This window comes from Protopterus annectens, chromosome 5.part0 (assembly GCF_019279795.1).
Source record: "Protopterus annectens isolate FY-2018-M chromosome 5.part0, PAN1.0, whole genome shotgun sequence".
Taxonomy (NCBI): domain Eukaryota; kingdom Metazoa; phylum Chordata; order Ceratodontiformes; family Protopteridae; genus Protopterus; species Protopterus annectens.
In genome coordinates, this window is record NC_056735.1 from 439,158,619 (window position 1) to 439,230,707 (window position 72,089).

The following is a 72,089-nucleotide window of genomic DNA, read 5'->3' on the forward strand; positions in this document are numbered from 1 at the left end:
GTCAAATGCCCTGGCCATAGCATACGGCCTAGCTGTTGGAGGGTATGCCCCTGCAGTTAATGTAGGCCCTACCCCACTCACTGGGTGGTGCTCTGATGTGTACATGCATGCAGGCTATAGCACCTAGTACCCCAGGATAATCTGCCATTTGGTGGAAGAGGCGCATATTGCTGGTCAACAAATCACATGTGTTGAGGACATGTACATGCTCACTGGCATGTGGTGACATGGCATCTGTGAACTGGTGCAATACTCTGGATGCAGATGCCTGTGAGATCCCCATGATATCCCCAGTTGTGCTTTGGGAGGTACCTGTGGCTAGTATACCTAGGCCAACACATACCTTGGTATTCACTGGGATGGGTTTCCCTCGGCCTGTCCGATGTGTCAGGTGTGGCCGGCACAGCTCAGCAAGCTGCTGTAGGAGGTCTCTGTCCACCCCATAGTGCTCCACTATCACCAGCTCATGTAGCCCCTGGTAGGTTAACCTGGGTCTGTAAAGTCTTATGTCACCTCACTAAGGGTTGTTCAGCAGCATTCACATCCTCACCACCCTCAGCCTCCTGCACATGTTGGTCTATGTTGCCTGCTGCAGCCCTTCTCATTTGTTTGGCTTGTGTTGAGAAATGTCCCCGCATGTATACACCGGTGATGTAGAGTGTGGAAGAAACCTGTGTGTATGGTGCTTGCTCACTTTACCGTAATGTTCTGTGGCAGGCTTGCCATGTAATCTGCTGATTGTGCTGATTATCACCTGTTTTTGCAGCCTGTTCACCTTGACTACTCCACTACTGCTGTTGTCCCTCCCAATTTCACCTGGCAGGTATAGACACACCCCTAGCTTAGGTGTGCTAAGGCAGGAGCAATCCTGAGGTGCAGGTCTCCAATGTACGTACAGTATGCCTGACTCTCCTCCCATGCTTTCACCTATATTCGAGTCCTGCACCCGGCTATCTATACACATACACTCTTGGGATCTGCATCACACCCTGGGGATAAACGGGATTCACTATTGTCAACCTCATTTGCATAGTATTGTCTTCTAATGCATAGTTATATGACCCATACTGATCCTCCAAATTAATAACCACTGCTTACTGTCACTCAGATCCATACAAAACTGGTTAAAGGTGACTTACTATCACCATATTCAATGTCCCTTGTTCCCTTGTTCTTCCCAGCAACAAAAGAACCGGTCTCTACATGACTAGAACCTGGGACCCTGCACACCACAGATGATACACTTTACCAATAAGCCATGGCAGATATACGTGCATCCAAGGTGATCACATACAGATCATCCAGCACAAACATTCAATAGTGCTAATGTCCACATACATATGTATATATAGATATATATCTACATATATATACACATATATATATATATATATATATATATATATATATATATATATATATATATATATATATATATATATATATATATATATATATATATATATATATATATATATATATACACACACACACACACACACACACACACACACACACACATATGTAGATATTGCATTTATATCACAACAGCAGACTACATGACACCAAAGCATTAGACAAGCATGAAAAGGAGACCACATGTGCCACCTGCATTATGTAGTGGTGTTACTATCAAGGCAAGTCTGTTTCGTTGCGTCACACTGTAGTAAGGGTAAGAGTAGGTCTGCTGACATTTACTCACCAGACCTATTGGCAAATGTATGTGTATGTGTTGACAACCCAGTGTCTTGGGTGATTATGACATTTGTGGACACTATATAGGAAAGCAACAAAACACATTCAACACATCCTGAAGCTAGCCACCCACAGATACCAATACATAGGATATGACTGCCAAACACACACACCTGTCATGCCTTGGAACTGAGCACCTACCTATCTATTCTATCACATTACAGCATTACACAGTTATGGAATGCACTACCAAGATGACTGGATCACAGCACTCCCAGAGGCATACTTCTAGGTGGGTGACATCATCAACAATGGAACAAATGCCGATAGGGATTGCATGGAGTGTGAGCAGTCTAAAAGCATATTACTGTCCCAAGGCAGACAGAGACAAACACACGGCAGTGGTGTGAGCAGGACAACTGCCTATCTACAGAGCACTATTACAACACTATATAGATACGAGACGCACCACAGACATTACACCTTTCAAGACAGTCAATATGATCTTCTAGGAATGCAGACATCGACATGGATGCTGGCAGTTACGGTGTACATACCAGTGAACCAGTGTGTTCAATGTAGGAATCCATCCTGAAGTAGGGTATGGCCATCTGTTGCCTGGATGACCACTAACGCTATACAGGAGTACAATGGTCACAGAGGCACATAACCGACACAAGGTGTCACTGAGCATGCTCACACACTTAGTAGCACACATCTATTTCGAATGCACTATGTCCATCTACACAACAGCGTACTAGGCATGCTCACACACTTAGTAACGAAGGGCTGTCTTGTATGCACACAGATTCTAAACACGGAAGGGCACAGTGTGTCAATAGTCATCATTGTTAGCATGAACGCTGCACTACATATGTCTGGCACTGGTCTTCTACACAACGTCTGCTGCTGTCCATCACCTTAGCTGTACCAATCTAAACCTGGCACACTAATACCACCCGTGGTGATGTCTGGGCAGGAGTGGCTACTTCACATATATAGTACCATACACAGATGAAGAACCTGAGACCAGGTAAACACCCTGACACCTACAGGACAACTGCATTGTATGTGTATGCTAAACAGTGCTAGATGTGTAGCATTCATAATCATAGCTGCCAATCTAGATTCAACAATGGGGAATACTGACATCTGTGCAGTGAGGAACACCTGGCATAAGGCTCAGTTGTGCACAATAGCACTACCACCGTATACCGTAGATACAGACATGTGGGCCATAAGACCGTTACGGACCACTCCAGGTGTTAGTGTCCCCACATACATGAAGGCCACTCACATGTACTGACCGGTACACTCTCAAAAGCCATCACAGATGTGTCAGGTGCAGATCACAGTGGTAAATGCTGCATTCTACTATTCAGCCCTCAGAATTCATCATGTCCGGGGGCGTGGCCAAGGATGAACACAGGATAGCAGCAGATTTCTTCAGCTCCACCAATTTCACAGCACTGACAGGAAATAATTACTTTTAAAATTAATTTATGAAGTAATTTTCTTTCTAAATGCGTTTGGAATATCTATTTCTTGAATAATATCTAAAAAAGAAAGAAAATTTTAATAATATTCCTGTCAGAAAACACCTTGGAAATTTTTCTGTCAGCTCCTCTGTTTGAAATGAGTTCCAGTAAGACAAATTCTCAAGATTCCAGTATCAAGAAAGAACTTCAGTTTCTGATATCTACAATCCAGCAACTTACTGCCAAAATGGATAAACTGGATACTAAAATTGATATTTTCATAGAAAAAACTACAAAACAAATAGACTTGTTACATATAGACTTACAACAACAGAAGACCCAGATTACAGGCATAGAAGAGACTGTAAATGGCATGGAGAATAGAATCCAAGAAGAAGAAATCAACATTGAGTTTTTGCTGAAACAGAACACACATCTACAAACTAAACTTGATGACCTGGAAAATAGATCTAGGCGCAATAACATTAGGATTTTTGGACTGCCAGAAAATATTGAAGGTAACAATATTACTTCTTTTTTAAATACATGGCTCCCTAAAACTTTAGACTTGCCAGAAGCTTTTTATTTTGGTATCAAAATAGCCCATAGATCCATATCTAATTCTAACTCTAACAAAAAGTATCCTAGATCAGTTATAGTTAGATTTCTATCATCTTTTGATAAAGAGATGGTACTTAAAACTGCTTGGGCTAAAGCACCTGTTAAAATTAATGAGGCAACTGTGCGTTTTGACAATGACTATTCTTCCTTGGTAATAACTAAAAGAAAAGTTTTCCTGCCATTAATAAGAGAGCTTAAGAAAGCACAGTTTAAAACCTACCTTCTGTTTCCTGCCAAACTAAAAATCTTTCTTCCTGATGGCCCTAGAATTTTTGAAGACTTAGACTCTGCATTGCTGTTTATCAAAAAAAATAAGATTTTGGATAAAATAGAGGAAATGGAATGGGCTAGTCATTCATTAAAGAGGTTGGCAACAGAAGCCTCATGGAAGACTTCAGAGAAGAAAAAAAGACTGAAAAACAAATGACTTGTTCTATGTTTTTTCTTTTTTTTCTCTCTCTCTTTTTTCTTCACTATTAATCTTTTTAAATACAGTTACTGCATTTTCAGAAAGCCACAAATATTCTGAAAAAGATTTAATCAAAGTTATTTTCTGTGTACAAAGAACTGTTTTTGTTTCATAAATAGTCAAAATATCTGAGGAACTAATAACAAGCTATCAATCAATCTGTTTCTCTTTGTGACAAAGAGACCTAAGGTTAGTAATTAGATACATTTCTTTTTTTCTTTTATTTTAAATAATGACATTCTTTTTAGATTATGCATTCAGTAAGGGGTGGGGGAGGGCAGGGAGAGAAGTGTAATGAAATTATGATAAGTGGAATAATAACTTATTAATTCCTTGTAAAAAAGTATATATGCTGTTTAAATACTGTTGCTAATTATTTTTCCATGATTCTATTGCTTATACTTGTTTACAAATAACCTGTCATGCTTTAATTATTAATAATTAGAACTAAATAGTAGTAAATAATATGTTTCATATCTATCTTTATTAATATATACAGCAAGTAATATTCCACTGTAGATACTTTTTATAGCTTCCTTTTTTATTTTTTTTTCTTCTCTTACTCTCTTTTTATTTTCTACTCTCTTTTTTTTCTTTTCTCTCTCTCTCTTTTTCTTTCATATAAGTACATTTACATGCTTTTGATAATACTGATGCAGTAAATAATAAGATTTATATAAAAATTGAATAGGGACTTAAAAAATTAGTTGTATTATATACTAATAACTGTGGGCTTAGTTTCACTGTCATAGAGGCTGTAATAACTTGTAAAATACTTCGCGAAGGTTTTGCTCTGTTTAGTTTCATTTATATTGCTAAATGAATGTCAGTCACTTGCATTTATCAAAATTCCCGCCAGAATGTTGAGGGAGACAATTTGGGATGTGGGTTACCTCGTGAATAGTGTCCTCGAGTTGTTTTAAAAGCTTCAACACTCAGAATTCACGCAGAGAAGCTGAATGCAGTCAATTTGAACTTTGACCCCTGAATTCACACTGACACATCGCAGATTCAAGAAGAACACTCTACCAGGAAGTAGAACTGCTGCAAATGCAACTCTGTGATGGAAAATAAACTCTATAACATTTAAATGTGAGTTATTTTTTATAACTATTTACTTATTTATGTTATAATTTATAAAATATGAAAGTTATAATGATTTTAAATGATTCAGTATCCCATAGTAAGCAAATGTGATATTTTAGAAGGCATAGAAAGTAAAACATATATACATATGTTTTTGAAAGTTTACTTGACTGCAACATATTATTGTATGTATGTACTTATGATTTAAACATATACAATGCTACAACTCATTTGACTTATCTAACTGACAAGCATAAATATCATTATGATTTTATCTTAGAAGAAGTTGTCACGTGACATATTTTAAAGCAGCAGTTCAGATATATAAAATACAGATGGCTTTCTTCACAACAATGCAAGTATATCTGGGAATTTACATAGCTATGCAGTATGATTTGTAACTGTTTTTATGAACATAAATATTTTATTTTACTGGCAATAATATGTATGAGAAAAAAGCTTTGATGCAAGTAGTTTAAAGTCTTTTAGAAGCTGTTAACTGCATTTCTATGACAGACAATAGGTACATTATTTTCTCTCTCTCTCTCTCTCTCTCTCTCACTTCTTTTATTTCTCTCTCTCTTCTTGGTTCCTAATATCAAGTTTATTTGAATGCTATTTGATTATAAATGTATTATGTTAAATAGATGTACATAGCAGTATGAATTGTTTTTAAAAGTTTCTATTTGTTTATACGATGCTGATTTATCAAATGTTAATTTTGTCTTACTAGATAATCTAATTGAAAGATGTTAATTTTAGTTAATAATAACTAGTATTAAAATGATAAGGTGGCAGCTGAGGTACTGCTACTTACGGTAGGGGGTTAACTTGAGTAGTATGTGCTACTCAAAGTTGGAGTTTTTAACACCAGGCTGGGTGCAAGGTTTAATCCTTATATTATTTTCTTCTGTTTACTGTTGTTTGTATATAGTTCTGACATCCACAATACATTTTGTAAGCTCATTGTCACTACAAACAAAATTGAAGCTTATACAAAATCCCATAAGAGTTTCAATAAATACAGCTATATTTAAAGGTACACCTAAAGGAGGAGGTATAACATTATTTATTTTGTTAATTGTTATTCTGATTATAAGTTTTATATGTTTTAAAAATGCCAAATGACTTCTCTAAAAGGAATTTCTTTAAACATTAATGGACTGATTAACCCATGTAAAAGGGCAAGCTTAATAAGATACATTAATTTACATAAGGCCAACTTAGTATTCCTTCAAGAAACACATCTCCTATTGATAAATTAGCCACAAATAAATATACAGTATTAGTTAGTTCAGAGCACACTCAGAAAAAGAGGAGTGGCTATTTTATGGAATAAAAGTATGCCCATTCCTAAAACTATTAAGTCTTATGAAGATGATAAAGGAATGTTTTGTATGGTTACAATACAAATTAATGGAAAGACATATACATTAATCAATGTATATTGGATACCAGGAATTGGTATTAATACAGTGAAATACCATCTTAATAAGATCATATCATTCTCTATAGGAGATATTATTTTAGCTGGTGACTTTAATTGTATCCTACATGAAAAAGATACTACTACTATAGGAAAAAGGAAAATTACATCTAATGCAAAACATTTAAAGGATTTTGTTAATTCTTATCATTTAAATGATATTAATAATCAGATAGACTCAAAATCATTACCATACACCTTTTTTCTAACAGATATAAAACTTATTCAAAAATAGATAGAGTCTTTATTTCTAACCAGATGGTAACAGAATTAATTAACTCTAAAATCATTTTGTGTCCTATATCAGAGCATAATTCAATTGTCTTTGAGTTCATGATAAAAAGTACTTACAATGTTCAGATCAAAAGGATACCAGCATACTTAACTCAACTAAAAGACTATAAAGATTATATACTTTCAGAAGTGCAACATTTTTTAGACATAAATAATACTCCTGAAGTCTCCATTGTTTATGTTTGGGATGCTTTAAAATCATATCTATATGGACAAAGTATCAGATGGTATCATAATAAAAGGAAATCTTGGGATAAGGAATTATTAGATATTCAAAGTAAATTAGACTCTTATAAGCATAATAATAAAGAAAATATTATGGACAAAAAATCATTGAAGAAATAAACAAACTAAATGAGAAATACAAAGAAATTTTAACTCATAAAGTTAAAATAACTTTAGAGAAATACAAGTTTTTGTCTTACTCAATAAGCCCCAAATACCTACATAGACTTAAAAATAAAACAAAAAGGTTGAATAAGAAAAATCATATCAAAGAAATTTTCTCTCTAAGGAAAAAGAAGAATGTTTCTAGTCTACCAGAAATATTAGATGAATTTAGAAATCACTTTCACAAAATTAATCATAATAACATTAACATGGAACCTATAGATAAAATAAAGGAATTTATAACTACAAACATGAATAAAAAACTTAATAAACAACAGACTAAACTATTGGATAAAAGTATTTCATATACAGAGGTTGTTACACAAATAAACTAGCTTAAATCAAACAAAGCACCAGGTAATTGTGGTATTATACCAGAGATATATAAAATTCTTTCTAAAAGTACATACTCATTAATACATAAGGTTTTTATTTTGGCCCAAAATGAGCTAATAACTCCCCCATCTTGGCAATACACGTTTATTTCACCAATTGTAAAACCCAATAAAGATCCAACTAGATGCACTTCATATTGACCCATTTCACTACTTAATGTTGATTATAAAATGTTTATGAGTATTTTTGCTGATAGATTGAAGACAATCATCCCAGGCATTATAGATATAGATCAGACAGGCTTCATTATAAATAGAAACACTTTTGATAATATAAGGAGGACTCTAACATTAATTGATTTTGCAAATAGGAGAAAGAAAGATTTAACACTTATTAGTCTCAATATAAGTTCAGCATTTGATTCAGTAAGTTGGGACTACTTGTTTACCTTACTGAAGTGCACAAACTTCTCAGATGCATTTGTAAATCTAATTGAACATCTATACAAAGGAGCATTGGCTTACATTAAGATAGGAGCATATGTCTCACAAAAAATACCCATTTTAAAAGGTACAAAACAAGGGTGTCCACTTTCTTCACTATTATTTACTTTAATAATGGAGCCTTGGGCTATTCTGATCAGAAACAGTACTGATATAGAGGGATTTGAAATAGATGAAAATACAACATCTAAAATTCACCTTTTTGCAGATGATGTTCTAATTACATCAGCAGGATCTAATTCTTCTATGCAGTCCCTATTTGATAAAATGATGAATTTTAAAAATATGTCTGGTTTAATATTCAATGAAGAAAAAACTAAAATACTACCTATATATACACGAAAAAATGTTCTCATAAGTGATTTTAGTAAATATATACCCAATTCAGGTCAGATAACTTATCTAGGTATAATATTAACTAAAGATATCAAATCTATTATACATAATAATTATAATACCTGTCATCTTAATATACAAAATCTTTTCAATACCTGGAATAATATGTTTTTTACTAAGGAAGAGAGACTTACAATTATTAAAATGATAATATTCCCCAAGATATTATACTTAATACAATCAATAATACTCCCACCTACAAAAATAATTATCAAGAAATTGAATACACTAATGTTAAACTTCCTATGGGCACCTAATAGACCTAGGATTGCATTAAAGAAACATACTAATAGCTGGTCTCAAGGGGGCATTTGTTTTCCAGACTTTAACTTATATACTATCTCTTCTATTATAAAAGTTATTACTTTGTTAATAGATCAGTCATATGTTGCAAAATGGAAAGATTACTGGGAACTAATTAGTGTTCACTTCATGAAAATCTCTTTAACACATAAAAATATGATTGTAAATAACTCCATGCTATGGTTACTAAAAGAATTTTGCACTTCACCTATTACACCAAAATATATAGTTAGTTATCCATTAAACATTATTATTAGTTATCATAATTTTATATTCATGCATCCTAAGTATAAGGAATGGAATTTTATTATATTCCCTATAATGTATACACGAGGTATGCTTTTGTCATCCACTTCTGAAAGAATTCATTCAGTCACAGACAATGATCTAAAGTACTGGTATCAGTTGCTATCTGATAATAAAGTTAAAAATTTAGACTTCTTAAAACAAGAATTTGATCTGAGAGAAACGTGTTGGTTAGAAGTTCAGACCTTTAGACAACATCTCATTAATAAAATTGATTTAATGTCTATAACAGTTAAAGAATCTATTCCAACACTGATTGATTACTTGATATTAAATTTACAACATAAAGTTTATGATAAAGGTAAGCTTTCATACATACATAAAATTATTAGAGAAGAAACTTATTACAATGTAGATACCTATTGGAATTATTTCACTTCCATTAATGGTGAATTACCAAATCAACAAGATAAACAATATATATTGGAATCTGCCTATAAAACTACTTCTTCCATTATCTGGAGACTTTTTACATGGACATTTTTGCATAGATCCTTTTATACACCTTTGATGATGAATAAAATAAATAATAAAGACAATCTATGTAAAAGATGTAATGTAGAAATTAATGCTGATTGGGCACATATGTTTTATGACTGTATAAAATTGAAAGAATATTGGAAGTCAATCAATGATTTTTTGCAGGCTCTTTTTACAGATAATTTTATTATTTCTAAATCTCTTATATTATTCAACATTCCTGTACCTCAAAGTGTTAAAAAAGTTAAGCTTCCCTTGTTATGGTCTATTCTAGCAGTGGCTAGAAAAATAATAACCAGAAATTGGATTTCAGATACACCTCCTTCTTTTAATGAATTTAAAAATGTTATGACTATAGTGTGCCAATTGGAATTGATGACAATAAAATCAAGAACTACTAGAAAAACATCTTATTATGTTATATGGGATACTTTACAAAATTTGTTAAAAAAATCTTAACTTCAATAGCATGGTATTTTAGTTTAATTAATTGATTTGATTGTAGTGGATGTCTTTGTAAATACTTTGGTTATTTTATTGAATGTTATAACCATTTCTATTTTAATTACTTGTGTAAAATTGTTGTGATATTTATTTTGTATGTTAAAAACAATAAACTTGTTTAAAAAAAAAAAATAATAATTCACCATGTCCTTGGACCAGCAACACACATTCATACATTAGTACAACACCATGTTACTCATGACCAGTGGACTGTACCTAGCTCTACAGCAACTGTGCAGACTACCCATGTACTGACAGGGTTCCATCATGTGTTATGCAATGCACTGATACCACTATTCATAATCAGGTCAGCTGTACACATAACAGGGGCACTGGGTTTTATACAGCTGTTACAGATAACTGTTTCTGTACACCAGACAACACACTCATGTTTGGATATGACATACATGTAACTGTCATGGATATGTACATGCCCCCCCCCCACACACACACAACACATATTGACATAGCATATCTTTTGCTGTCCTTCGTGCAGATATGTGGCTACAGCGATCACACACATGCACATGGAAGGTAGGTCCATGGCTGTTGAATGCTAACAGTACATAAGGTAGCAATGTTGACTGAGTTAACATTCCCTCTGTACTGGTTACCCATGCCAACTATCATATCATACAACAGTCCATGTGTCATGTATGTCATCACACATGTGCACCAGTTGCAATGCATACAAACATGGCTACATGACAGGAATGTAGGACCTATACACATGTATATGTAGTGGTGTGCATTCAGCTACCACGCATGTGCAGTAGCTGGTGTTTGCAGTTCGTCTGTGTCTTACTACAACATGCAGTTGCATTGCAGCCCCAACATTGACACCTGTATATGGTGAAATAGTAGAAAACAAATACCCAGTAAGACGCCAAAGTCCAACTTAAGCAGGTAGCACAAATGAAGAAAAACGAAGCAAAGTTGGACACTGCTGACAGCTTAAAAAATCTTCTTTATTCTTAAAATCACAAAATAAGCGCTTTCGGGATGACCCTTCTTCAGATAAATAAAATGAATGAGATGGTTCACTTATATACATATAAAAGCCAATCACATTCAGAAATAGCAAGCACATTCAGTGAAAGACACGCCTATTTTTCAAAATAGGCTTAATTGGTATGTAATCATTTAAACCTGGCTTCCTGTTTGCCATTAAGCTAGCAATCCATTTTGTTTCTACAGTTTCTGTTTGAAGCACAATATCACCCCCCCTAGTGCTGGGTTTAACATTTACAATAACCCTAAATTTAAATGTATGTGTAGGATACAAAATCACATGTCTACATAACGCATTTCTTTCATCTTTATTCCTAATACTGGAAAGATGCTGAAGAATCCTTACTTTGAACATGCTATTCGTCTTACCCACATAAAAACCTTGGCATTGACAGCATTCTGCTAAATATACTATGTTGGTTGTGCGGCAGGTTGCTCTTCCTTTAAAGTGAAACACTTTTGGGTAGTGGGATGTATAAAACAGTATCTTTATTTATGTAGGGACAAGCTTTACATAATCCACAATTACTCGTTCCTATTGAGTATGGTAAAGCATAGGACACATTTGGCATGGAAGGTTCCTTGCATAGTAGATCCTTTAAGTTTTTATTCCTTCTATACCTAAAAGTGGGCTGAGGTCCCACTATGCCCCCCAGTGTACTATCACTGGTCAAGATGTTCCAGTTCTTCCTCACTATATTGCAGATATCACTAGTATTACTGCTATAGTTTAACATGACCTCTGGACTTTGCATAAAGCTTCATTGCTCTTTTTGACCTCATCCCTTTCAAAAGCTCTTAAAATCCAGGGCTTATAATCCGTGAATCGCTTGGATCTACCTCTTTCCACAGTTTCATTTACCAAATTCTGCTTATAGCCCCTATCATTAAAGTTCTCCTTAAGTCTAGTCTCCTCTTCAAAATCTGATTCTAGAAGACATAACCTAGAGACCCTGCTCACCTGCCCCTGTACTATGTTGCGATATGTATATCTAGGGTGCATGCTGTCAAATGCCAAGAGTGAGTTCTTCCAGCAATCTTTCTTATGTAGCTTGGATCTAAAGCCTTTTGTATCCTGTTGTACACATACATCTAAGAAATCTATGGAACTGCGTGACATGTTGATAGAAAACCTAAAAAACTTCGTAGTGGAGTGTAAGTGGTTAATAAACTCATCTAGTTCTTCCTCTGTCCCATCCCACAAAAGAAAAATGTCATCTACAAAACGTAGATATAACTGTAGTTGACGTCTCCATTCCTCATTGTTGATGACATGTGTTCTTTCCCATTGAGAGAGAACCAAATTGGCATATGTATTTGCAAAGGGGGTCCCCATGGCGACCCCCTGCGCTTGTCTATATATGCCATTACCTCCCAGAAAAACATTATTCTCCAAAACAATGCTTAATAGTGATGTAATGAGTGATAACTTATCATCACTAACTCCTAGGTCACCCAGGAGCAATTGTACACTATCAATACCAAACTTGTTGTCAATCACAGTGAATAGACTTTGAATATCCATAGTGACCATCAGTAAATTCTTACTATAGGATTTATTCAATTGACCTAGTAGCCTTAAAAAATGTGCTGTGTCTTTCAACACATTATCCATTTGATCTAGATAGGGTTTTAAAGTGTGTTCCACCCATATCGACACATTCTCCGTAACCCATCCCCTCCCAGATACTATCGGTCTAAGGGGTGGGTTTTGGATAGATTTATGTATCTTCGGTAGTGCTTTAAAGATCGGAATAACTGGTTTCTCTATTTTGAGGAACTGATAAGTTTATCTATCTACAATACTTTTTACAGTTAGGGGATTTATGAGTAGATATGTGTTACTATCTTGTAATAACTCATTCAATTTGTTGTTATACCATGTCGTGTCCATAAGGACAATGGCACCCCCCTTATCCGCATTTTTTATCACAATGTCCCTGTTGGCAATGAGGCTATTCAGTGCTATCCTTTGTTCAGCAGATAAGTTGTGATATTTCTTAAAGTCTACTTCCTTATAGTAATCTATCATATCTTTCTCACATGCACTAACGAACAAATTCAAACTTGATGTTAATTATGGGGACAAAACCACTTGGTTTTCTAAGGGAATAATCCTTCTCATTACTGTTACCATACATTAACTTCAGTGACACATTCCTGCAGTATAACATAATATCTATCAACATGTCATCATAACAACCATTTTTGCTCGGAATAAAGGTTAATCCCTTATTCAACACCTCTAATTCTCTAGAGTTTAAAACATAAGATGATAAGTTAGTAACAATACCCATATCATTATCAGCAGTCAGTCCCAAATTTTTCTTCTCTTGTCGGTCCCCCTGTCCTCGCTTACTGACCGCTTCCAGGGACCTTTCTTTTTGACTGGTGCTGGTAGCAGTCCCAAAAAATTATTACTATTGTGGCTCGCTCCTTGTATCTTGGGGCGTGCCCCCAAGGAATTGCCATCTGAATTAGAGTTCACTACGACAATTTGTTGTGAAGAGCAGGTACCTACATCATGATTTGAACTGGTACCTAAGTTTGTCACATCAATCGTGACACTGGCAGGACCCTCCTGCACTCGAATAGATTCCGTGTCCGTTTGTTCATCAGCCAAGTCAGCCGTTGGTTCTTCCTCCCTTGATTCATGTGTTGTTATATTGGCTGTCACAAAACGCGTTCCGATACCACTCTCCTTCTCCTTCTGAAACGGCGTGGGAAACGTGTTACATTCAGACGCTATGTTCGTCATCATCGTCATATAGTGAGGAAGAACTGGAACATCTTGACCAGTGATAGTACACTGGGGGGCATAGTGGGACCTCATCCCACTTTTAGGTATAGAAGGAATAAAAACTTAAAGGATCTACTATGCAAGGAACCTTCCATGCCAAATGTGTCCTATGCTTTACCATACTCAATAGGAACGAGTAATTGTGGATTATGTAAAGCTTGTCCCTACATAAATAAAGATACTGTTTTTATACATCCCACTACCCAAAAAGTGTTTCACTTTAAAGGAAGAGCAACCTGCCGCACAACCAACATAGTATATTTAGCAGAATGCTGTCAATGCCAAAGTTTTTATGTGGGTAAGACGAATAGCATGTTCAAAGTAAGGATTCTTCAGCATCTTTCCAGTATTAGGAATAAAGATGAAAGAAATGCGTTATGTAGACATGTGATTTTGTATCCTACACATACATTTAAATTTAGGGTTATTGTAAATGTTAAACCCAGCACTAGGGGGGGTGATATTGTGCTTCAAACAGAAACTGTAGAAACAAAATGGATTGCTAGCTTAATGGCAAACAGGAAGCCAGGTTTAAATGATTACATACCAATTAAGCCTATTTTGAAAAATAGGCGTGTCTTTCACTGAATGTGCTTGCTATTTCTGAATGTGATTGGCTTTTATATGTATATAAGTGAACCATCTCATTCATTTTATTTATCTGAAGAAGGGTCATCCCGAAAGCGCTTATTTTGTGATTTTAAGAATAAAGAAGATTTTTTAAGCTGTCAGCAGTGTCCAACTTTGCTTCGTTTTTCTTCATTTGTGCTACCTGCTTAAGTTGGACTTTGGCGTCTTACTGGGTATTTGTTTTCTACTATTTTCCTTGGATTTGTGTATCCAGTATTTTGCATGCCATGGCAGCGGAACCTGTTATGCTAGAAACTACTTCTGTGAATGGACATCAAAACCAAGCCAATAAGAATGTTTTATGGCATCCTAAGAAAGCCCTGAACTGTGGAAATCCATTACTTAATTTGGGCTTTTCTACATGTAAAATAGGCATGAGTGGTTCCAAACCAGTAGCTGTGGATAGGAACTTTGAGGAACTAACTCGTGACTTAACTTTTAAAGTGAACAAATTGCAGAGACTTCAATGGCAGGAATATCATTTAGAGGCTTGTATCCAATATGGCATTGTTCCGAGGGGTATGCGGATACTTTGTATGCCAGCACAAGGTGACCGCTACACGGAACTTTTGGCCAAATGGCAAACTATCAACATTGAGACTAGTTTTAAGTACATGTCCCTGCTGAATGAGTTCTTTTCTCCGAGTTGGATAATTTAAAAAAGAAGTGACTGAATTGCAACATAAGCTTGAAGCTGAGTTTAGCGATGGGCCATATAGTGAGCATGGAAGCACTATATGTTACTTTTACTGAGAATGACGATAAATTGAAAAAACAGAAAACGGGTAAATTACAAAGAGATTTCCTGGACTTCACTAATGGGAACATCTTCGTATGGCCTAGGGCCAATGAAAATAGATCGATGGTGAATACTGCTAGGCGATTGGCAGATTCAACCAGGAGGGGAGGGAGGAGTGATGCGATGATGATGATGACGAACATAGCGTCTGAATGTAACACGTTTCCCATGCCGTTTCAGAAGGAGAAGGAGAGTGGTATCGGAACGCGTTTTGTGACAGCCAATATAACAACACATGAATCAAGGGAGGAAGAACCAATGGCTGACTTGGCTGATGAACAAACGGACACGGAATCTATTCGAGTGCAGGAGGGTCCTGCCAGTGTCACGATTGATGTGACAAACTTAGGTACCAGTTCAAATCATGATGTAGGTACCTGCTCTTCACAACAAATTGTCGTAGTGAACTCTAATTCAGATGGCAATTCCTTGGGGGCACGCCCCAAGATACAAGGAGTGAGCCACAATAGTAATAATTTTTTGGGACTACTACCAGCACTGGTCAAAAAGAAAGGTCCCTGGAAGCGGTCAGTAAGCGAGGACAGGGGGACCGACAAGAGAAGAAAAATTTGGGACTGACTGCTGATAATGATATGGGTATTGTTACTAACTTATCATCTTATGTTTTAAACTCTAGAGAATTAGAGGTGTTGAATAAGGGATTAACCTTTATTCCGAGCAAAAATGGTTGTTATGATGAAATGTTGATAGATATTATGTTATACTGCAGGAATGTGTCACTGAAGTTAATGTATGGTAACAGTAATGAGAAGGATTATTCCCTTAGAAAACCAAGTGGTTTTGTCCCGCAATTAACATCAAGTTTGAATTTGTTCGTTAGTGCATGTGAGAAAGATATGATAGATTACTATAAGGAAGTAGACTTTAAGAAATATCACAACTTATCTGCTGAACAAAGGATAGCACTGAATAGTCTCATTGCCAACAGGGACATTGTGATAAAAATGCGGATAAGGGGGGTGCCATTGTCCTTATGGACACGACATGGTATAACAACAAATTGAATGAGTTATTACAAGATAGTAACACATATCTACTCATAAATCCCTAACTGTAAAAAGTATTGTAGATAGGGTGAATATTCAATTAAATGCTCTATTGTTTGAAATGAAAATATCTGAGGAAACTTATCAGTTCCTCAAAATAGAGAAACCAGTTATTCCGATCTTTAAAGCACTACCGAAGATACATAAATCTATCCAAAACCCACCCCTTAGACCGATAGTATCTGGGAGGGATGGGTTACGGAGAATGTGTCGATATGGGTGGAACACACTTTAAAACCCTATCTAGATCAAATGGATAATGTGTTGAAAGACACAGCACATTTTTAAGGCTACTAGGTCAATTGAATAAATCCTATAGTAAGAATTTACTGATGGTCACTATGGATATTCAAAGTCTATTCACTGTGATTGACAACAAGTTTGGTATTGATAGTGTACAATTGCTCCTGGGTGACCTAGGAGTTAGTGATGATAAGTTATCACTCATTACATCACTATTAAGCATTGTTTTGGAGAATAATGTTTTTCTGGGAGGTAATGGCATATATAGACAAGCGCAGGGGGTCGCCATGGGGACCCCCTGCACAAATACATATGCCAATTTGGTTCTCTCTCAATGGGAAAGAACACATGTCATCAACAATGAGGAATGGAGACGTCAACTACAGTTATATCTACGTTTTGTAGATGACATTTTTCTTTGTGGGATGGGACAGAGGAAGAACTAGATGAGTTTATTAACCACTTACACTCCACTACGAAGTTTTTTAGGTTTTCTATCAACATGTCACGCAGTTCCATAGATTTCTTAGATGTATGTGTACAACAGGATACAAAAGGCTTTAGATCCAAGCTACATAAGAAAGATTGCTGGAAGAACTCACTCTTGGTATTTGACAGCATGCACCCTAGATATACATATCGCAACATAGTACAGGGGCAGGTGAGCAGGGTCTCTAGGTTATGTCTTCTAGAATCAGATTTTGAAGAGGAGACGACTAGACTTAAGGAGAACTTTAATGATAGGGGCTATAAGCAGAATTTGGTAAATGAAACTGTGGAAAGAGGTAGATCCAAGCGATTCACGGATTATAAGCCCTGGATTTTAAGAGCTTTTGAAAGGGATGAGGTCAAAAAGAGCAATGAAGCTTTATGCAAAGTCCCGCAGGTCATGTTAAACTATAGCAGTAATACTAGTGATATCTGCAATATAGTGAGGAAGAACTGGAACATCTTGACCAGTGATAGTACACTGGGGGGCATAGTGGGACCTCAGCCCACTTTTAGGTATAGAAGGAATAAAAACTTAAAGGATCTACTATGCAAGGAACCTTCTGTGCCAAATGTGTCCTATGCTTTACCATACTCAATAGGAATGAGTAATTGTGGATTATGTAAAGCTTGTCCCTACATAAATAAAGATACTGTTTTTATACATCCCACTACCCAAAAAGTGTTTCACTTTAAAGGAAGAGCAACCTGCCGCACAACCAACATAGTATATTTAGCAGAATGCTGTCAATGCCAAGGTTTTTATGTGGGTAAGACGAATAGCATGTTCAAAGTAAGGATTCTTCAGCATCTTTCCAGTATTAGAAATAAAGATGAAAGAAATGCGTTATGTAGACATGTGATTTTGTATCCTACACATACATTTAAATTTAGGGTTATTGTAAATGTTAAACCCAGCACTAGGGGGGGTGATATTGTGCTTCAAACAGAAACTGTAGAAACAAAATGGATTGCTAGCTTAATGGCAAACAGGAAGCCAGGTTTAAATGATTACATACCAATTAAGCCTATTTTGAAAAATAGGCGTGTCTTTCACTGAATGTGCTTGCTATTTCTGAATGTGATTGGCTTTTATATGTATATAAGTGAACCATCTCATTCATTTTATTTATCTGAAGAAGGGTCATCCCGAAAGCGCTTATTTTGTGATTTTAAGAATAAAGAAGATTTTTTAAGCTGTCAGCAGTGTCCAACTTTGCTTCGTTTTTCTTCATATGGTGAAATACAGACAGTACAGTAAGATGTACATCAGGTATGGATGGATGTGTGTACATAAAGTTGTGGGCCACCTTTGCAGATGCATGTCTGCTGAAGACAGCTCACAGGTGTGTCACAAGCCATCCTACCATAACATGTGCAAACAGTAAGCTATGTTTCTGTCAATTGAAGGTGAAGACATACAACCTACACAGCGGTCAGGGTGTCACTGACTGTAAATCACTTGACACCTGTAACACTTAAGTCCTCCCATGTGCATATAGCAGCACAATTGCAGAAGGCAGCATCGGTACACATTGTAATGCGGGAAATACTGCTGCATGTCTGTCAGACGTATCATAAGATAGCAGGTGTTTGATTCACAGTACTGCCATGTGTGTTTGCTTGTGTGACCATATATGCCACGTATGGTGGGGAATACATCCCAATTGTTACACACCCCTGTACACTGTTGTAGAGATCTCTACATACTGCAGTGTAGAAAGCAAGACATTGGCAGGGGGGTGTGTGTATCACACACATTAGCTATCTGTATGTGCATGACATTTGTGGACTCTAGTGTGTGTGTGTGTGTGTGTGTGTGTGTGTGTGTGTGTGTGTGTGTGTGTGTGTGTGTGTGTATGTATGTATGGCTGTCTGGTGCATGGAGTGAGGATGTATGCTACCATTGAGAACAGATAGGGCCCCTAACCCCTCAAGGTGATGCAATCTACTACCCTGTTGATGCTGTCAGTCTTAGGCATTACTGACTATCTGTACATGTTCATTCTCTGTGTCGCATCATGTGGGTGTACAGTACTGTACCACATAGGCAGGGGTCCTCACCTCAACACTATCAAGTGTGTGCTATAGTGTCGTTGACCCCCGTGAGTGTTGGCATGTTACTGTGTGTGTCTGTGTATGTTCTCAACCTGTAATGTGAAAATGTATTACTGCTACACAGTGAGGCCTCATGCTATCAACTGGCCTCTACCCTTGACATCAGCTAGACCACTGTGTAAACCCCCCGCACCATGTAACTGTACCTGTGATGTCACCCGGTATGGATGTCATGTCTCTAGCCACTGTAGCCTAGTACACAGCTCACATGCTCCTGGATCAGTAGATGTGTAGAGAACTTTGGAATGTCAGCCTTTCTAACAGTGAGGTTGAGGCTACGTATAGCATGCTGGTATTGCCATACATGCCTGTGAGTACTCCACATTTACATATGTGAAACTGCAAACACTGGTACTTAATGGCACATGCAATTAGACCTTAAGGAGGGAAGCAAGGCATCATTACCAACATGCTGTTACTGTTGTTACCAAGACACATACTGTGAACATAACACAATGCATTCTAACTGCAAACACTGTTACGTAATGGCACATGCAATTAGACCTTAAGGAGGGATGCAGGGTATCATTACCAACATGCTGTTACTGTTGTTAATAAGACACATACTGTGAACATAAAACAATGCATTCTAAACCTGTACTACATGGTATGTCTGCTGCGTGTCAACAGTACACAACAATTGTAATATACACTTATCTCACTATTCTGTTCACCCTGTGCATCAGACCATATGAGCATGTCCCTGCACCGATGGTGTGGATGACAGGAATGTGGCACAGGCATCATCATATGCACAGGGTGATAAAGTTTGCCAGGGGCCTAGGCTGCACCAGTGGATGACATCATGTATGTGGGTTAGAGCCTGTGATCTAATTGGACATGTGTGGTTGTTATGCATGTGGGTGTTGCAGTGCCCTACAGATGTTTCTGGTGTGTGTGTGTATGTGTGCACACAGTTCTGCCATGTGTCCGACCTTCACAGGGGTATTATTGACAGCTCCAGATTGTACAGACCAGGATTTACAGCTCACTGTGTCCGGCCACGGCCATGTGACCTGTGCCTGCCAGGGGTTGCATGGGCACTACCAGACAGAGGTACAGATTGGTTACTGTCTGATGACACATGTCTACTGGAACCATTTCCCCACTGGGACCGTCCATGGCCAAGTCCACATGGCCTGCTGTGTACTGGTGTGGACAGTGCAGCACCAGCTGCACTGCTGCTGCTACTGGCACTATGGGATCAGGCATGTGAGGTAGCTCATACACATAGACCTGCACCAGGTGGTGTAGCTGGCCTATGTCCACGTGGCCTATGCCTCACCCCTACCAGATGTTCCAGCACAGACAGCTCACGCTCGCAGATTGCCATGCCACGGTCAAGGATTCCAACCATGTCACCCAATCACCTGTCCAAAACGTCAGCAATCTGCTGTTGAGCATTTGCCAATGCCTGGATGTTGTCAGTTAAAGAATGGATAGCAGCCCTCTGAAGCCTCTGCCCTTCTCTGTTCTGCCATTCAGCACGTGCCTGTGCCGCCATTACAATCTAAAACATGCATCTGGTGACACCAGCTGCTGCGCTCTGTCCTGCAGGTGCATGTCAACCAGAGGTCCTCCTATGAGCAGCACTGGCCACATGCCTGTGTGGCACATCTGCAGTCATTTCACTGATACCATGGTGTGAAGACACACCTTCCATAGCCACCACACGTTCCTGTTCCAAGCTAACACATGCTAACTGTCCTTCCTCTATGGCCACTGGTGATGGGGTATGTGTTGGCATGAGAACTGTTTGCGGGGAAGAGGGGGATATAGGTGGGATGGCAACCAATGGCACAGAATCAGCCCCTGACAACCCTGCCTGTACCTCAAGTATATGTTCATCACTGCTAGATTCTGTGGGGACACTAACATCAGATGGACCGTAGGAGGGTAACACACCTACATCACCTGTGAAGGCAAACAAACTCTACATTACAATAGAGACACACACACAGACACACACACAGACACACATAGACACACAAAGACACACACAGACCATGCATGTGATATGACAGAAGGCATGCAGCATGCATGTGATACAGCAGACGGCATGCAGCTCAGACATTAATAGTGTTAGTTAGCATACATCCCTGGGTTGCACACAACAGCAAGCATGTGTCATAGCAGAAGCCATGCATTTTACACAATCATGGTAGTAAGCATGCATCCCTGTGATACACCATGTGGACCAGCACAGGTTAACAGTACACATGGCTGATGTGAGGCATATGTCCTTGACATTAACATGTAGTATGACATGTAATCTGCTGATGTGTGCATTCACATGCATACATGTTTGACACAATGGTGTCCTGACACATGTACAGCGGAGTAATGGTGTCACATTGCAGTGTTGTCTGCATGCCCTACTGATAAAATGCACTTTTAGCAGATGCGCATGACCATTGAAGGGTAGTATGAGGCGTCTATATTGCTATACAGTGTGAGGTACAGACATAGTGCCATTGCATGGAATCAGGAGGTGTCTCTATTCCTATACAGTGTAGAATACACACACAGTGCATAGCCATGACTGCGTGCATACACAATACATAAATACTGTGGATTGTGACCCATGTTGCTGAGGTGTATACACACTAAACCATGCTGTGTCATGTGTGACAGGTCACCGGAAGACATACGGATGACACCCCTGCACAACTGCTAACATTTCTTAACTGCCTGGCAACCATGTCCACACATGGCAGACTTATCAATACACCATGTCCCACATGACATTTATGTACCACACACACGAGGTGCACGGCTGACAGTGATGTCCAACAGCAGCAAGGGAAATGTACGGTATCTCTGACCTGATGTGGTGTTTGTGTATGTATGGGGAAGCTGTACAGGTGACTACTGTCATGCTGTGACACAGTCATGATGTTCAACACATCTTATGTGTTTGAATTAAGTGACACCTCCACAAGCTGTGCACAGGCTGTTAGGATGTCCAGTGTTCCACATCTACTATATAACCATTCAACAAAGGCTATAGTTGGACCATGTGTACACAATGTGCAACAGGGTGTACACACATACACATCACATCTACTGGGTATTACTACATGTCTCTGGCCATCCTCCATGGCCATGTGTGAACATGTGTTGGCCAAATGTTTGTGATGGACGTCTATCGCACATGTCTGTGTTGTCCCATATGATGTACACCCATAGATGTCAGATACTCCAATGTCCACAGGGTTATGCATACAAAGGGTTGTATGTTTGGTATGTGGGGTATGTTTTCTGGGATAGTGAGACAATGTTGCAGCCGGACCACTACATGTCTGGGACATGTCAGATGGCACATCACAATGTCTGCACTCATTGCAGGGCATATTCTACAATGGTGAATCATGTGGGCTGCCCATATCCCAGCTCACTGTGTAGTACTGTTTGCATACCCGACGTGTTATTCTGATGTATAGTACATATTCCTACATTGAACAACACCTCTGCTGTTGTATGCACAGCTGTCCACACATCTAGAAATGGCAGTTACTGCGGTTTCATGTTGGTGTTTCATTTGGTTTGTATATATTGCACACGTGTAGCTAGTGTGATTGATGAAAGATGCGACCTGAATATCATGACTGGACCATACATTATGTGTACATGTGTTAACTGGCTACATGGCAAATAGATCTGTGCATTCACATGCCTGATACTGATAACTGTCTCACCTCCAATGGCCTGCTGTTTCTGCGGCATGCCAGAGGTACCTGTATAGGGGTGACACAGAAGTTTGATCATTATCCATGACTGTATGACAGCTACAGGATGTGCTGTGCATGTTAACACATTCACCAGTACAATAGCATATACTATGGAGTATGCACATGTGTGCATATACAGGGTAGCATTCTATAGTATGCAACATGTGTGTCAACATACCTTGCATATGATGTTACATTACATATTGTACAGTGACACATGCAACTAAATGGGATACAATAGTTATATGTGCAGTAGTGACTTACCAGGCAACTCCAGGCTCAGTGGTTGGGAGACACCCACCTCCACAATGGCAGCTAGAGTTTGTGGATGCTGTTTTGATGGGGTACCCAGGTTGGTCAGTAGCTCCTCGGTAGGTGTGAGTGAGGGCTGGGTTGGTGGCCCACCACCTGTTCTACCTTGTTCCCTGGTGATTGCATTGGCACGCTGTTTCATATGTCAGATCAGGTCCATGCAGTGTCTGCACACCTGCTGGTAGGGGCAGTTATGGCCACCCACATCATTAACCCTCCTGCGAAGTTCCTACCACAGGTCATCACGCTGCTGGGCATGCTGTGGTGCATGGCTGAACAATACCTCATAGTTATCCTGGAGGTATGGTATGAGGGCATCATCCTCCAAGCGGCTATATGTAGGCAGTCATGATCGAGGCATTATCTGGAAGACATAATGATGGAGACAGGTCACAGCATCTCAGAGATGCACAAAGATACAGCTGCACATACATGTGTATTACATTTAGTACATATGAACAGTTGTCTTTGCAAATCGTCATGACACTGACATGACTGACATGTTTGTGTCACACACATGTAACACCCGATGGGGATTGGATATTATCACCATATATGTGTGTCACCTCATTACATTGCTCATACTCCATGTGAATGCTGTCTTGATGTGGCCATGTCTGTTTGCCTGTACTGGTGTTCTTACCTATCAGCACATGCCTGGATGTGTGCACATTAATGCTGTTGACCATGATGCTGTGTATATGTCACATATCATCACATACACTGCCTTAACGACATGAGCAGTGACAATGCAGACATGCGCACGGAAACCTTTACATGCATGTGTTTTGCCATATACATCTACACGGCACTGTACAGCGGTTCAACATCCTGCCACGTATCGCCTGTGTTGCACATGTGATACACAAGGGACAATGGCTAGCTGGATGGTATTCACAGGAATGGTTATCAACTATAGCATGTACGGCCAAGATCATGTAGTAGTGTGTATGCCTTGGGCCAGGTATGGGCATAGGATGTAAGGTTTTCTAGCTGTATCCAACAGCCATGTTCCCACCGACAGGTGAATCAGTGCTACATTACTGATCCAGACAGTTAGTGATACATCTACCATGCGGTCATCGCACCATGTATGACAGAGATGACGTGCAGCTTTGCAGGACAGGGTTGCATGGTATGGCAGGAGTATGTAACATGTATGGCACAGGAATTTGTCCAGCATGTGGCAACCCTTGTACTAGGAAGGTGGGTGTCCATGATGTATGTCTATCAGACCAGGATATGTACGTGTAGCATGTCCAACATCACAGTGTTGAACACGTCTTTATGCAGGGTAGGCAGCATGCTGCATAGTGGAGATGAGGATTGTGAAGGCTGGTGTTGCCCATCCAAGCATGGCCAATACCCCTTAAATGTGATATGTGATCCGATATTGGTCACTTGAGTGCTGAGTATGGCTGTCCAATGATCTCCATGCTCATGGATGGTACCCTGCCATGACTTGGGTTGCCTCTTATGACTACCTAATAGGCCTGGTGATGTCACTAGCTCAGGGAGGTAAACTGCACAGCACCATCTCTTACACAAGATGTCCATAATGTTGACCGCTGCCTAGGTGGTAGTTAATGGGTATAGGGTTATTAACATAGCGGTGACAATGCAATAAGCAGCTGTCAGATTGTGCACATATGTCACGCACCTCACCCACAAAGCCCATTCTGTATGTTGTCCACAACACTGAGTCAGCTATTGCTCCTAGGTCATGGCCATTCAAATACTTACATACACAGATGCCCCCCGTTTGTCTGTGTGGTATTGGCTACAATGAGGGGGGAGTACAAAACATTAACCCTGTTTTACTGTAGCTGCAACTGGTGTGATATGCACATGTCACTCAGACACCTTTTGGAGTGTTGCTTCTGTCAACAGGCCACTAGTAGAACACTCCTGTGACATACAAAGATACATCTAATATACTGAGTGTAGGTGGAACACAGTATGGTGATGATGTCCTATGACCTGTCACAGGTATGCTATGCAGTGTGAATTCATCCGTACTGTCATCTACATCTGTACTGCTAACAACGTCTACGGTGATTAAGCTTCATAGACTTTCAGACCCTACTCAGCAGGGTAATAGTGCAGTGCCTCCCATTATGAGTGGCGTCTCCACTTTGTGGGTTGTGATAACTGTTGGTGTGCTCCATTCAGTGTTTTCACAAACTGACATGAACCTATGTTTTACATGGAAGTGTATGTGTAGAGCAAACTGTTTTGCCATATGTGTATTATGTGACCAGGGATTTGAACAGGTCACATGCAGCCTGAGTGCACTTTGTACCATCATAGTTATGGTTACAGGGGCTCTGTAGTGTTCATGGATATGTGATTGTGTACCTGTTGAGGGGCAGTGAGTTTATGTTATCCAACACCCTATCTGTAATGCTTATTCATGCTCAGCACTTGTTCAGAACACGTAAGCACTTCATGAGCTACTAATTACTATAGCACTCAATCCTACTCATTTCCTACAGGTAAACACTGTTTGTCCTTACATTTCCAGCTTGCTTATAGTACAACAGCTGTTGTACACGCTTACCTCACATATCTTGTGAGAAATGGTTGAATATACAGGCTTGTCCAAGTGTCAGTTACCAGTATTATTGCCTGTCTATATGATGAATATGGGCAACATGAGGCAATATAGCAATTGTCTCATGTACACAGTCAATGCTCACCTCCTAACATACAACACTACAGCCTATAGGAGATGCACATATGTAGCCATGCTGGAGGTAATGCTCTCTCCAACCCAGACTGAACCTGACAATCATGTGTGGATGTTAAACGTTTGTACCACACCCCACTCATCACATAGTCTCACTAGATCTCCACCACCACAGGCCACACACAGTAAGACTACAACGTTTGCGGAGCCTCTCCATACTACTCTGTGTTGGCAACAGAGGCAGCCCCCATCTCCAAACACAACACCAATTACTTATAGCCCACAGACTCATGTGTGCCCATCAACTACATAACATACCCAACCCACTAGTCATAGGTGACTCTGTAGGCGGTCACACTGATGTCCCACTCAGCAGGCTACACAAGGCAATAGTCACTTTCATCTGGCTGTCGGGTAACAGGATCCGCAACATAACCTATGCACTCAGGTCACTCCTCAACAGGTACAATATGACTGTCATCCTCCATGTTAGTGTGAATGCCCTGAGATGTAACTTCCTGGACTACATGTACAGGGACATGCAATAGCTCTCCGATCTTGTAGCCCAGGCAGGTATCGCCCAAGCCCTGAGAAGCAATCTGCATTAGTCCAGACTGATAACACAGTACAACGACTGAATTCTTCACTTCAACAGTTGCCTATGCTTCTGGTGTCATTCCAAGGGTATCCAGTATCTGTCTGCTTTGAATGACATGGTTGACAAAACACAATGCTTTGGCACAGATGACCTGCACCTGTCAGTCCTGGGATTATGGATAACATCTAAGGCTTCTGCTGCTCCTATACTGCCTGTTTTAGACACATTTCAAATAACATATTCACCACCAGAACAGGTACAATCAAGCAAAACCTGAGGCTAATGTTACTCAGTGCTTGACATCTTCATCTCAAACGCACTCAGCCGAGGCACTCCTTATAATGGACCGCTTCGATATCTCTGCAGTGACTGGGACCTGCTTCTAGGCTCCGGAGAGCACCCCTGCACTGACAGGCTATTATGCAGACCACACCTTTCAGTCATGTAACTAGGACCGGAACACTCACGGCGGAGTTGTGTCCATATTTCACAATGATATACACACCTCCAGGCTGGTTGTTTAGCACAATGCATCAGAGGTAATCCAAGTGCAACTAACTGTGGCCAGACCTGCTATACAAATTGTAGCTTGCTATGGATTCCACACCATACCCCACGGTTAACGGCCCTCATTTCTTGGTGCACTGGAAATTAGGGTTCAAACAGGAACTAATGATGTGAGACTGACACTACCCCACACTTAACTGTGATACCTACTCATGTACCGACACATTAGGCCAACACTTTCGGGGATTCATAAACTCCAATCGGCTAGATCAACCTATACACACCACCACCAAGGCCAACAATATCCTAGACCTAAACATTACCAACATGTGTGACTGGTGTTCCACACCTGGGGTTATCCCCTCGTTGGACAGTTCCGAACATATGCTAATCACCCTTGTTATCCACATCCTGGCACCACACCCTTCATGGAAAACACAGTACAATATTTCTACAAAGCCAACTTCAGGCTTCTTATGACAGCAGTAGTAAATGTCATGACACCCGTGTAGATGGACAATATAGTTACAAACACTGAAACATACACAACTGCACTTCATTAGCACTTACACAATTGCATGGATTATGCTATCCCAAACAGTGCCATGATGGTACACTCCAGATAATGGACACCACTCTGTGGGACCACTGCCATGGACATAATGTACGACAGAAGGAGGAGACTGTTGCAAAGTAGGGTACAATCCCATGGGTGGGGTAGCTCCCTGGTCAGCCTCAGTAAGAATCTGAGATCCCTTATCACATCCTCCGCAGCTAGCTACGTAAACATTACTGCGACACATTCCAAGCACTACCACAGAGCGTTATGGAGGTATGTCACTACTCTCAATGGCAATACCCACATCTGCTCTGACATACAATGGTTAGGCAGGAACATTACAGAACCGACTGATATTGGCAACATCCTGGCAGATAGGTTCAATGCTAACTTTACACCCCTCTCACACCCTAAAGGGCCTAAATCTATACAGGAACAATGCAGAGTCCCTGCGGTCACAACTATACAGTTCAAACCTGCACTCTCTAAAACCTGGAACACAGACTCCATTTGACCGTCCAACATCCCAGGCTGTGATTTACACAAACCTCAGAATGACATGGCTCCCCACTTGGGCACCAAATTCACTAATAGCCTTGTATCAGGCATTGTGGACCCTGACTGGCACACAGCAACAGTTATCACACTCCACAAAGGCGGCACCACAATGGACCAGAGGAACTATTGCCCTATACACTTGACTAGACTATTCTGCAAAGCTATGGTGAGCATCATCATGGAAATCATTCACAGAGACATTGATGGCCTCCAAACATTTGATACCACCCAGGTTGGATTTGTTAGGGCCAGACCATGGCTCCTACACCTGGTGGAGTCCATTAAGATAGTTACCAAGGTAGTGGATGATGGTAAGGAGGTCCACACAGCCTACCTTGTCCTCTCATTGGCTTTTAACACCGTTCCCCATTCTGATATTGTCAATATACACATCCACCTGCACATCGACCCCTACGTCTCGAGATGTTATGCAAAGTGTCTCACGGACAGGACACACACAGTGAGGGTAGCATACCGTAGTCCCTACTGTACATCAGTTACAACTGGTGTACCCCAGTCCTTGGTCATAGGGCCCCTCATGTTCGGTATATGCTTCCCTGAGGTACAGGCTAGAACAGAAGGACTTTCCCTGAATAGGTTTCCAGACGACTGCATACTAGGAGCCATGACTGATTCACCAGCTGATACAGACACCCTCCATAAGGGTGTCACTGTGACGGATATCTGATGTCGATAACATGGCCTCAAGCTGCATGCCACAAGGTACATAGACATCCCCTTTGGATTACACCAATCACCCACTGACTATCACATAGGTGGTACTCCCCTACATACATAAGACATTATAAAGGATCTTAGTACACACGTAGATAGCACCCACTCATTTGATAACCATATTGCCAAGGTGGCGTGGATATCCTTCTACGTGGCCACCCTAATCTGTAATGGGTTTGTAGCCGGAACAAAGGCAGCCATTGTACCTCTATACTCCTGACTTATGAAACACGTTCAATGGTACAACACCCCATTTCGGGTGTACCTTACGGAAAAGCAATGGCTTTAAATACCACAACATTAACACAACAACAGGATTACTCACCTCCGAAGGATGACGTATGCAGCAAAACTACAGAAACCCCAACTGTACTCATTTGCATACTGTATACTCAGAGGTGACCTCTGCTGAACATACAAGGCCCATGTCCACAACAATATTGATGGATATGCTCCACATAAGCAACATAAGCAAAAGCCACTGAGAGCAACATGCTCTGGGATATGTTCCCAAATGCAACGATGAGTAGGACGTTCTGGAGGGATACATTCCTGAACCGGTCACTCACCATGCTTTGAAACATGATTCCTATGTACATCAGGCAGGGACCCTCACTAGCAATCTTCATGAGATACCTCGATGGGTGGATGGGGAACAGACATGTACGCCAGGGATCACTGCAGTGGCTGTACTGTACACAGGTGCAGGAAACAAATGGCTCTGCTGTTCACTGGCACAGGACACTAACCTAGGGAGGTGCCACCAGTGAAAACACTGTAGTTGGGCTTACAAATGAACTTGGCCAGACAGCATAGTACCTAATTATGAACCTATGAAGCTATTACATGTCCTTTGTGCATGGATAATTGAGTGGCTCTTCCATTTCAATTAGCTATCATGCTGTTACACTGTCTGGTGACTACAAGCCATATGTATCCTGTTATTGTATATTGTACATTCCAATAGACATACCTTATATTTGCATAATATAACAGTAATGCTATGTAAAATATTTGACATATCTACCTATAATACTGTACATTTCACATTTTTTAAACAATATCCCATAATGCAAAGCGTAATTGCACAGCAGGACCACCTTAGGCATGTTATTCTCGTTATACGCCCATACATATGCCTACTGTTACAGTATATCAACATATACTATCCCCTGTTATGGCACGTACTTGTTGGACATACCCTACCACCGACAGTGGCTGGAGTGGAATTGTTATGTTTAAAGCCCTTATGTAGCATCCCTTGTGGTGTATGAGGTGTTTACCTTGTGGCCCACAGCAATACACACAATTTCTACAAGCATTACTATGCTCAACAATACATCACTACATAATACCTTTTCCCACTGTATGCATTGCATACACTTTCATTAATACAAAACAGGCACTACATACACTAACATACTGAGCGTTCTACATACCTTCTTAGTGGTCTGAGTTTACGATAATATCTGTGTTACTCCTTTCCTGTTTAAACAGTTCTATGGTATGAGCATGCAGTTTGAATGTATGGCAAGCCATCATTTTATACGTAGATACCTGTAACATGTGGTATCCTGCCACCAACTGGTGTTCAGGAGTAAATTATTACATGCACATCAGCTGTGCAGCTACTCCATTGACCAATTACATGGCAATAGTGGGGTATAATTGAATACTCCACTTGGGTGTTGTCCTTTTTCCCTACCTTCGAGGAAGACAGTCTAGATGTGTTTTATTGTGATGAATTGCAACTGCTATATGGGGAGACACAGATATTTTGAATTCATGTCCCCCATGGATTGTGTGTGACGGCTAGAGTATGTAGTTCTACATGTGAGTGTAGCTGTTATCTCAACCGTCTGATACGGGACTATTGCAAACAAAACCTGTACCATCGGCGTTTGTTCCATTGTACAACAGCAATGATTTCAAATGGTGCCATTACAAGTGTGTATCTCACAAGGTATGTTAACACTTCTGCAGATGTCATTGAGTGAGTGGATGTTTGTGATGTTATTACAGTCTGTATTGCAATTGTTTCTGGTGTGAGGGAGATGTAGGTGGGTGTACATAGCAGATAAAGGTTTGAGGGGACTGCATTTATACATATTCCATATGTGTGTGGGGGCTCCTTCCCTAATTGAAGACCTATCATTTAGTAGACTAATACTATGGTTATTGCAGGCTTATTCATTAAGCCATTGTTAATTGGTTCCTATATAGCATGCAGCTGATGTTGATCCTTCAATCCCTCCAGAAATACATCGATATGTAATGAAATGATGCTACATGAAAGCTGTCTCACGTATTTCTGTCACAGATATTTGCACTCACTGCAGTTGTGTTGGTGACTGAACCTCTTTGGCTTGGGTTGCCACATTTTCAAATGGCCATACTAGGACATTTGCAGGACACATATCGGGGTTTAGAGGCCGACACATACCCACTGTCAGTACAAAGGATAGAACTTACTTTTGTCCTAAATAATACCTTATTCTTGTAGCACTTTAGTTGCTTATTATGTTTCTTGTAACACTTACGTATTTTAGATACAGGAATAACTATTTAATCCAACTATTACATAATATATGGGACATAATTATGTCCTACAATCTCAGGACATTTGCTCTTTTTAATATTTTTTGTCATGACACAACTGCCCAAAGAGAGACTGTCCCTCTCAAAGTGGGACAGGTGGTAACCGTATGCCTAAGGCTGGCTATGGCCACACCTACTGTAATAATCTACCTTTGAGTTAGCACGAACAGACTCATGATGCAAACACACACACACACACACACACACACACACACACACACACACACACACACACACGCACACGCACACACACACACACACACACACACACACACATTACAGTCCCATGGAAATACACACCACACTCTCAACACACACTTACACACACTACAGCAATCAGAAACACACTTAAACACAGTACCTGCCTGTACCGCAGCACCAACAGCAATAACTAAATGTCCCTTAATATTGTGATAATATTACTCGTGGTTCTATTGTTCTGGTACTGTGGTCTTTCGGTCTTTAAGCCTCGTGATTAAGCCTGTCGGTATGCAAAGCATTCGGTAGTTGGCAGTATCCTATTTATTTGTACCTCCATGGTTGTGTACATGTCGTTAACCTGTCTATATATTTGCAGATATAGGTATATCCGTATATATCGACATACATCTCTCTATCCCTATTTTATATGTATATATATATATATATATATATATATATATATATATATATATATATATATATATATATATATATACATATATATATATATATATATATATATATATATATTTATTTATTTATATATATATATATATATATAGACACAGAGAGAGAGAGAGTGAACAGACCTTTCATTGGGTACATGGCAGTGTATACTGTTTACTGAACTCCGACCTTTTGTGTTTTAACCTGTCACAATACACACCTGCAGTTGGTACATCTTGGGTAGCTTAGTGGTAGGTGATTGTGTACATGGTTGCGTGTTCTATTCCTGGCAGTGGTCATTTTACCTCTCGGAGCAGGCACTATTAGTACAAGGGTGAGTAATGCTGGTTTCACCTGTTCTGGACATCTTTGACCGTGATCTGCATGGAATTCAGCAAAGCTTAGACCTGTTTTGCTCATATCCGTATAGTCATGTTTAAACGACACTTACCGTCACTTACCGCCACATAAACCCGCAAACATGTGCTTAAATGTGCTGTAATGACCGGCATCCAACATCCATTATTCATGCCATCGGGATTACGTAACGGGCCTTGCAGGACATGGAACCGGGAACATGCACGACACAGTCAGTGGCTTTAACACTTGGTCATCTGGGATTTGTACAAGTGTTATGGTGTTTTGTATGTGGACTGTACTATGGTTGTTCCTCTATACTGCAATCAAATGTGTAACTCAGTTAGTTTACATATGGATGATACCTATTAATGGTACGTCCAAGTGATGTTTAATGGATGTGCTCCAGCATTGGGAATCTATGTCACAGTGAGCCACACACTGTAATGTGCTACACCTTGACACAACCATAACTGGAGAATGCTGGGGTGGCAGATACCTGTCATGGGTACTCCCCATGCTTTGGCACTACATCCCTGATTACATTATATGGAGGCCCTAATTAACACACCGGGGAATCCATGCAGAGTAGGTGGGGAACAGTGGTTACACACATGGATCCCACAATTGGCTCTGCTCCACAGAGGGACAGTTAGTTAATCGCTGGTGTGGCGACAGCAGACACATTTTGCCTAGGCTGATGAATGGCCTCTGACAATCGGGCATGTACCTACCGATGTACCTAGGAACCTATACATACAGTATCAACATATGCTGTTAGCTTCGTTTACTGCTCAGGTGTTGACTTTCCTTGTTCCAATAGCTGTTGTGTGTGCAATAGTTGAGGGCTGCCTATGTAGGATTCACACAGTAGGCCACCTATACATTACAATTTACAGGTGGCCGTGTGTGTGTGCCATCCATTTTACTGTGTGTGCAGTTGGAGACGTGTGTCAGTCCGTAGGTGCCTACACTGTCAGTGTATGTGCTATAGTTCCCTCTTTGCCAAGGCGTGGGCATATTGGGCATGCCTCCATCTGCCTACTGAGGCTGGCACAGGGTGTTCATGGTCTGAATCCCACTGTGCCTGTGATGGCCTTGGCAATTGTGGTGGGCTGTGAGGGCCTTCACCATTATGTCCCTGCTGCAGCTGTTTCCGCAGGATCATATTATGTAGCATGGCACATACTATAAAGATGTGGGCACACGTGCCTGGAGAGTACTGCAAGGCTCCACCAGATATGTCCAAGCAACAGAACCGTGATTTCAGCATCCCAAACACATGCTCTATGATGATTCTGGTTTGTGCGTGTGCCTCATTATGGCGTTCTTGCATGGGTGTGTGTGCATTTCTGATGGGAGTCATCATCCACAGCTCCAGTGCATAGCCAGCATCCCCCACAAGGTGGCCATATGTCCCCCCTGGCAAATACCTGATACAGCTGTGAGGCATGCCAGATGTGGGAGTCATGGTAGCTTCCAGGGCTGCCAGCACACATATCCATGATAATACCCTGGGCATTACACATGACCTGGCAGCTGATCCCTTGCGGTTTATGTAGTGCCTACCATGCTCACCTGGTGATGTCTTGATATGTATCTTCGTGCAGTCTATTGCACCCAGTACCTCTGGGTAGTGTGCCACATGGTGGAAGAGATGCATATTGCTGGCCAACTCCTCCTGAGTTCAGGGGAAGTATATATGCTTATTGGCATGTGGTAACATGGCATCCAGGAACTGGTGGAGTACCTTGGATGCTGATGCCTGTGAGATCCCCATGATATCTCCAGTTGGCCTTTGAAAGGTACCTGTGGCTAGTATTCTCAAGCTTACACATACCTTCGTGTCCACTGGGATGGGTTCCCCTCTGTTGTTTCTGGATCTCAGGCGTGGCCGGCACAGCTCAACTATTTGCTGTATGATGTCCCTGTCCACCCTGTAATGCTCTACTATCTCCAGATCATGTAGCCCCTGGTAGGTTACCCTTGGTCTGCACACTCTTCTCCTCCTCCGGGGCTTGAGGTGGTTGTAAGCATCATCCTCCACAACACCTTCAGTCTCCAACACATGGTGATGAATCACAGCTATGGCAGCTCCCAACAAGTACATTGTAAAAGTTCCCCGTCTGTTTACACCGATGGTGCAGTGTTTGGGAATACACAAGTGTGTGTGAAGTGCCTTCACACTTTATACTGTTGTACTTTGAACACTGATGATGTCACAGGGTGTGTATGTACAATCTGAGCTGCAGGGTATCTTATGTGTTTTACCACAGGTACTGCTATTGTGGTGCCTTTGGTGTTGAATTACATTTAGCTGCCGTGGATTACCTCTTGCCCTTGCCTTAACTTTTCTTAACAATTCCCCTCCCATTGTCTGGCATGCATCCAGCAGCCTGCTTTCTTGTTTTGTACTTTCCCGAACCAGGATTTTCTTGCAAAATGTGTTCTATAGCCAATCTACTGCAGGATTGCTTTGCTCTGCGGTTACTGTTCTCTTTTCTTTGCAATCCGACACCTCCCCTATCCTGTTCTGTAGGTTGCTGCTAGCAGCCTTGTTAGCTGCCGTCAGTGGCCCACTGTGAGTTAATAGGTGTTAATTGCTCAGTTGTACTCCAATTACCCTACTGCGGCATTTCCTTATTGTCTTCCTGTAAACTTCCTTTTTGAGCTGTGGTGCATGGCGCGTGCATCTGCTTACCAGGTTTCAGGCATGTTTTCATCCATGTACACATGCGCTTTCGGGCACCATGTGTACTCTCAGCTAAGCAAAGCTATACCTACATCCACACCCCTGTCCTGCAGCTTTGTTTAGCAATGGGCAGCCCGGATTTGCATTGCTCCAATGTGCTTACAGCTGTGGTGGCACACCCCACTGCTGATGCCCTGTATTCCTCCAGACCACTCCTTGTTGTTTTAGTGCTGTGCCATATGGTACCTCCTTAGGCCGGCGGGACGTTTGCAATTCACTATTACTTGCCTTATTTGCATGGCACTGACTACTAATTCATACTTACTGCGCCGAACACTATAACAGACCCTTAGCAACCCTTGCAGCTTGGTTGTGGTGTAGCATGCATACCATTGACTATTATGGTGAAATCATGATTTGTGTTACATTGCAATTTTATGACATTTGTATATATTTTCCTTGTGTTCCCATTTGTGCACACATGCCCTGCGGTTGTACTTTGTGTTTCTGTGGCCATGACATTAAATGTTATTTTTTATGTGTCGTGCATCTTTTCTTATGCCATTGGCTGTATATTTAGCCATTGGCATATGTTAACTTTGTAATACATGAGTCTGGTCCGCTTTCATGGCTCTGATGTTCTGTTTGGAAAAATGTAAACCGTTTTGTTTTGGTTTACATTTCTGTAGGCTTACGCTATGCCACTTCATGAATCGATATGTACCTTCGTTTACATGCTGCAGTACTGTGCATGAGGTGATTAGCATACCCAAGCCGAGAGCTGCGCAGATCTGGCGTACGCTGGTAGTGCACGTGGAATTGGATCATACCTGAATCACTCGGCAGCCATATTTGGCATTATACCGCCTATGCTACACCTGCTCCTGGCACAAGCTTCATGAATCCAGGGGATTGTATTTTAAATATTAAGATTTTGTGTTATATTACCCCTCAGTGATATAATGTCTCACTAACATTTCTTTTGGTTGATTTTTGCTGGGGGATTTTCCAGAGTGAGAACCATGAATGGTTAAATTCTTTCTCCATCTAATTTCAAATGTAGTAGTGTTACATGGCCTGGCACTCAACCACTGACAGAAAAAGAGAGAAAACTTCTGCCATCATGCCCATTTTCTAATTGGAATGAGAAGAAGATGTTGGAACAGTGAGACTTAACCAAAATTAAACATTTAGCATTAGTATTTCTGTTTCCTCTAGTGGAATAAGGAATCGCTAATATCTTTTCTGGTTATTTATTAGTATGTACCACTCTTGAGTGAGAGTACTGATTGGCTGAATGTTTGAAGTTCAAATTTAGGAATGCTGCAAGGTTTGATGATTTATTTTTGGCCAAGCTACACTACACTGTTCTTCCCACTACCTAAACAAGAAGAACAAGACTTCTGCTGTGAATCCCATTTCCATATGGGAACATACAACCTGTGCTATGGCAGCACCACACTCACAAGTTCCTGTCCCATATGATTTGCTTCACTGGTAAGACTAAATTGGTTCCCTCTATACTTACAAAGGGTAAGCCACATTTTATTACCCTTTGCATTGTTACTTATCATGCCAGATGACTGTTTGTCTACTGTTGATCTCATTGACTTACATTACTCCTAGCTGAGTTGTTTGCTATTTATTAATAACTGTCATTAGCATTCATTGCTTTTGCAGTGTGCCACAGAGCTGGTGTACCACCACCTTTTACCTTCCGAAGGAGGTTAACTATTTTTGCTTTTATACTACTCTTGTCTAGGTTGTTTATTTTGCACTTCAGCTATTTACTTCTGCGTGTCTGTTTTGCAATTAGCTTGATTCTTTCCTGGTTGTCTGTTATCTGCTAGTTCTGTACATTACGCTACTTTTTTACAGCCAATATGCTCTTTTATCTTGTCTTACTCTTATTGCTATATTCTAAGTTAAATCAGTATTTGTCTACTTCTTACTATATTGTCAATGTTTGCATTTATAATGCTAGTTCTTTAATTATCTCTAACTTGCTAAGTTTCCTGCTGGCTTTCTTGCCATGTGGTAACAATAACATACTTATATAAAGCTACCTTCTTTGGCCTCCATGCTTTATTACTCTTGTTACATTAGTCAGAAAATGATGTTTTGTTTTATTTTATTTAATTATTTTACTGAGAGCATATACTGGCTCTTTTTTTGAGTGACTGTAGCTTGAAGTAATTCATCTGAGACAACTTTTGCCAACAGCAGTTTTCTCTTTTCTCCACTTTTAGTGATATCAGAGTAGGTATATTTAAGTTCAGGAGGTATGTGGGTGTTCCCTCCACATGGGTTGCAGGGACACACCCCCTGCAAAAAAATGTACTTCTGAGGTTCACCAAACGTTGTTTGGCCATTTGTTTACCTGTCAGCACTTTGTGAAAGAGTTGTTGATAACTAGGCTTGAATCCATTTTACCAACCCCTTTTACACAGTATGTACAGTGAATTAGTGCATATAGTGAATTAGCAATTAAGTGACCCATTACTTTGCCATGCTTTGCCAGTGGTCCAATAGGGCACATGTTTTTTTTTTTTTTTTTTTTTTTTGCAGGGGAGGGGTTGGGGCTACTAATCCATGTATTCCTGTAAGTGTTCTAGATTTGTTATCTTACTGTGAGTTGTTTGTCTTTTACATTTTTAATGTTCAGCTGCTCATGGTTGATTTCATCTGTGTATTCCAGTGTGAGACACTTGAATACAAAAACAGCGTTTGTAAATATTCTTTTTCCAAGTCATTGTGATCTTGGAGGTATTTATTTACAGATGGGGGATGCAGGAATATAGTTCCCATATTAGGATGCGCAGGATGTGCTGAGAACATCTTTTTTAACCCACTGGCAATCATCATCAGTGAACTAGTGAAACTCAAGCATTTGTTGTTCAATTTAATAAAGTAGATCCTTTATTGAATTTACCATGTTAATACACCAAGCTTTTTCTAGTAGTCACTTACTTCCGTATTCATTCCTGGTTATTCCAATTATATGTCACTCACCTTCTACTGTTACAATGGGTTCATATTGATCTCCTCTTTGTGGCCAGTGTGTTAGTACTTCATACGTTAAGGTGATGTAACAACTGCTTCATCTTTACTGATAACCCTTTGTTCTTACCTTGTAAGATATGAAAATAGCTACTCAAGCTAGAGGCAAGCCTCTTATTATCTATACATATTGGTAAATAGCACACCACCACAACCAAACAGCATGCCCAATCTAACAATTTCATAAGCCTTGACAAATTGTGAAGATGATAATGCAGCAGCAGGTAACATCAACAGTAATGCTTGACATTAAAGCACAACAACTACTGCCATACAATAATGTAAGTCTATTGTGGTAAAAATGAAACAGAAGTTAATGATAAGTTTCAGTCTGCCATTATACTTAGGACAGTAAAACACATTAATTACTGCAATAATTATGGTCATGCCATAGTATGTATAACATACTTACATTTCTGTTATGTACATTTCCAGAACAAGAACAGTATTTTTAATAAGCTTCACAGTCTTTAAATAAACCAAGGGGAGAAAAAATCATTATATTAAATATTGCAACTGGAATGAAAATATCATGCTTACTATAGAACGCTAGTCTATTGTCCTGATCCTCTGTAGCTCACTAGTCAGATTGGTCAGGTATGATCCTTTGCAGGTCATAGTACCAGTACTTACAATGCTCCTCACTGTGATAGATCCTTGTGATTGATGCTAGCTCATTACCGAATTGAGTCCCTCTATCAATTTTCATGAAAAGGGCTCACCTGCTCTAATCTGACCCTGTACAACACCTAACAAAGGTGCAGGGATATCTTTGTCTTCCTCTCGCAGCATTCTGGGGCTGTACATTGAGCACTAAGAGACAATATTTTCAATGCCAGATTCACGTTAGAATGAAGAGGTAGGTATGAAACTCAGAGTCCTAGAGTGTGAGCCAAACCGACTGAAGTATGACATCATCAGGCAGCTAATAACTGGTTCTGGCACCTAGTGAGCATTAAAAAGCAGGTGCACACACATACCAGCAGCAATTGCAGCTGCCTCATGCCAGAAAAAACAGGTAGAGGGAGTAAGCATGTGCACCCATGAGGCTACCATGGCTCACCCATAGTAGTGCAACGTTTTCTGCAATGATGGTGCACTTGCAGATATGCATAATTTATGTGATTCTTGCAAATGTGTGCCGACAGGCCCCATATAGATAAGAACTTTGCAACTTGAAATACATTTCTTGAAACTTACTAAGTGTCACCATATTGAGCACTGCTGGTTATTGTGTTTCTACAAATGTTGAGAGAAATTCAGAAATAAGACATATAGTTTACAATAAGTACAGTTTGGATCAGAACAGAAAAAATATGGTCTGAACAGTGGATTTTATCAGGAATCTTGTGGAATATCTTCTGAATTAATTATAGGTAGAAAATCTTATTACATTGGTGTAATTATACATTGCAGTATCACTGCTGTGTTAAAAGGCCACACACACAAGCTCAATGTGCGTTACATCAATTCAGTTTTTTTACCAGAGAGTGTGGTACCTGACAGTGGAAATGCTCAGTACCAAACTGAGGCCAGAGCAACTGTGCCTTAGGCATTAAATCATCAGTAAATTACTGTGAGTTGCTTTCCCCCATCCTTCCAACACATCCATCATAGGCTTACATTGCAATGTCCACATTTTTGCATATGACCCTCATGAGGAATTTCTTCAACACACTAAAGATAAATAATAAATAAATAAATACATACATGCTTACATATATACATACGTACATAAATACATAAAATAACACAGAACTGAAAAGGGAATTATCAGAACTATCAGCTAACTCACTCTTTTGTTCTGTTGCATAATGTTGCAGTATTGACTGGTTACATTTAACAAAGTTGCTACAGATTAGTAAGGATAGGTTTTCACTACTAAATGCAAAACTTACTATTTCTAAGAAAAGTATGTTATAGATTCAGGGAACAAGATGCAGGAGAGGCAACTTCACTGTTGTGGAGAACTATATCCTTATGGATGCAATTAGGACATATGGAAAACATCCTTTTGGAAAAGGGGTCCAAAGCAGGCAGAGTGAGCTACACTGTGGAATCAAGTAGTGGCAGACAAAAGTAATGTAGAAGGAAGGAGCCATACCTTTGAACAGCACAAAAGGAAGAGCTAGTGATATGATATTGCATACAAGCACTAGAGCTAAGCAGAATGCAATGGCAAGCAGTAGCATGAGTGGTGGGCTATCCACTGCCCATAGTTTAACACCTAATGAGAAGTACCTGCTGTCATTAGAAGACAATGACTATCGTTCAGAGGGGCAGGGCACTGGTTCATTCATTCATGTTGGTGTGTGTACCAGTACTTTAGTTAATCTTCATCACCCACACACAAGTGGTGCAGAAGGTCAGTCTTTTTCTGGTATTGGCATTTTTAAGGTATATTAACATAGGCATGGTAAATGTAGCCATGCAGCTATGAAATGTTTCCTCTTCTTATACTCCATCACAATCAGCTGTAGCACCACTTCAGCAGGCAACATGTTGTAAGTGTAGACATCAGAAATGTGATACTAATTCAGAGATGTGTCACAGGAGGCAATTATCACATAATTATATATGTTTAACTGGTACAGAACCAGAAACAATCAAACACTATGGTGGACCACAGCATGCTGATGGTGACAGCAGAATGGCTGTCAACAATGATGCCATTACTATCATGCTCATAACATGGCCTCAGAACAGTGACACACAGTAGCAAAGTGTACTGGCTTGGCCCCTACCCATAGTAGGTTAGTAGGTTAATAAATCTGCCACACACTGACACAGGTATACATATTGGGCATAATGAAGACATGCTATCACCAGGAAGAGTAAAACACTGTGTATCTCAATACTTTCTTCCTGTGGGCAAGCAGAACCTCTGGAGCAAGATCCAGCCATATCTGAGATTCCATTACCCACTGTCATGCCTGTACACAGAGATGCCAAAGGAAGACATCTTTCACTGTTAGCTCCAGGGTCACACAAGTCCTTGTCGGCTGTGACATAATTCAGGCCCTGGCTGCTGCCTCTGTGAGTCATGTATGGATGGTTAGAGCAGCACAGGAAACCCCAGTGCTTGCGAATGGTGGATACCAGAGACAATACCATGTTGATCCTTTTGCACAGTAGGTTTGTACATGCAGCATCTATGTTAGCTTTTATCTGCACACCTGTAAAGACTTACTAGATGGACATTGGAGATACTGCTGCACATGAACAAAGGAGTGACTGCCTACATAGTGGATGACTAAGTCAAACAGATGTGTCTCTCAAGAAAGTGCTGCAGCCTCTCATCTGGACTCCCCCCAAAAGCAGATAGTTAGCATTTGTCAGACTTCCATATCACAGAGTAGAACTTCTGAGCCAAGGACTTTCTTCTGCAGCATTGCTGGCCAATGTCAAGAAGTTCTTCTGCATTCAGGAGACCTCGTTATTGGAGCAACATGGCTTCAGGCTCACATGCTCACAATCTATGGAACCATCACTGATATTAGGAGACATTGTGCATGATATATTTCAAAGTAACAACATTTTGGTTGCTGTAATATATCCCTTAGTCAACAGGAAAATAATTTGCAGAGTGAAACAGGGTCACAGTAAATCACATCTGTCTGAAATGGCACTTAATGCACTTACCTTTATGCTGCTGAAAAAGAAAAAAAGAAAATCAAAGTAAAAAAAAAGTCAGACCTATTGTAACACTGAAACATTTCTAGATGCGGTACCATTTATATATGAATTAGTAACTAAAAGCAACTTCAGGAACATGTTGCTTCAATTTTTCAAAATATAGCAGTACATTATTTTGTCTCCCTATCCATGCAGACAAAAAAAGATAGAAAATACAAGTAAAGAGTAACTCTCAAACATTGATTTTCAAAAAGCCTCCGTGTATTCCACCCATGTGGAGTCAAGCCCGCACACATCCCCACACTTAGATATACTAACTCCATGATCACAACACCTTGGAGAAAAGCGACCAGTATGATTCCATCATAGTCCATTTAGGTGTAAATGACCTGACACCTACTTCCCTGGTCTATATGAAGAGATATTATGGAGTTCTCAGACAATCTTGGGGATTTAATAAAATCCATGTAGGAATAGCGGAAGACCTACACGGAAGGTACCATGGCCATGTATGCAGATCCCCATGGCAGAGCACTTTGCATATTAATGAAGGGGTGTTACTGAGCGAGAGACATGTAACATGCTTAGTGAATCAGTGTAGGCAGTGTATTACTGTGTCCAGAGATGAGTAACACACAATCTACACTGTCAAAGTGCCAGATAGCAGTGTATGTATATGCAATATAAAAGTGAATTTGTTTTAATTCTTTTTTTTTTTTTTTTGTGTTTGCAAGATGTGGCGCTTAGCAATGTATACATGCCAGATGTCTAAAACTAGAAACCAGATATATTTAATTATTTAGGAAAGGTCAAGTTTAAGCATAGCTGAGTGGGTTTGCATGATGCGCTGCAGTGCTTAGCGGTACTTAAACATAGTGGAGAGATATATGTAAAAGTATAACAGCAGTTCACATAGCCATGTAGCAGAATGGTTAGAGTAGCAGCCTTATGTGCAGTAGGTGCAGGATTCAAATACACAGACATGTTATTTTATAAATGCACAGTACTGAGATATATTTTAAGTCCTGATTAAATTTTGTTTGGTTACACAGACAGGTTATTAAATTTAGTTTGCAAATAGACATTTATGAGAATTACTATTAAACATTGATTGATTTTTGTATGAATACACAGCTAGGGTATGAAGTATTTATGTTGCAAATATACAATTATGACAAATATGTGTAAACCCTTGATGGAATAATATATGCATGCACAGACATTATTAAACATTTTATTTTGCAGTTACACAATTATGAAATGCATTATTAAATCCTGCTTTGCTGCACTTAGCTAAGCTCCGCTAAGCACAGCTATGCCTAGTCAAGCATTGTTTATATAAGGAGTAATTTAGCAGTGCTTAGCTGGTTTAAGCATTGGTCAGCTTAGCTAAGCTGGTTTGTGCACCAAATGGCCCAATGGCAGTCAAGGGCAGGAAAACAGCCATATGTAAGTGCAACAGATGGGAATGCAGCCATAATCTGTTGGAATTTAATCTTGGCAGAGACTATGGCAGGAGTTGGAGAGGGTGTGCACTTCTGGGTTCAGAGGTGGGACATTCTGGAGTCCAGGGTTATGGTTGGACACCTTGTAAAATACCATGATGTCTGGCTGCTATAAGGCCAGTATCAGAGATCGGAATACAAATCAGAGGCCTGGGACCAGCTGGCACATGATATCACCAGTGGAACTGGTATCCCTTACATAGAAGAGCAGGTGCATCATCAATATGATAGCCTGAAGTGTAGTAAGGGGGATATCTTGCGCACCTGGGTCCAAGATGCTAGAGAGGGAAATGTCCCATCAGTTTGTAAGTATTGCTATCATTGTTTTACCAAGTTCTACTCTGAACATGTGATAGACAGGTACTCATAATGGTGTGTTTCTCTCCCACAGCTGCAGAGGAGAGAACTCACAACCTGGAGGCCCATGCATGGTACCTGGCCAGGTTGCGCCATGAGTGTGGTAAGTACAGATGTATCTTGCAAAATGTAGTCATATAAACAAGAAAGAGTAAATTAGTAACTGCCAGTAGGTATATTCAGTTTTGATTGTACTGCAATGAATGTGGTCATAGAACTGGACCGATATAAGTGAGTAATGCCATTCTTCACATATGTCCACAATCACAAAGGCAATGCCCAAATCTTCTCTGAACTGGTGGTCAATAACACCAGATACACAAACGCCATAGATATAGCCAACATGCTGGCAGACAGATTCAGTGAAAACTTCACCCCCTGTCCACCCATCAGTAAATCAGGACATCCCCAGCACCTTCCCCCCTTCCCTCTTCACCAGGGTCCTTACAGCCCTCTCAAATGCAAAAAATACAGTCTCCATGGGACCCAATAACAACCCTGGCTGTATCCTACATGAACTCAGCCATGAGATCTCACCGTATTCAACCAAAGCATGAGCACCAGCTTCATCCCAGTATAATGGAGGACAGCCACTGTCATCCCACTACACAGAGGGGAGCATCCACTGACACAGGCAATTATAGGCCCATCAGCCTAACCAGGCTGATCTGCAAGGCCATGGAATGCATTATCATGGACCATATAAACAAGGACATTGGCAACCTCCAAACACTTGACCGCACACAGATTGGTTTTGTCAAAGGGAGATCATACCTGTTAAACTTGGTCGACTTCTTTGAAACAGTTATCAAAGCCATGGATGAGGGGAAGACGGTGCACATCACCTACCTTGACCTAGCCAAATCATTTGAGACTATTCCCCACTCAGGTATAATGGATTAACTCTCCCAGCTAGGCATCAACCCATATGTTACCAGATGGTTAGCTAACTGGCTCACTGATAGAACCCACTCAGTTAAAGTAGGGTAAACCACCTCTACTAGTAGACCTGTAATGAGCAGTGTACCCTGATTATCATGCTTGGGACTTCAACTGTTTGTGATATACTTTTCTGAGGTGCAAGCCAAAACCAATGGTCTGTGGCTGACAAAGTTTGCAGATGACTGGAAGCTGGGCACTGTCTTGAATTCCCATAGTGATGTGAACATCCTCCAAGAGGGCCTTACCAAAACTAATGATTGGTGCCAGAAACATGGCCTCATACTAAATGCCAAGAAATGCATCATTATCCTCTTGGGGAAAATGTCATCCCCACTAATTATCACATTGATAACAACATACTAAGCATGCAATCAATCGTGAGGGACTTGGGCACCCAGGTTGATAGCAACCTGACTTTTGACCACCACATCGCCTCCACTGTACGGAAGGCTTTCTGCATGGCCCACCTGAAAACTAAGGGTATTTCAATCAGGAACAAGGAGGTCATAACACCCATGTACTCCTCCCTTATCAGATCCATTATTGAGTACAATGCCCCCTTCGGCATGTACCTTGCCAAGCACATGCAGCAGTTGGAGAGACCACAGAGGATCCTCACCAGGAAAATCCAGGGTCTTAAACACCTATCCTATACAGATAAGCTAAAAGTCCTGTCCCTCTATTTAGTCTCATGCAGATTACTCAGAGGTGACCTGTGTCTGGCATACAAGGCCATTTCAGATCCAGCCTTGATGGAGATGCTGCATATCCACAAGACACACTCCACTTGTGCAACCTGCATGCAAGACCTAAACCTGGTCTGTGACATTAATAGAACTTGTTGGCAGGATAAATTTGTGTCCCAAAGACTCCCTCATCTGTGGAATAGACTCCCTCTCCATGTCAAGCAGAGTACCTTTCTAGCCCTCTTTAAGAGGAACCTGGACGACTTGATGGGAAACAGAAAATATACCCCTGGTATCCTACCTGTGTCCCTGCTACAGGGGAAACACGTGCTGACTTTGAGGGAACATGGGTGAAATTCTTGGCTAGGGTTATAAGGGCCTCCAAGCCAATAGCCTAGTATCATTCTATGAACCTTCAGTTCAATAAAGATGAAAGCATGTAACCTGATAATGTTAAGGAAATAAAGTTTCTACTACATTAATAATGTTAAGGAAATAAAGTTCTACTTCATAACTAATGTTAAGGAAATAAAGATCTACTGCATTAATAATGTTAAGGAAATAAAGTTCTACTTCATTACTAACATTAAGAATATAAAGTTTCTACTGCATAACTAATGTTAAGGAAATAAAGTTCTATTTCATTACTAATGTTAAGGAAATAAAGTTTCTACGGCATTAATTCTGGAATTACAGCTGTATTGCAGCACCTGCATTACATGAATAGTTCATCAATAAAGACTGTAGATATATACCAATCACTGCATGAAGACACCCCTAATAAAGCTGTGTTGTCCAATATGTGTGTATTTTGGGCTGTTGATCATGAAATCGAGTATTACATCTGCTGTGAAGTAGAAACAGGAATAATACCACTAAGTGACTGAAAGTTTGCTAATAAAGGGAGTTTTGCTAAACTGCAGATGTGGAGCTGTACTACAAGATAGATTGTGTTATGATACTTGTTCTGCACTAAGATCTGAACCAATAATAGGAATGCCCAATGTATATTGTGTATTTCAGGATTGTCTTGTGTTAACCATTGTATCTCAGCTATATGCATTCCTATCCTTAGGTATGCTACTGCAGGCAAGTATGAAATTGTAATAGCTATAGACTGCAAATATGCCATCTGCAACTGTATATGGGTCAGGTAGCCAACCCAGCACTCCGATATGGTCTTCGCACATTGCACATATTCCCACCCACTAGGAGTTAATTTTCTACACCTGCATTCCATATATTAATGCACAGTTTATCTACTATCTCTGTCATGCATGAATCTCATGCATGTGTGTTCAAGTGTCAGTGCAGTCTTGGATAACACTCTACCTCTATTACCATGTCATATTTTGTTTCCAGGTGAGCTCTAGGCACATATCAGTCAATCAATATTCAACAGTGGCTCAGTAACTCAGTTTAATAAATACTAGGTGTGATGTAGATTTTGTCACAAACAGACCGGGGTTCGAATCCAGGGACAAGTGCTATTAAACATTTATAGAAACAGTTATTAATTGTTAACAGATGTTCTCCCCACAGGAATGACAGGTAAATAAATGGCTGTAGTAGCTGTTTGAATGGGTTAATAATTTCGGTGTTCAGATGTATCAGAGTGTTAACAGCATTGCTGAGCAAGGTGATACGAGATCAGTAAATAAAGTCAACAAGTACAATAGCAATAAAAGTTAATAAAATAAAACTGTTTAATCTTGGTACGGCTATATGCCTGGTGTGTCTGTGAATATCTACTGATAGTCTAACCCCATGCCTGCCAAGGATGGCATTATAGGTAAACTCTCTGTACTGTGCATGATACATGTCTCTCAAGTGTCATGCTGTCACAGACTGTGATCACTGTTGCCAAATCCCTTGGACACAGATTTCTCATCCACTTGATTTATGTCAATAGCATAGTTGCACTGCATCAGTCCACAGTACACCTTGGTAGTCATATATGTGCCCCGACATGTAATAGCCCCTTGTAGTTGTGTACCTGTAAGTGCTACAACTTGGCCCATAGTGTCCCATGCGGATAGCTTGAGAGGTATGTAGGTGCTACAGAAGCTGTAGGGCACTTGCATACATAAAGTAAGGGCAGACGTGTAGAGTATATAAGAGCAATATTGCAAACAATATAGCCTATACTGGTAGTAATGGGATGTATACAATATAGCCTATACTGGTAGTAATGGAATGTATTTCTCTCTCCCCTCACCCCTTATCTGCATCATAATTTTTTATTGTTATACATCAGGTATGGTTTACTTTTAACATATGTTATTCTTAAAATGTTATGTTGGGCCTTGTGTTTTATTATTGTTATGTATTACAATGGTTGCATACTAACATACCTTGTTGAATTATCAATGTTGTTGGCCTTATGGCATAAATGTTACTGGCATGCTGTTACAATACTGACTGTTGTCCCAGTTATTGTTGCGTTCCATATGCTATGCAAAGTTAAGTTACTAGGTTATGTGCAATGGTCTGGCATGCTGTTATAAATAACTACATGTTCTGTTAATTACTAACCTATACACTTTGAAAAACCTCAACACCATAGCTCAACTGTATAGGCTGGTTCCTTAAGATCCGCCTACCCTACCTCAGTCAACTGTGACACCGGATCCCAGCATGTCTGGAATCCAACCTGGTGCTACCGCCTCTGCTGCTCCTGCACCACCTACAGGTGGAACTGCCTCAGGGGATGGGGTCCACCCCCACGGGAGTGGGAGCGAGGAGGGAGTTGTCATCCAGCAACAACTACCAGGGACAGTGTGCAGGATTGTGCACCATCACTAAGAAGATTTCCAGAGCCGGATTATGGGTAGACTGGGAAACCTGGAGCAGCAAGGTGTTCCAGGTGTCCAGCCCCCAGCCCCCAGTACAGCCACCTTTGGGGCAGTGAAGGAGCAGGGTTAACTGTCCATGGGTGGGGAACTCAGTCTCACTGCTGCCATCTGGGAGCACGTGGCTCTCAGATTCCACAACACCCTCCCTGTCCAAGGTGTTTACCCTCTCATGTGTCATACACTGCCCCTGTATGCTGTCTTGTCTATCTTGTCTGCAAATGCAACCTCTCCTACCCCAACTTACCTCCCGGCACGTACCTATATCCCTTCCACAATACCCCATTCTCTCTTTAAAAAAAAAAAATGGGCATCTGTCCCACAAAAAAAAATGTCGCCCCATACATAACTCTCCATTTCACACCCGCATCCACTGGACACACTTTAATCAATACATAAATCAATCAACATATTTATGTTGCCCTCAGAGGCTCCAAATTCCAAATTGTCTACAACCTGCACAGCTGATGCTGTAGAAGAAATGGAGAGTTATGGTCCTTACCTACACCCATCCTGCACATCCCTACCTGCCTTTCAGTATGTTTTTCTCCCTGCTTGCCCCCATTTTACCACTTTCCTATCACCCATTTTTTCTTTTCTTTATTAAAAATTAGCATGGGTTTAAGCAGTGCAGCACATCGGGCAAACTCGCTTAAAACTGCCTTAATCACCTTCTCTGTTTCTGACAATGTTAGGCACATCTGCATAGCAATTACCCCTGCCCTGTCTCAAACCCAGGACCTGATCAACTACAGCATAGTGCATTAGTTCACTAGGCCACTCCACTTTGAAGTAGCACAGCTGTTTCCATAAACATATCCTGAATGACAATGATACACTGCTTGTACATATAATGGGAAAATGTGCAGTGTACTTGGGACTGTGATGTAGACACCAAACCAGTACATAGCCTAATAAATAATAATGGATGGACGTGAGGCCTGGGATAGCAGGTATAGCTGTCAACTTCACAGACTGTTGCAAAATGTCCACAGTCTTGCCACCTACTTTTTCACAGTTGTCACAAAACCTTTTCTGTGCACTAAAGTACTGACAAGTCAGTGCAGAGTGAGGTTAGAAAATCATGACAGACAGTTCAATGTCACACATCATACCTGTCCAAACACACATGCTAATGCAACTGATGTGTAACAGACTGTATGCATCCACATATATCTTGCAGATACTCCGGCTGCAGTATCAACTCAGTAGCTCAGTCTGCTAAATCCCTAGCATGCTGTACATTTTGCCAGACACAGTCCTGGGTTAGAATCCATTGTGTTGCACTTCAATGACATGCTTGTGAATATAACAAATAATGACTGAGTCCTGCAATTGTAACCAAAACAGGGTGCTGCTACTGTATTCGCTGCTACTGATCTTAGCATGTCAAAGGCCTGTAGGTAGGGATACACTACTCAAATATGTATAGACTACCTATATGTTGCCTAACACTCTCCGATTGGCATTGTTACATAACATATGTACCTTAAGCACATGCCTCACCAGGATTGTTATGGGTACCCTCACCCTGGCTCTGCTGTAATGACAGAGCTGACTCTGCTCTCTTACTGACACAAACAGCTTGCTGTCCACCAGTGTGTTCATACTCTACAGTATGAGTGCTGGGCAAAAAGCAGTAGCTGCAGCCTGCAACATATGCAGCAGTATGTTCAGCTACCTGCTACAGACCTAACTTACCTCACAACTCCCTAGCACAAGTTATCCACACAACACCCATACATAAGGGGGGGGGGTAAAACTCAAGTGACATGGACATGTGTGACAGTCTGCCCCGACAAACATACACAACTGATAGACCAGCATCTACTGCAGCAGTATGCTTATTCTGATGTGTATGATGTATGCCACTCACATCTGTATTCCCCTTTACTGATACCTTTAACAGTGAACTGCCACATAATCAGAAAGTCATTTGACAATGCCCCAATATAATATGCAAAACTGTGGACATACCACATAAATCACAACAGTGAACAGTAATTGTACCTACTCTCTGCGATGCTGTAGTCTTCACACCTCAGTAATGTCCTTCTCAAATTCTAGGAAAGGGTCCAAGGCCTACATAAAGGCATTTAATATTGCACTGTGGTGCCATGTCATTGGCTATTGAATCTGCAACCCAGCTATTCCAGATCCAATTAGCAACTCTGAGCCACTGATTGGTGAACAGGCAATCACCTGTTATTGAGCATTACCTACAAAAGGCAAGCAGCTGCTTATGGTAAACAGGTCTATACCTTGATTTACCAAACCAGACTGCATTTTCAGAATCATTTTTTTCAGAATTTCTGCAGAAAAGGGTTACAGTGCTCTACCATGTATGTAATACAAGTCCCCATGTAATGGAACCCAGATGGGAGGATGCAGTTATGGGGACTAGGGATTACAACAGTAGAGCTGTAGTACATCTCTGGGAATGACAACTCTGCTTGCTGTGACTTAGATCACAGCTCTGGCCTCTCACTCCTTCCTACAATGGTCAGATCATGTAGGAATGCCACTGGATTGTGTACTAGATATATTGAGAGTGAGTAATGATGGACACAGATGGCATATCACATTATGTACTGTCATTCCGCTCCTCTCAGTCTGCGAATATCACACAGGAATAGCCCAGACATTGTAATGGTGTCCCTGACTGTCCCTGATGTACTCTGCCTGGGTCAATTTGTTGTTGATATTCATATCTCATTGGTTGTCAGCTATGGCTACTATACCTGGCAACCCCGTACAGCATGGCTGCAGGTCATAGTCATTAGTAGTGGGGGGACACAGGCCCAACCTCAGCAACAGAGTGTACATAATGATCATACAATGTACAGGTATGAATACAGTAACATATATTAATGTAGCATAAATTGTTTTTTGAGGGTTCTGGGGTGTTACAGCCAGATTCTCCACATTCTAAGAACAACCAACAATTATTGTCCAACTGTTTGCCAGGCATCCACATGTTTCTGGCAAAGGACCACATATATCAGGCACACATACACATTCCACATACATCTGTGTACACATTCCACATACATCTGTGTACTGGAGAAGTAATACACCTACAGGGAAGATACCCTACAGCACATTTGCATTGCTGTCTGTCATTGTGGCACACAGCTGTTACTGGACTATCCCCATATACTCGTAATAACACACACCTATTTGTCAAACTGCGGCAGTCTGACATAGTGCTGGGATATCAGCCATAGGGGACACAACACAGTAGATGGCATTGATGAGAGTGTAGACATTCAGCACACTACATCATGGCACACAAGGATATAACCGGCATTGCTACTATGTTGCTGATAGCCACATACAGACTGTGTTGATAGATGGTGGGGTATGATGTAAGAGGTAGCAGTCCATAGTGCAGGACAATGTGGATGTGCAGGGTATGCACATAGTGGAGAGCAATGTATGTGGTCCTGTGATGTGTTCCCCTATTCTGGTCTTTCAGAAAGGATGTGTAGATGGAGGAACCCACCGTTACAGCTGCGGAAATTTATGAGATCATGGATGGCCTAAGACTGCATCACACCATTTTGCTCTCCAGGACTCGCCACGATCATGAGCAATGTTCTGCAATGTGGGCTGACCTTTTCACAGTAGTGAACTGTGTAGGATTACAGGACAGAAGCTATAAGCAGGGCCATCACAGGGTGAGAGACATGATAAATGCTGCACAGCAAAGGGTCGCTGCTGTGGCCATGGACCATGCCAGGGAATGTGCTGCCATGGTGGTGGGCCTGCAGCAGTAGAGCAACTCTCAGCCACAGAGGAATTCCTGGTGAACCTGGGATCAACCACCAGCTCTCAAGCATTCATCACCCTATACATTGGGGAGGTGGGTGCCACAGCTTCCACAGCAGAAGAGCATCCAGGTAAGCCTCCTGTGTGCATCACTATAATACTGTATCAGTTATTGTGGCAACCTCTAAATACCAGTACACAGATGTCAGGTCAGTCTGCATGGGGGGAGGGGTTGTTTGTAATGCACACCTGTGCACACGTACTCAGAATGTCAGCAATGCAGGCAGTAGCACAGTACCTACTGTACATGTAGCTATACGCACATATTATCCTGTAACAATGCCACATTTTTTATTGCTGACAATACCTCTCCCTCATCTTTCCATAGGTCCATCAAGTGTGGCTGCTGTTCAACATCCTGCACCCAGTGAGTGTTATAATGAGTTTGTATGGCTCATATACATACTCAGGCAATGTTAAGGGCTGCCATTTTGCTGTATATACCACTGATATGCTTAGCCAGAGTACACTACTTATATGTTCAGTTTCGGAGGGGTTAACTGCAGTGCATTGTACTGGTAATCACAGTAGTGTATGTGTAGGATCTGTAACATACTTGCACTTATTTTTGTGAAGGTCCATGCAGTCTGCTACACAGGGGGCAATAATATATATAATACATTATATATATATATATATCTATATATATATCTATATATATATATATATATATACATATATATATATATATATATATATATATATATATATATATATATATATATATATATATATATATATATATATATGTATATATGTATGTGTATGTATATATATATATATATATATATATATATATATATATATATATATGTATACACACACACACACACACACACACACATATATATATATATATATATATATATATATATATATATATATACATATACATATACATAGATATTATCTATCTATATATATATATATATATATATATATATATACACACACACATATATATACATATATATGTATATATACATATATATGTATATATACATATATATATATATATATGTATATATATATATATATATATATATATACATATATATGTATATATACATATATACATATATATATACACATATATATGTATATATACATATATACATATATATGCATATATATCAGCCACAGAGGAATTCCTGTTGAACCTGAGATCAACCACCAGATCTCAAGCATTTATCACCCCATACATTGTGGACACCATAGTGAGGCACAGGTGTGGTTAATGGTGGCTGAATCTGTCCCATGGGTTAACATCCCACTTCCTCCCCCTTTCTCCCCACATACAATCAGTATGCCCACACATATCCAATCCCCTGTGGCCACAGATATCAGACAGCCAGAGTGTGGCGGCATTGAACATGAGAGTGTGGCGACAATGGCATCAGTGAGTGTAGACAATGGCATTAGCCAAACAGCTGGCAAAGTCCCACACAGGCCGATTGACAGGGGTGCTCGAAGGAGGACTGCTGTTCATCCATCATCTGTCACAGCTGTCACATCATGAGTCACCCGACACATGTTTTGGTCCATTATAGAGGCACAGGCACATTCCAAACACTACACCAGATGGATGCTTAGGATTATGGATGCATCGCTGTCTGGCATCCGAGACTCCCTCCACCACATTGGTGATGTCATGCATTGTTTCACTGATGTAGTGGACAGACTGTGGAGTGAGACATTGTCAGTCATTGACTTCACATTGTCTGTGCTAGAACATGTGGTGGGAGTAGGGCGCCATCTACATGGCCGTAGGTCAGCAACAACATCCACTGAGTGTCCATGTGGCCATGTAGAATCATGCTCCCATAGTGGCAGTACCTGCAGCACTACAGAAGAGAGGGCACTGTCCATGCCATGGGATGGCACGCCATGGACATGTGGTCCTTGGTGGTCTTTTGAAGGACATAGGCCCAGCAGGTACCAGTCACTGTCAACGACTAGTAACGCAACTGACCCTGGGCATAGTGGTTCCAGTGCCACTCCTGGCAGAGCCAGTTCCCATGTTCATGGCCAGAGACAGTAAACTGTCCATTCTACCATGTACAGTCAATAGCTGTCCAGCATACCCACATGTAAGGCTAGCACATGGCACTGGTGTAAAAACTGCTCAGCAGTCTGGACACCCCACCCCTCCCTGCCGAGCAAACGTAATATGGATATTAAAACAGATATGTGCAAAGCTATGCCCTGTGAGTCCACAAATGAATGCAAAATAATATAAAATAATATATGTTTTAATATCATGACAACATGATATGCCTCTATAATTGCATGCTTATTAAGAAATTTACAGAAATGTGAGAACACAGGAACATTCCAAGATGGTCGCCAGCTAGAGTGCACTTACTCCAGTCAGCTCCTAAAAGAAAAAGTAATCTAACCTAATCAGAAGGTCAGTCCTCCTTTAGAAACATCCAAAAAATTAAATTCTACAAGATCAAATAACTACTACGCAAAAAAAAGAGTATTATTCAAAAATTAGACTGATTACTTACTAATAAAGTCATGGCATTTGCTGCACCGGAATCCAGGCACGTGTATCCAGGCCTTAACAGTGAGTAATATGTTAAACTATAAAAAACAGGAAAAGGAAAAACTAAATCAAAACAATGGAACAAATGGAAGCTCAAGCTACAAAAACAAGACTATCGCTAATAGCAGCACTTGAAAAAGAAGTATGCACAAAAAGTCAGAAAACTACAAAACAGCATGCCGACATACAAAAACAAACCCAGAAACCCAAAATGGAACAACCTTTCTTTATGGAGGAATTCAAGGCAGCCTTAACGCTGCTCCAAGCTGAGATCCAGACCTTTTCTTCAAAACTAACTTTTTTTGGAAATAACCATGAACAAATTCTAACCAAAACGGGAAAAAAAATGAAACAAAAACCTTGACCAATGAGATAAAAATAGAAGAGATCCAGAAAAAGGGCAGCTGCACAGAAAACTCAGTGAAGAAAATCCAACAGAAGCTAATCAACTTAGAAGCAAGATCAAAACAAAACAATGTCCTAAATAGAGGCATCCCTGAAAAATTCGAACAAGCATAGCTACCTATTATAACCAAAGAAATACTTGAAATACTCCTAGAAAACAGTGATCTGGCCCAAGCAATCACAATAGAAAGGATTCACCGTGCGCCAAGGAAATCCCAAATTGTTGAAGCTCCAAGGCAGATTTACATTAGAGTTATGAATGCTTCACATGCACACACAATCTTACAGGCAGCAAAAAACAATTAATATGGAAATGACATAAGATAACCATAGCCAAGGACCTGCCATTACCTATTAAACAACAAAGGCAAGCATTATCTCCATACTGTGCATATCTAATCAAACAAAAAATCAAGTTTCAAATGAAATATCCTGCCTCCCCTCAATTTCCAAAGCAATGGAGTCATATATCAAGTTTACAACATCGCGAAAGCTAAATCCATATTTTTGAAAGCATTCAAAGATATTCCTACCAAATAAGCGAACATTTTTAAATGCATGCTATCACACAAAAAACACATCTCATCCTAACATCTTTAAACCAAATTCAGTTAACTAAAGCAAAACTAAAAGTATAAAATACTCTTAAATACCTTTTCTATCAGCCTGCATGTGTCTCCTTTCCGTTTCAACATTCTAACCCGTGCAGTACAGGAAGTCGCATAATTATCCATGACCTATAACCTTCCAGTTCATGCTTTTCTCAAATTCTCTCTTTACGAGAGTTCAAAGTTCAAAATCAGTGTCTACGGTAGCCTAAATGCTTCAAGAGTAAGAAGTTCAGCCTTCTGAAGCAATAATGGCTCCAGTAAAGAGGAATCAACTACAAAGAAGTGAAACAAAGCTACATCGGATGATTGAGGCAAGCCTGAATACCAGAGGTACTAAAAAGAGATGAAGCAAATAACAAAATGCGAAAAGACAGGTACTCTATTTAATATAATATATGTCTAATCCTTTAAATTTTGGAAAAACTCTGAGAATACCAAGAACTTAAGGTTATAGTATCAATACCTGTTGGCAACTGTCAAGGCAAAGTAATACACACAGCCCCATCACCAAGTAACTTGCAGGCTTTGGTACAAGATGTTTTGACTTGGTAATATTTCAGCTACTTAAAGCAGATCTAACCGAATTGCATAACAAGGAAAAATAAAAAGCATTAACAGAAACCATGGTCAATAATCTGCAAATGCATGGGACAACAATACAGTTAAAATAACAGACATTGTTTAAAGCACACATATAGTAAGTGCCTTAATAATCATTGTCATGTATCTTTGGAAAGACAAGGACATATGAGCTTTTATTTCCTGCAAGAAGGAGCTTTACATATGCCAGTTTTTAAATGGGTTTAACATAGTGAGACAGCTTTAAAAAAAGCAATGGAGAGTCTCCGTTGCTTTTTTTAAAGCTGTCTCGCTATGTTAAACTCCTTTAACATAGCGAGACAGTTTGAAAAGCAATGGAGATCTTGCTTTCTCCATTGCTTTTGCCCATAGCTTGTGACGAAACCACACCAACCGTGGGTAAATCCAGCATTACCCACACCCAGGCGTGGGTTATTGCTATAGTATACCATAAATCATGGTCCAGAATAGATATATTACTAATCTCTCAGTTCATAGCAAATAATGAAATTCAACTATCGCCCTATTAGCCTAACGAGCCTAGTCTGCAAGGCCATGGAATGCATCATGATGATGTGATTTATTGTGTTTACTACTAAGCTCAGTACTTGGATAATCCTGTTGATTTTGCATTGTATTAGAATACTGTATTTTATACTCTTTTTAACTCTATCTAATCTTTTTCTTCCACTTTTTCCCTTGTACTAGCTATCCCTTGATTCACCTTGTGTTGTTGACTGGATTGAAACTCTCCTCTAACTATACTAGGGTGCTCTCTGCTTGCTACCCTTGGAAATTTCAGGACATTGCCTTCTGATATCCCACTACCTCAAGCTACCACGAAAGTATGTCTACTTATACCAACTTGTATATATTATAACCAAGTTACCCTGCTAGATTCTATTGTTTGCCCCAGCTAAGCTTGCCAGCAGCAGCCCTCTCCCCTTACTTCTTATTACCTTCCTCTCACTCCCTTTAGACTGCTACCCAGCCTGCACTTTCTCACACTTTGGTCTGGTTCTTCTTTGAGAACCCCTGTGTATGCTCACTGCACCTCCGCTTCTGCCCACTAGATGTCACTCTATCACCTTCTACACTCATTGTACTTGAATTTTATTTTTTCCTAATTCTCCTATTGCACCTTACCTATTTCTATCCCTTTCCTCCTCTTGAAGTTCTCTCTTATCCTCTCCCCCTCAGACCACCTTCTCTTACCTTGACTTACCTGGCTTTCTCTGATACTTTTTCCTTCCTCCTTGGTCTACTCTGTGCAACCCACTCCGTTCGCCCTGCGGGCTCACTCCGCTCCCCTCCCTACCCCCAATTCCCACCCACCCCCAGGGGTCCTACTCTTATACTTCTCTAGTCCCACCCCTTACCCTGTCATTCTATCCTCATCTTTCCCGCCAAACAAATCCCCTCCCCTACACACACCCCACATCCTCCTCCCTCTCTCCTCTTTTACACCCTAGCCCTCCTATCCTATTCTTACCATCTCTCCTCTACCTCTATTACCACTCTTTCTATACCTCTCCACACATTTTCACCCCCCTCTACCTTATAGTTCCTTCTATAGCCTTACCTCCTGTTGCACCTGTATATTATCTTTCTTTTTCATTATATACACATACTTCCTCCTGACTACCCCTAATCTTTTACCTCCTCCCTATAACCACTTCTAACTTACTTACTTATAAAAATGAGTCTCAACCTAGCCACACTGCTTATACTCTCAGTTCTACTTATAACTAGTCTCTACTCAACCTACCTCATTACCTTGATAGAGTACCCACTCCATTTTCAGCCTAAACACTCACAAACACATACATCTTCCTTTTACACTTCTCTCACTTCTTTCTCTAATGTCAATTCCACCCCTAGTTACTACCTACCCAAATACCATAGGTACTCTCACCTCACCTATACCCTACCCTCAGATAAAAAAATAAGACCTCTAACCCTTCTCAGAATCAAACTCGCATCTAAGCCTAATGATCCTACCTTACAAGATGGTGACATTCACCCCAACCTGGGCCCTGTATATCCTTCTTCTCAAGCATCTAAACCTTTCACCAAAAACACCCTCCTCATAGGACATCTAAACATACGAAGCATAAACAACAAAGTACCCTACCTACACACCCTCCTAGATACTCACTGCTTTGACATTCTCTGTCTCTCTGAAACCTGGTTAAAACCAGCCACTAAAGATACTGAAATTATACCACAAGGTTATAATATACTTAGGCTTGACCGTACTAAATGGAAAGGTGGTGGAGTAGCAATACTGTTTAAGAATCATCTTAACATCTCTACCCTTTCAGCCTGTCCAACCCAAGATAGTAAGGTGGAAGCCATCATCACTAAACTTCAACTTAATGCTAAGAAAGCCCTTTACCTCATCTGCATATACATACCTCCTGGAAACAATATACCAATTGTAGAAGACTTTCTCAGTTGGATTTCCATTAACTACCCCCAAGAAACTCTAATTCTTGGTGACTTAAATATCGACTGGAATACTATCAATACTGACAATCTCACCTCTCACATTAACCTAAATGGTTTTAGCCAAACCATTACCTCTACAACTAGGCTTAATATGTCAAGTAGGAAACAAACTATTTTAGATTGGATTCTCATAAACAATGTTAACATCACCTACAAAGTTGGGACTATGCCTGATGACCTCAGTGATCATTGCTTAACTTACATTACAAGGGAGAAGACTGACTATCTCCACCTCCCTAATATAAGAAAAATACGGTCCACTAAACACTTTAAAATCGACCTATTTCAAAATGAACTCAGAGCTTGCAACTGGAACCCCTTAAAAACTCTTCCACTTAATGAAGCAGTATCATTCTTTAATTCTACTTTCCTTTCTATTTTGGATATACATGCTCCTGAGCGTACTATTAGAATGAAATCTAAAACAGCCCCTTGGCTCCCAAATGAAACTAAAAAACTAATCCTCTCTAAAAATAAGGTTTGGAACAAATGGAGATCCCATAGAATTAGCTCTGACTTTCTTCACTTTTGCCAACTTAGAAATCTTACCAAAAAAGCTATACTCACCGATAAAAGAAAGTTCTACTACGAACTACAAGAAACCAACTTAAATAAACCCAAACAATTTTGGTCCTCAATCAATAGACTCCTTTCACCAGGAACAGCTAAAACTCCCTCCCCACTAAATGCTGACCCAGACACCCATCTCCAAACTGCAAACACTTTTAATTCATTCTTTACTGAAACTATTCAAACTCTCACTAGACAATTAAACAATAATAACTTCTATCCTCCTAATAATCTAGTAAACTCTTCCTACAACTTCTCTCTACAACCTATCTCTACCTCTTTCATCTATAAACTTATTCACAAACTGAAACCTTGTACCCCCTCTGCTGACAAACTCCCGTCCCTTTTTCTGCAAAAGGCAGCCAAAGAAATTGCTTACCCAATTACTATACTCATAAATAGGACCATCCAAGAAGGAACCATCCCCGATATCTGGAAAATCTCTCATATTATCCCACTACACAAAGGCGGTAACTCTATTGACTATTCCAACTTTAGACCTATTGCTCTTCTTTCTCCTTTGGCAAAAATTATGGAGAAATGTATTCATCAGCAACTTCTACAGTACCTCTCTCTTCACAATATTATAGCTAACTGTCAACATGGCTTTAGACCTCACCATAGCACCACCATTGCCCTCCTTTCCTTTGTAGATACCATTAACAGCAATCGCAACAATAATCTTCTCTCTTCTGCCCTATTCATTGACCTTTCCAAAGCTTTTGACATGGTCAACCACTCTTCTTTAATTAGCATTCTTGAATCACTCTCATTTGATAGCCTTGCCATCAAATGGTTTACATCATACCTCAGTAACAGACAACAAGCCGTTCTTTGGGAAAACCACATCTCCTCCTTACTGCCCATTGCCATTGGAGTCCCTCAGGGCTCCATTCTTGGTTCTCTCCTCTTCTCCCTCTACATTAATTATCTCCACTCTGTAATTCCTCAAGCTACCTGCATTCAATACGCAGATGACTCCACCATCATTTGCTCAGCATCCTCCTCTTCAGATCTCATCTCACTAACTCAAACTATGTTCAACACAGTAGAAACATGGTTCACTAGACGGTACCTACTTCTCAACGCTAAAAAAAACAAACTTCTCCTCTTTACCCCCACCACTCGTACCCCTCCACTAAACTTCACCATCTCCTCAAACAACAACACTGTAATCTCTCCTGACTCTACAACTAAACTGCTAGGAATAACCATTGATAACAATCTCTTTTGACCAACACATAAACAATACTATCAAATCAGTTAACAGAAAAATAGGATCATTATACCGCATTAAACCATTTCTCACCCCTTCTACAAGAGCTACTATTGCTCACTCCCATCTTATATCTACTCTCTTTTACGCCTCTCCTATCTTCACCAACCTCAAGAAAACTAACCTAAACAAACTAGCAACCTGCTACAATAACATTGCCCGCTTCGCCACTGGTAAACCTTTTAGAACCCATCACTGCCTTAATTTGAAACACTTAGGCTGGCTGGAACTACAAAACTATCTTATTATCTCACAACTCACAATTGCCCACAAACTACTGTACCAACCTAATAACACCCCTATACTATCACAACTTTTACTCCCTTATAACAATATCGCCTCTCTTCGTTCCTCCTGTAAACTTATGACCAAACCCATAAAGGTCCATAACATAGCTGGTGACTCTCTTTTCACCAACACTGTTGGCAGGGCATGGAATTTGCTGCCCAAAGACTTAACTTTAATCTCATCCCTACCTCTCTTCAAACAACAAATCAAACTGTACTTCCACAACCACTGGCTTTGTTCTTGTAGTACTCCAGGGTAAGTTCCCTCTCCCCACCCTCTCTGTACCTCTAACCCTTCTGTTTGCTTAATATTTAGCATCTACCCTGCTTCTTCACCCTTGCTGTCCTACTATGCTCTCACCTACTTCTCCCATTCTCTCTCACCTCCTCTTGACTGTCTTCCTTCTTTTCCTCTCTCATTTCCTGACTCCTGTCCCTTCCCTATTATTTATCTCACATTCTCCTTCTACTTCTCTACCCCTCTAAGCTTTAACTGTTATCTCTATGGCAGATGCCATATTGCATATCCTTTATGTACTAGGTAAAATTGCTTTGAAACTGACCGAACTTTATGTATGATCTCTAACTGTTTGAGTTCCTTAATGTATGTTGATTTTATTAACAAGTTGATTTTTATTTCTATTTTTATTGTATGTTTTTATTAACAACAAGTCTGTTCATTTATGTTTTGTGTGGAGCTTTTCTCCCCGGGCCTCTACTGAAAATGGACATATATCCAGCTAGACTAGCCCGGTCAACAAATGTAAAATAAAAATAAATAAATAAAATCATCTTGGAACTCATAAACAAAGACATTGGTAACCTCCAAACTCTGGACCCCACCCAGTTCGGGTTTGTGAAAGGCAGATCATGCCTTCTGAACCTGATCAACTTCTTTGTGGCAGTCACCAAAGTCGTAGACATGGGTAAGGTGGTTCACACAGCCTATCTTGACCTCGCCAAGGCTTTCAGCACCATCCCCCATTCTGGAATTATAGCTAAACTCACTAAACTAGGTATAAATCCCTACATCACAAGATGGGTTGCCAACTGTCTCACTGACAGAACCCACACTGTAAAAGTTGCATACTCCAAATCTGACTTCAAACCAGTGGCAAGTGGAGTACCACATGGTTCAGTCCTGGGACTTCTCCTGTTTGGTATCTACATCTCTAAATTACAGGCTAACACAGAAGGCCTCTGGCTAACAAAGTTCACAGATGACTGCAAACTAGGATCCATAGTTGAGTCCCCAAATGATGTGGACATCCTACAGAAGGGCCTCATTGAGACAGATGCCTGGTGTCAGAGACATGGCCTCAAGTTCAATGCCAAAAATTGCATTGTCATCCCCTTTGGTAAAAACTCTGTACCCATGAACTACCACATAAATGGCAGTCTACTTAAGGATGAATGTGTGATAAGAGACCTTGGGACCCAGGTGGACAGTAGTCTCTCCTTTGATAATCACATTGCCACAGTAGTCAGGAAATCCTTCTATGTTGCACACCTCAGCACAAAAGGGTTCTCATCCAGGAAAAAAGAGGTCATTGTTCCTCTCTACTCGGCACTCATTAGACCCATTATAGAGTACAACACCCCTTTTGGAATGTACCTCACAATACATCTGCAGCAGCTGGAAAGGCCACAGAAGTACCTCACAAAGAGGATTACTGGCCTCAAACAGATGCCCCTACACTGACCGTCTCAAAAATTTCCAGCTTTACTCTGTAGCATATTGCCTACTCCAAGGAGATCTCTGCCTAACATATAAAGCTATGTTAAACCCAGAGCTGTTGTACATGCTACACCTAAAGAAATCCCAATCTCTCTGAGCTACATGCTCTAGGGACCTAAACCTTGTCACCACAATAAACAAGACATGCTGGAGGGATAGATTCCTGTCCCAGACACTCCCTAGACTCTGGAACAAGCTACCCATCTATGTCAAGCAAAGTTCCTTATTAGCACTCTTCATGAAAAATCTTGATGAGTGGATGGGAAATAGGAAACACACCCTGGGGATCACTTCTGTATGTCTGCTCAACAGGAGCACAGGAAATTAACTTTATTGGGTAGCATAAGCCAGGGAACCTTGTTAGCTAGGCTTACTTAGGCCCCTAGGCTGACAACCTAGTACCTATCTATAAACCTATATAATTCAGAGCCCAGATATTTATCAGATCACTCAAAAATTAGCATAATAATAAAACAAGTAAAATCTAAACTTTCTACACATACTATATCTAGCTGGACTCTAAATCCTAACCTAATCAAAATAAAAGAAGTAACACAAGAAATTTCAAATTCCCTCATTCAGCTAGAAAATAATAATTTCCACAACAAAAATTCCCTTAGATATCCAATGGGCTGCAACCAAAGCTAGTATCAGAGGAACTTTAATGCAAAAGGCATCACTATATAAAAAACTAAACAAAGAAAAAAATAAGTAATATAGAAAACAAGCTAAGAATAATTGAGCTAGAACTACAAAAAAAAAAAAAACACTCCCCTGATTTAGAGAAACAGATGACAAACTTGCAGAAACAACACTGTCAACTACAGACACAACAATATTCTATCATCGAACTAAAATTATTTTATAAATATGCAGAATGGGCTCAAACTCCCTTTAAAATGTTAGAAAGAATCATTAATGTTAAAAATGACTCTACCAAAACAAGGGAAATAAACTATAAGAATAAAACTCTAGACTCTGATAACAAAATTATTCAGGGATTTGAACAAATATTCCAAATCCTTTCTGGCCCACATGAACCATTCCAAGAATCTCTATTCCAACAATTTACCCAAGATTGAAAATTTCAACTTATAAATGAAGTACAATCCAGTAAACTAAAAGCACCCCTAACAGTAGAGGAAATTAAAGTAGCTATTGACAAGTTGAAGCTGGGAAAGGCACCAGGCCCAGATGGCTATGTGGCCGAATTCTACAAGAAATTTAAACAACAAATTTCAACTATCTTGATAAAAGTATATAACTATATAATAGCGTTTGATATATCTGATCAGTATATAAATAATTCAAAGACTATTCTCATTCCAAAACCAAACACTGATAATACAAATCCAAACAACTACAGACCTAAAGTTCTGATTAATATAGATATTAAAATTTTATAAACAATTCTATCTAACAGAATCAAAACTATACTACCTTTTATAATATCTCCAGAGCAGCTGGGATTTATGAGTCATAGACAGGTTTGGGATCATACACTCACAATAGACTCTTTAATACACATTTTTGTAAAGGATAGATGTCCTAACTATGGCCTATCAGTAGATGCATCCAAAGCTTTTGAGAGAGTAAATCTAAGCTTCCTTCTCAAATTACTACACCAATTCAACATACCACAGGAATATACAAACTTAAAACTCTGTATAATAATGCAACCACAACCCCTTATATTAACAAAAAACAATCAAAACCAATCAAAATCATAAACAGGACAAGACAAGGATGCCCCTTATCCCCTTACTTGTTCAATATATACATTGAAGCACTTCTATTACAAATAAGTCAAAGAACATACCAACATTTCATGCAATTCTCCAAAACCCCAAAAAAATATACAGCATTTGCTGATGATTTAAATATATATTTTGAGTTGCCAAATACTGATCTGAAAAAAAATCCCAGACTCTATTGACAAATTTTCCAAAATATCAAACTATGAAATAAAGCCAAATAAGTCAGTGATCTTCCCATAAATCCTCTAAGTCACAAGGAATTCTATTTCCCGGAGACAAGAATTAAAGTAAATTATACTTTAAAATATCTAGGTATACAATTCAACCACTCTCAGTTGGACATGATAAATAATAATCTTTATGAAACATGGTCAAATATAGTATGTGATATAAACAGATTGAAAAACCTAAAACTATCCCCTCTATCTAAAACTGCAATTGTAAAAATGAATATTCTCCCAAAAATCCTATACCAACTAAATGCCATCTTTATTAAGATACCTAACGTTTTCAACTAAATGAAGACACAAATAGCAAAATTCATATGGCATCCTAAAAGCACTAGAATAACCTATTCCAGACTGACACTCCCTAAAGAAAAAGGAAGGCTTGGCCTACCTGACTTCCAACTATACTATGAGATCATAAATGCTAGTCGTATCATCCAAATTGCAAACAGTGATCCAACTAATAATGAGTGGCACCCAGTGTGGATAAAATTTTACCACTGACTTTTAATCTTGACAAATGTTAACCCTAAAGCTATTCCCTTTTTAAACCAAAAAATCCTTAAGCCACTTAAAATCCACCTAGTTATTATAAATAAGAGTGAAATCTTCCAGAAACTACTAGTATCCCTACAACTCAAAGATACTGTCACACTCTTACAACCTATCCATCTAAATCCAAACATAAAACTAATTAATTCTATGCTAAACCTAGATAACTACCCTATAATAAAAAATGCACGGTTTGGGATTTCTACCAATTAAAAAAACTTTTCGATGGATAACATTAGAAATATCTTAAAAGTAAATAAAAAATACAACATAATAATTACACAAATTCTCTACATAGTAAACTAGATAACCTCAAACTCTTTAATAAGTGAACAAGATATTAACTTGTCCCAACAGATCCATAAAATGTTAACACATAAGAACAAAATGCTATCTAATACCTATTAACTAATAATAAAAATTAAGCACCCAAACACTTACACACATTTCTGTTATCAAAATATTGGGAAGAAAAGAACAACAACATTACACCAAAAACAAAAGGTATCAGCAATAGAACACACCATGAAATTGACTCCTTTTAAAAAATTAATATACACTCAAATTATGATAAATAATAATGCCTACCATACACCTGTTCTATTAAACAAAATCAATCCAGCCCATTCCCCATACTGCCCTTTCTGACCTACATTTGTAGCAGACAGCTTACATGTTTTTTTGGAGCTGCAAAAATGTATATAAATTGTGGTGCTCGCTAAGACCCATGTTAGAAAAAATAGGATACACAAAGACAACTTTGTCATGGGAAACTGCAATACTTCATATAATCACAGATAATCTTACTCTCATAAACAAACACATCATAATAGCACTATGTGCTCTAATGAAATTCTACAAAACTAGCTGGGCAGATCCAAAATTTCATGGGAAGAATTCAAAAACCTGCCTATGAAATACAAATTAGCAAACAAACTAATTACAGAAAGTCAAAAGAAACTCACATGCTATCAGAAATATTGGAAAACTCTAATACTCTAACATAAAAGTTAAGGCAAACAATGAATAAAAAAGGCCTCTAATCAATCTACCGAGAGCCAAACACTAACCATTCCCTTATAGTCATGTAATCCATAACAACTAGTTAAATAAACAATGGAGTTATTTACTAACCAAGGTGACACCATTTGTACATAGTGTATTTAGTTAAGTAGAATAGGATTCTTATATTGTTTAGCAGTAGATTGGGTCAGCCCAACCAAGGATATATAATACATGAATATAATTTCATCTTTTTGATTTGTAAAATAGATTGTTAGAATAAATAAGTGCTATTAAACATTGACTTTTGAAATGGATGTATCCTTTAGAACATCGTACTGTCCCTCAATGTTACCCCTTGCATTTAACAATTGTTGTATATGCTGATTCAAACTTCATATGACCTATGTTATTATAACAAGAAAATCAATAAAATTTTATTTAAAAAAAAAGAGAAATGTGAGAACACAATCACATAATAAGCAATACCAATAATACTGGATATCTCTCAAGATGTGCAACTTACAGTGCAAATACTAAAGACAGTTTTCTTCAGCATCTAAGGTTTCACCTATTGTCATGCAACAGTTTGTAAGTCTCTTGGTTATATTATGTATATATGGAAATATTACTTATTTTCATAATTAATAAAAAAGAACTAGCAATATTTCCAGTATAGTGTGATATAAACCAGTATTTTCAGTGAATTGCCCTATCTCCCACACTGGTGTTTCACACCATGCACCTCAATAAAATGTACATCTCTCAGTTATGAAAATATGAGAATAAATATGAAAATTTGAATAACAAGTGACAGCCAAAGCTTAATTACTCCACTGTGGGCTACCCCAGATTAACAATCTAAGTGTCATTTCATTACTAACACTTTACCCTTTTTAATATTGCCTATTATTAGCTGGTAAGTCACGTAGTTAAAGAAGACATGTTCAAAAAAAATCTGGATGCTATAAGGAGGTATGGGTGTGATCTGCAAGTGTACAAAAAGATGATTTTAGGCTTGAGCGAGCTAGGACACCTTCATCACAAATGGTAGCATTAAAGAAATGTTATGTTTCTAAAAATTCTCATTTAGATGTAGCTGGTATAGAGCATTTTCTAAATGGATTAATTCTCAATATGCTTTCATGTTAATGGATAACCAAAGTAACCACAGATGTGTCTCTTGAGAATATTCAGAATGCAGTGTCAGGTCTTACATTGGGCAACACTTCAAGATTAGATGGTTTTAATGTTTCATTCTAACAGAAGTTCAAAGGTCAATTATACTCAATCCTTTTAAAAGCTATGTAAATATATAAAGAGGAAGTACATTTTGGACCAATTACTTAAGATAAAATCCATCTTTTTTTCTCAAACCTAATTGGGATCCTTTCAAATATATATTAGCATCGCATTGTATTAATAAATCTAGGCAATAACTCATGTTGTGCTATTTTGGCAAATATATTTTGCCTAGTGTCTAACCAATTTATCCCAAATTTTCAGTCTGGTCTTATGGACTTCAGACAGGTTTAGGGCAATAATACAATGTAGGAGCAAATTTTTTTATCACAACACAAAGCTCACCAGTCAGCACAGGGTGGTATTTATAGTCATTACACAGGTGCATAGTGAGTAAGTGTGCTAGCTGCTCATAAGTAAGAGCAAGATTCAGTTCATAGATGCAAGTGTAACCTTAGGAAAGTCATGCAGAATTTAGTTGGCAAATGAGTACAGAAGGATAGTCAAATTATAAGTTTGTACAAGCAATGTGATTAAACTGTACTAATCAGCAATTATTCCTGCCTTTTACAATTCATAGTTGCAGCTTGCTATGCAAATTTGTTGTGTGCATTTGCCTTATTAAATTGAGTGTGCACTTTTTCCAGTCAGTTTGAATCACAGACGAAGCTAAGTTTTTCTGTTGACATTGTTTGTCCTACTTTGAGCTTTTTGTTTCTACTATATTGCTACCCATTGCTTGGAGCAGCACTCAAGAGACCTTGGAAGAGAAGATACAAGCAAAGGGTTACTCATAACAAGATTGAGGAGCTGGAGCTGCTTGACAGGTTTAGAGAGGGCAGGGAGATTATAACATTTTTGGAGAATTTGTACAGCCCACAGACTGGAATTGAGGTAATGTATGGCCTTCCTATTCCTGTGGATACCAAGATATGTATAGACCTCACTAAATGTGCCACAAGTACCTTTCAGAGGCAGACTGGGGTCTCTGTAGCAGTTCCTCAATATATTCTTAGACCATGTCAACAAGAGTATCTATTTCTAAGTGTTGCAATAGGATTGAACAAGTACCATGCATGTCTTTTACAGAAAGGCACATTTTGTTGAGGTGGTCGGGGTGATGGATGGTACCCATGTGACTAATAAGGCACCATCTAGACCACTGTAGTTGGAAGGGTTACCGTTCTATCAACTTCCAAATGACATGTGATGTACTTGGTTGTGTCACCAATATATCAACCTAGCATCATGAAAGTACTAATGGCTCCCACATATGGCACATAAGTTCACTTTCTGCCACTTACTACATGGAAGGGTACCACATGGACACAGAATAGTTCAGTGTACCCTAAATAATTTGGTTTTCATAACAATTTCTCTAAATGTTAATCAGGATTTCATTTACTAACCATCCCAATGTTGTGTGTTCCCTGAATATTATGTTTTTTAGGTTATGCAGGCTACCCACTATAACCCTATCTAAGACACCAGTTTGTAACCTGCAGGGATTTGAAGAGCACTAAAACACCACTCTGTCTCAGACACAGAGAGTCACTGAATGAGTGTTTGGCCTGCATTAAATATTAGAAGGAGGGAACTTCAGTATAACCCTGCTACTACATGCAGAATGGTCATGGCTTTTTGCATTCTGCATAATATGATTGTGTATTATCTGGTGTTCAACTGCCACAAGTGGTACATGCAGTGTTACCTGTGGGCTATGATGAGGGAATGCATGGTTGACTCACAAAGTGCATCAGACATTTCTCCACATGCTATACATAACTACATAGTTCATATGCTCACAAATGTTATCATTTACACAGTGTTCAGTCGATACAGGAGCTAGTTACAGCAGCAGCAGAAGGGATATTAGAAACTGTCCAATGTGAAATACAGCATGCAGACAATAGCCTTTTTTTGGCTGATATATGCTGAAGAATCATAGAGTTGTGAAGATATCATAATGAAATTAGTTTAAATGGGCATGTCTCATCATCATTTTTTATTATTTATTTGTTTTATTTATTTATTTATATTTTTTTGATTTATGTATTTATTTGTTCTTTTTTCAGGGTTAGTGCAAATCAAATAATAAAAAAATATCATTGTGCTTTGTAATAGATTTGCTTGATGTTTGGTTTTCCTACCACTTTTCATCACTTTATAAATAATAGACATACTTATTAAAAACATAAATAATCATAGTCATCACACTCATCTCTTTCAGCAATAACTGCAAATGAGATTAATGTATGCTTAACTGATTTACACAGTCTTCCTATTAATTGGATTATTTGACTTATGACCATATGTTTCAACTTAGAATAATAAGTGCCATTTGGTATATTTTACCAAAATTCGCTCGCCATAAGCATAAACAATATTGAAATTCAAAACTCTGGAGATTAGGGCAACCAATGAGCTAAACTGAAATATAATGATCTTGAAGTGTACTTACTGACTGACATCCATGTGTGACTAAGAAGTGCTTTTGAAGCAGTTTAGCCAGTGAGAGAGTCAAAGGTAACATGCACAACGTTCAATGCTGTTTAATTTTTCAAGTAATTTAATCATTTTCAAGAAGCAGTCCTCTAAGCCTTCTGCGCTGCTACTTCAAAGATTGCTTTCTGCCTTCTAAATCAAAGACATTTTACAATCTGCTAGAATCAATAACAGGCAAGCTAAATAATAAATGGAAATAAATGTGAGTTCTTATCATGCGTGGCATGTTTGATTCTACACACACATTAAGAAACATGAAATAATTAATTCCGCATTGTTCTAATTAACCACTGAGCTGATTTACAAACAGCAGTGTGCTTAAATATTTTCTGTCTTTTAAATGCATGAATTAATAATAAATGACTAATTGTTTTTAGCAGTTATAAAATTTAGCAACTGGGATTGGCTGGCTTTGGATACAGTGACAGCTGAAAACAATGCTAGACTAATATGTATGGGAGTAATTGTTACCATGGTGCACATGAAAATTTCACAAATAATTTATTAGATATCTATGTCTTTATTTAGCACAATAAACAAATCAAATAAGAAATAGTACTGAACACTTATTTTACTTTATATTTATCAGTTAATGTAATCTCAGAGACAGAGGTTTCTAGGGTAGCATAGTTAGACAAAAAACTATAAGGGTTATGTTTACAGTCATTTAGATGCTATCAAATATCTGATCAAGAAGGTTTATTTATGTGGCATACTTCAGGAGTCAAACACCGATTATATTTTCAAAGGTCAAAATTTTCAATGCAGCTCCACTTAAACAGGTGCAGTGTTACTATAGATTTTGTAAAAGTTTTCTTTAAAAGAGACAATATATTGATCACTGCTGCAGTAGCCTTAGCTATATGGGTTATATCCTGCTAGCTTCCAAAGCTTCGGGACACCTTCCAGGTGCCCAAACTGTCAAGGAGCTTCAGATTAGCTTACTAAAAGACAAGGCAGGGCACAAAGCTCTTCAGAGCTTTTCTGCTGCTGAAGAGTACACTAATCTGAGGCTTTTGAGGATTGATGGTCAGCTTGTGCTTACTTTGTTGGGCAGATAATTTCCCTTTGGGTGGGGGGGCTTTCATTTTTTTTTTATATTTGCTGATGTTTTACTACTTTCCTCTTTAGGAAGGTTATTTTAAAGCTCAGCGTGTTGTGTTGTAATGAACCGTCTTGAGACTGGAAGTACTTTTAGATGGAGCACTCTTTTTTTCCTGCTAGTTTAAAAGTCATGTAAACTAACAGATATATTTTTTTGTGAGGAAATAGTATTTATTTTTCCACTTTGTGCTGTCATAGTGTTTTAAAGTGCTTTTTATTGTTTTTTTTTTTCTGCCAACAATGAAACGTTTGAAGATTGGTACTTTTACTGACGTTTGTAGCTTGTCTTCCCTGAGAAAGAGACACCAGTTTTGACTTGCCCATAAAACAGATTGTCAATCCATGGTTGATAGTGCTTCCAGCCACAAAAAGAGAAAGTTAAAATCAAACACACTTTGCTACCACAGGAGGCATGCAATTTGCTTCAGCTGCAGGTTGGTTATTACGTCGTGGCCATTTGTTGCACCTCAGACCACTCTTCTTTACCCTGGATCCCTCTGGTATAACACCTACAGCCACTATGTCCTGGGTGTCAGCCACATCCTCTATTGCTGTTGCAGTCCTCTCAGTGGGCAATGGGGAGTCACTCTTGTTGGTCCTGGGAAATGGAACAGGGAAGAGTTCCCTGTTGTGGCAGATTCCTGTGCCCAATTATGGGGAAGCAGACACTGCCATTAGTAACATGGTTGGCATCATTTGTCCTGTCAAAAAGAAACAGAAAAACAAGCATCTCTTTACTCCTCATCAAATTTCTTTAAATAAGAGTAGTTTATTGGGACTAGCTTAGGATTTGATTCCGGCTATTAATCTTCCTT